This window comes from Bufo bufo, chromosome 4 (assembly GCF_905171765.1).
Source record: "Bufo bufo chromosome 4, aBufBuf1.1, whole genome shotgun sequence".
Lineage (NCBI taxonomy): Eukaryota > Metazoa > Chordata > Amphibia > Anura > Bufonidae > Bufo > Bufo bufo.
The window spans coordinates 67773062-67845150 of record NC_053392.1 but is presented as its reverse complement, the minus strand read 5'-3'; positions in this window follow the sequence as shown (position 1 = coordinate 67845150).

Genomic DNA, 72089 nt, shown 5'->3' with positions numbered 1-72089 from the left:
GAATGGGTGAGCGGCTTCGTGCCAACCAGCTTGCCCTGCCTGAGGCCAGAAGACTGCCCGGATATGCAGGTCCGCCGGCTCCATTTGTCATCGTGGCGGATGAAGGGTTTGCATTAACTCCCCATGTTATGCGGCCCTTTCCAAAGCGTGGTTTGGATGTCAGGAGGCGTATTTTCAACTACCGGTTGACTCGTGCCCGTCGGTATGTTGAGTGCGCTTTCGGGATACTCTCTGGCAAGTGGAGGGTGTTTTTGTCATCCATACAGATGAATCCGGAGAATGCTACCCTGGTGATTAAAGCATGTGTTGTTCTACACAACTTCACCAGGATTCACGAGGCTTCCTCTTCTGTTGACATGGATGATCTTCCTACGTCATCAGAATTGGGTTTGGAAAGGACCCTGCATAGACGACCTGGGACTGCAGGCATTGCAGTTCGGGAACTATATGCAGACTACTTTTACAGCCCAGAGGGGTCCTTGCCATGGCAGAGGGACGCTATTCGTGGCAGTTTTTGAAATCTTCTGACCTTTTTAGTTGTTTATTATTTTGTAGATAGTTTATTCAAATTTACTGTGGTAGTTGAGTGTAGGGACTCGCAAGAGACTGAGGACCCTTGACGTGGGCTTGCGGGCTGAGGTTTGTGGTTTGCAAATGTAAAAATCCATAATCGGAATAATATTTTTTTTTAGGCTGGTCAACTTTTAGCAACATTTTGCGGGATTTTTAAATATGCCTCCATTAACCTTCTAATACCTCTTTAAATATCAATTTGGCGGAAAATAAGGAGCCTAATAAAGTGTCTGTACTTTAATTATTGTGTGTTTATCTGTTGTGAATAAAACTGGTAGAAGTGATCCAATGTGTTGTGTAATAAAAAGGCCAGAATTTTTTGCACTTGGTAAAATATTTACTGTAAAACAATAAACCATCTTTTGTGAAAAAACTTGGTATGACACATTAATCCAAAAGCACAACCAACATTTGGATAACATTACAATAAAATTATTAAAAATTATAAATCAAACAAGTCTCTCGTGAAAGAGCCAGGGGCGTAAGAAGAACCATGACGAACTTGGGCGGGTTCTGGAGCACCAGCAGAAAACATGCCCACATTCATGGACTGGGCAAGGGGAGTGCTGTGTTCTTGGGACCCCTGGAAAGATGGTCCAGCAGAAGGTGGCCCATGGGTTCGATGTGTCGCCTGTTGAAAGGTGGTAGTCGGTTGGGTTGAAGCCAATGTAAGTTTTTGCAGCAACTGGTTTACTTCAGAAAGAATGTCTCCCTGGTATTGGAGTGTAAACATTTTCAAAACCAGTGCAACGGAGGCGATACAATGGTGATGGTTTTGGGGGGGAACATGCCTCATAAGTGGCGCAAGCCCTCTTAACATAGTTTCTTCTTGTCCATCAGTCCTCCTCTGAGCTAGGAACTGGATGAGTCGGGCATCGATCATTTCCCGACTAACTTGCTCAGAGGCAGACTGACGGACATTCCTCCTTCTCCTGGGCTCCTGAGATGTTTGGGGCCTTTCGTGTTCCCCGCCACCCGTTGCCATGGGTGGTTCTGTTGGCTCCACTGCTGTTGGTTCTTGGGGGCTTGACTCCGGGGAAAAAACAGCTGGCGTTTCTTGACCCCCCAAATCGGACTCATCAGTGTCCTCTAAATTGTCCTCACTCCTGTCGTTTTCCAAAAATAAAGAGAAATATATTAATGTTTGGCCAAATATCTTAAACAACATCCAACTTCCTATTAAATTGGATATAAAATGATATGCCTACTATATGTAAGGCCATGCAACATATATCCAAAAAGGTGCCCGAATCCCCAAAAAAAGTAACTAATAATACAAAAGGACACATGGCCTAATTTAACCATTGGCTAACCTTTTGTTTTGTACTGTGTGGCAATTGTTTTTTTTTAAAAAAAAGGGGGGTGCTGGTTGGTAGGCTGCTTCGAAACTTGCAGGTTTTGAGCTAACCAACTGCAGATATTCAGTCCTTCTAGATGTGACCTACTCAAACAATGTGGCTCCATATTTTTGAACAATGTAACTCCAAGCATGTGCTAATAGCAGGAACCACTCTAGACATGGTGGTAGTTGTAGTTTTAAGGCAGCCTGAGTGCGGCAGGATGGATATGCCTGACGTCATTTAATCTGCCTCCACAAGAGCCAGGAGGAACTTTGATTTTTTTTTAAAAATAGAACAATGCTGGGAGTGCAACCCTGGTTGAATTTACAAATGGCTATTGATTTTTCCTTTTTGGTGGGAGTACTTTTAAAATCTAATTTTGGAATAATGTGTACATTTTGAATGGTGTGCCAAATTGAAAACCCTTATTTGAAAGAGTTAATCAGTAATGGAAAGATTTCAAAACTCTGTTATATGTCAAATAAAAATCATCTCTGGTACATCTCCAATTGAACTTTCGAAATTGAAAAAGGTGTTTTAGAAAATACACACACAATATCGCCTTATTGCTCGGATATTGGCACATTATCTGATTAGTGTGTGTCCCAATGCTCCAACATCAAAATATTTATGGTGGTCAGAGCACGGAGTCCTGTTTTGGGCGGAAGACATATTTTACAGGGGCCATTCACCACCATGCACTATTCCCCGCCTCGACCATAGAAGTGAATGGGAGGGTGGCGCACATGCACGACCCATGCCCCCCTTCATTTATATGGGTCAGACTCTGTTAGTGGAACATGCAAACAACTATTTTAGGCCTCCCCTTTGCAAAAAATACTGGGATTTTGCACAAGAGCAATGTGGCCTCCTTCTCTTTGATGGCTACGGTTGAAATATAGGTGCAACTCCCAGCGGTTAGACGTGGACCTGAAAGACAATGGCTGCATATCCTATCAATCTGGTCCCATTTGATGAGATGAGTAAAACCCTTTGGCAAACGTCTTCAAATTAACTTCCTACAATGTGTCTGCATCATTTGAACATTTGCCTCAAAAAAGGATTTACAACAAAGGTGAGTTGAGTTTTCAGACATAATTTGCATATACATTGGTAGATCATGCCATCCAGGCTAAAAACCACACCAACAAGCCAAAATACTCCAGCAACATCATATATAGCAGAACACACTTTGAATAAAGGTCTAATATATATATTTACATTGTGTGCAATGACATATACCGCTAAATACATTTTTGGACAAAATAAAGACGACTTACGGTCTCATGTCCATCACAGGACGTAAAAAACTGAGCTGTTCAGTATAAAGGTATGGCCTTTTTTGGGATGCCCCATCTCCACTGCGGCCCTTGACAGTAAGCTCCCTCCGGAACTGGTCCCTGCAGCTATTCCACCGAACTTTGAGGGTTTTAACTGAGAAAACAAACCAAAAAAGTTAGATATGATTTCACTGTCCAAAAAACCCTAAGTGTTCCTAAAAATATCAGCAAAAAAAGTCAAAAGAATACTGGACAGGACAGAGTGCAGTCGGGCAGTTGTGGGTGTAAGATAATGGTTGACAAATACTGGAAGGCGGATTTTGTTTGAATTATAGCTTTAAAAAATAGTTTTTTTCGGATATTGGAAGTAGACAGATGTTTCATCATGTATTCCAACATGGCACATGTGTCCAAGCTTCCAAAAAAAAAACAGCCACAGTATACATTACAACGATGGCCATAAGGAAAGGTCCGAACAGACATTAAAACATGGTGTGTCGTTGAAAAAAGGACATGGAATTTGCCCAAAACATAGACACAGTGGCATACAGAGAAATGACTGCCCACAATGACAACTGTTAAAAGGAGGCCCCCATACCACAGAAATTAGTTTGAAACACCTTCATTTCAAGCCTCCTCCAGTCCTGAGGCTAGTAAGGAGCACTCTCATATTTCAGGCCGCAGTTTCAACATGTTTACACACTGTGTATACTGTTAGTGTATATATAATTGTGCTAAAACTGTTGAGGGGTCCCTGTCCAAGTCTTTAAATCCTCCTCCTCCTCCTCCCGGATAGGGCACTTCAGGGTTCGTGGCCAAAAGCAGCTGCTTCACCTGCTTCCCCTAAAGCTAGGCCCCTACATGTACATACCGCTAGAGCAGGGATGCTCAATGTGCGTCCCTTCACCTGTTGCAAAATGACAACTCCCAGCAGGCCTACAGCTACAGCAGGGCATGGTGGTAGTTGATGATAAACAACAGCTGGAGGGCCACATGTTGAGCATCCCTGCAATACACAATTAAGCCTAGCCTCAAATGGAACATGATTCTGCAGTTTCTGAAGTAATTCACTATATCATAAGGGACAACACAACAACCAAACCACAAAACGACATTGCTTGCACGTACCTAGTTCTGCACGACCTCGGTGATCCGCTCTATCCCATTCTCGTGTCTTTAAGCGACGGGCCACTTTCTCCCACGAAATTTCCTTCCGCACACGGTCCTGATACGCAGCGGACCGTGAGTCCCATAGCTCAGGCCTTTCATGGACCAGAGAAATTAGTTTGTCAACATTCCATTTGGGCATTTTGAGCTGTCACAGGCAACTTTCTAAAATATGTGCTGGGAAAATATGTCTGTGCCAAATCACCTCACAAACAAGGCTTGCCAATCGTCTAGTTTGAACTTCCTGTCTTTTTTTTTTTTTATTGCTCAAAGGACTTGGAGACAGGTTTCCAGGCAACCGATCCGCAAAAAAAACGGATGCGGATGACCAACGGAAGGCTTTAAAATGTGCATCCGCTATTTTCGCGGACCCATTGACTTGAATGGGTCCGTGAGCCGTTATCCGTGAAAAAAATAGGACAGGTCATATTTTTTTCACGGACTCAAACTACGGATCACGGTCAAGGATGACAAACGGTGCCTTTTCCGAGTATTCCACGGACCCATTGAAAGTCAATGGGTCCGCGAAAAAAAAACAAAAAACGGAACAACGGCCGCGGATGCACACAACGGTCGTGTGAAAGAGGCCTTAATCAGGGGACATTTTTATGCGTCTTAAAAGGAAATTCTCTGAAATGTGCCCTGTTGGAGCCTAGAAATTTTTTATTTTAGGCCACAGGAGTACAGGCCTTAAAAATTAGGCATTCACCTGACATAAAAGAAATTCTGATTATGTGGCTCAAGGTACAGTATGCGGTCAATGGATAAAAATGTTACTGTAGGCCACTGGACTACAGGCACCAAACATTAGGCATTTACCAGACAGAAAAGATCAGGTGATTATGTGGCCGGAGGTATATTACACGGTCAATGGATATCAATTTTACAGCAGGCCAGTAGAAATACAGGTCGAATACATACAGTATGTTTAAAAGAACTAAAAATATAAAATTGGACTGAAAACATGGCTAACCCCCTCTTGAAAAAACTGATAATAGTTTAAATTCGATAACACATGGTCGTCACTGGTGTTAAATTCCTCCGAGGCCCCAACAATTATTCATTCACCGTACAGAAAAGAACAAGTAAGTATGTGGCTGGAGTTAGATTACACGGTCATTGGATATCAATTTTACAGCAGGCCAGTGGACTACAGGCCCCAGAAATAATGCATTCAGCGTACAGAAAAGAACAAGTAAGTATGTGGCTGGCTGGAGGTAGATTACACGGTCATTGGATATCAATTTTACAGCAGGCCAGTGGACTACAGGCCCCAAAAATTATGCATTCAGTGTACAGAAAAGAACAAGTAAGTATGTGGCTGGCTAGAGGTAGATTACACGGTCATTGGATATCAATTTTACAGCAGGCCAGTGGACTACAGGCCCCAGAAATAATGCATTCAGCGTACAAAAAAGAACAAGTAAGTATGTGGCTGGCTGGAGGTAGATTACACGGTCATTGGATATCAATTTTACAGCAGGCCAGTGGACTACAGGCCCCAAAAATTATGCATTCAGTGTACAATATAAATAAAGTGACATGAACCTGTCACCAGCCAGTGTCTGAGCCAAAATGCATATTGCAACAGGCAGGGGTTGTAGACCCACTATGCCAACTAACCCTTTGACTTTGGGCTATTCCTGAAGGTGTTATCCTGGTGATCCACTGGTTTTTACCTTTTAACCTCTATACATGGATCTGGTCTTCACTCTATGGGAGCTACCAGACCACCACCTCTTGGAATAGTCTTGGTGTAGTTGGCAGCTGACCCATGGAGGTCAGAGACACTTGTGTGAAGCACCAATGGCTCAGGCAATACTCATGGTTAAGAAACAGTCTGTGGTCAGGGCAGAGTTCATGTGTATCCGTAAAACAAGTCAAAGGTATGGGCAGGCAGCTGAGGGTTAATACAATAAACAGGCAGAGGTCAGTCAGGCAGATATAAGCACATTTTCACTAGGACTAGAATGCCTAAAGCTTAGGCACAATACACCTGGAGGTTGTTACTGAGAAGCACAGGTTGCGGCCTGCAGGTGCCACATGGGGTGCCAGCGGCCAGACCTGCTGCTGGTGAGTAGTGAAAGAGTGGGTACTGACTGAGAAGAAAAGAAGGATGACATTGTGTCTGTGCCAGCCTGTAAGAGTGGGGCAATGGTGGGCACAGGCCGCCATTGCAACACATATAAAGTGCAGAGCGATATGATAAAACAAGAGCAGCTAGCGGAAGACATAGGCCCTGATTTATTAAACTGATTTTGTCTTTATTTTGGAGTAAACTGTGATTTTTCGGTCATTTTTAGACAAATTTGTCAATAGTCTGCAACAGTCCAAAGTTATTTTTTGCTCCTGCTCAACTTCAGAAATCCAGCTGTTTGTGACGGTTTCTGTGTTTTTTTACCTTATTTATAATAGGTGATTGTCTCAAAATATTGTCTGAACTGCTCTGTACTCCTGACTTGCCATAGCTGTGGCAGGTGAAGCTTAGTGATCGACCACAACTATAATTAATATTTTTTTTTTTTCTGTCAATGTAGTGGTGTAAGGGGTATTTTTTTGCAGTTACTGTTTTTACTGGCATCTAACTCTTTCTGGGGGATGAAAAAAAACTGCAATACCACCACTGAGTTGTACATTTTACGACATTAATTTTGTGGTATAATTAACATAATATCTTTATTCTCTGGGTCTGTACGCTTACAGCAACACCAAGTATATGCACTGAACAAAAATATAAACGCAATACTTTCAGTTTTGCTCCCATTTTGCATTACTCTCAAATATTGTTCACAAATCTGTCTAAATCAGTGTTAGTGAGCACTTCTCCTTTGCCGAGATAATCCATCCCACCTCACAGGTGTGGCATATCAAGGTGCTGATTAGACAGCATGAATATCGCACAGGTGTGCCTTAGACTGCCCACAATAAAAGGCCACTCTGAAATGTGAACAGTTTTGCCTTACTGGGGGGGGGGGGGGCAGAAAACCAGTCAGTATCTGGTGTGGCCACCATTTGTCTCACGCAGTGCAACACATCTCCGTCGCATAGAGTTGATCAGGTTGTTTATTGTGGCCTGTGGAATGTTGGTCCACTCCTCTTCAATAGCTGTGCGAAGTTTCAGAATATTGGCAGGAACTGGAACACGCTGTCGTATACGCCGATCCAGAGCATCCCAAACATGCTCAATGGGTGACATGTCCGGTGAGTATGCTGGCCATGCAAGAACTGGGATGTTTTCAGCTTCCAGGAATTGTGTACCGATCCTTGCAATATGGGGCCGTGCATTATCATGCAGCAACATGAGGTGATGGTCATGGATGAATGGCACAACAATGGGCCTCAGGATCTCATCACGCTATCTCTGCGCATTCAAAATGAAATCAATAAAATGCACCTGTGTTCGTTGTCCATAACATACGCCTGCCCATACCATAACCCCACCGCCACCATGAGCCACTCGATCTACAATGTTGACATCAGCAAACCGCTCACCCACACGACGCCACACACGCTGTCTGCCATCTGCCCTGAACAGTGAAAACCGGGACTCATCCGTGAACAGAACGCCTCTCCAACGTGCCAGACGCCATCGAATGTGAGCATTTTCCCACTCAAGTTGTTTACAACGCCGAACTGCAGTCAGGTCCAGACCCCGATGAAGACGACGAGCATGCAGATGAGCTTCCCTGAGACTGTTTCTGACAGTTTGTGCAGAAATTCTTTGGTTATGCAAACCGATTGTTGCTGAAGCTGTCCGGGTGGCTGGTCTCAGACGATCATGGAGGTGAACATGCTGGATGTGGAGGTCCTCGGCTGGTGTGGTTACAGGTGGTCTGCGGTTGTGAGGCCGGTTGGATGTACTGCCAAATTCTCTGAAACGCCTTTGGAGATGGCTTATGGTAGAGAAATGAACATTAATTGCACGGGCAACAGCTCTGGTAGACATCCCTGCAGTCAGCCTGCCAATTGCACGCTCTCCTCAAACGTTGCAACATCTGTGGCATTGTGCTGTGTGATCAAACTGCACATTTCAGTGTGTCCTTTTATTGTGGGCAGTCTAAGGCACACTTGTGCAATATTCATGATGTCTAATCAGCACCTTGATATGCCGCACCTGTGAGGTGGGATGGATTATCTCGGCAAAGGAGAAGTGCTCACTAACACAGATTTGTGAACAATATTTGAGAGTAATGGATCTTTTGTGTATGTAGAAAATGTTTCAGATCTTTGAGTTCAGCTCATGCAAAATGGGAGCAAAACCGAAAGGGTTGCGTTTATATTTTTGTTCAGTGTATATAGTCCTTTTTTAAAGTTTTACTCCCTACAATAAAACAAAAAGAAAATGTTTTTGCATCACCTCATCCCAAGACTCATATCTTTTTTATTCTTTATTCTACAGAGATATGTGAGGGCTTGATTTTTATGGGCCAACTTGTAGTTTCAATCTGTATTATTTTGGGGTGCATAACACACTTTCTATTGCATTTCAGTCCATTTTTTTTTTTTTTTTGTTGAATACACAAAAAACTGTAATTCTGGCTGTTCACTGTGCAAGGTAAATTACGTAATAATTTTATAGCCCGAATCGTTACAGGTGTGACAATACCAAATATGTGCAGGGAATTTTATTTATCTTTTTTTTTCCATGAAAAGCATTTTTTTCCAATGGAAAAGGTGCATTTTTTATCTTGGAGATTTTTTAAAATAACACTTTAACTTTTATTTTACCACTTATTCGTCCCATATGGGTACTTGGATATGTGATCCTTTGATCTCTTCTATAATACACTGTAGTAGTGCAGTGTATTATACTGTCCGTAGAATACGGACAGGCACCTCTGGCACAGCCTGATAAGCATACACTGCAGGCAGGCCTGGGGGCCTTTACTAAGACACCAGCATCCCACTATCTCATTCCCTGGGGTACCGATGCCTGAGAGAGGGAGCTCCCTCCCTGTAAACCACTTAGATCCAGCTGTTGATATTGATCACGACATCTAAGTAGTTAAATGGCCTAGATCAGTGCTTCTGCCGATCAGGGCCATTAAAGCAGGAACCCAGCTGTGATATGAGAGCCAAGCTCCTGCTCTCTACTTCATGGGAGACCTATGCAGTGCTTATTCTAGACCGTTTTACACGTCTGCGACCTAGAATAAAGCCAATTAATAACCATATATCATCGGTCATTAATGGGTTAATAGCCTATCCAAAGCATAGGCTATAAGTGTGTAAGTCCTGTAAAAAAACCCTTTAAGTGGTTACTGTTTATAAGGCACAAAAGCTCCGCTGATGCTTGTGCATGCACCTCAGGGCCTACAACCCAAGGCATGTGTTCAGCAGATTCCCCGAGCAGCACACCATGTGGTTTATCACCACAACCTGCCTTTAGATCCGACACTCCATATATCCCAGCAACGCCAGGGAGAAAATGAAAGGCAAACTTCTCTCTTAAAATGAATTTAGCAGGCATTGCAGAACATGAAGTGGCCTCAGTGACAGGCCCAGAAGTGCTCAGAGTAGACCCTCGGATAACAGTCCTGTAAAGGAAATTCTTAGCAAATATGACAACATTTAAAGGAACATGTCCACATGCATGGACGGACCTTAGCACACCCCAGAGGCATGTGAAACACCACAGAAACTATGTTATTATTATGTTTCTATTAATTCTATAGTATTACTTTAGTTCTTTTGTAGAAACTTTTGTTATTGTCTATGTAAAAGTGGATAACTGGAAAAGAAATTTCCATTTTACAGCGAGACATTTTTTGCCCACATCAATCTTTTGCAGCATCTACCACAAAATCCATTTGTTCTCAGACCTTAACCATCCCATGCGTGCAGCAAGGAGAGATTCACTAATGTGGTGATAAACCTGGAGATAATTCATTCTGCAGCCACCCTTCATTTATAATGTGTATTGACTGGAACAAGTAAAAGCTCTCGGTTCCTATAGGGGATTGTATCTCTAGAATTACATGTGATCTAGATATGTTTTGCTCTTTGATAGATGACTGCTTAGTCACGACTTTGTGAACTTCTTTCAGTGAATCATACATAATAAAAGTCATCTGCCTACATGTCCTCAATCCAATTAGTGAAGTAATAGATTTTTGACATATTAGAGGCATTGTCAAAGATTGATGGAGGAACCTATGTCAAGTGAAGCTTGAATGTTGTCATATGGCATAAGAAAATTTTAGAATATTACTCTACAGTTGTATAAATGTTTAGTGATAGAAGTACATCGGCCGGGACGATTCGCGAACGCGCAAATGCAATCAAATGTTTGCAAACCGCAAGTTCGCAGTGGGCCCCATTCACTTTAATGGCAAGCAAACCTGAAAAACCTTCAGGTCATATTTTCAGCCACCAAATACTTACTAGAAGTGCATAAATCGTCCCACAACATGGACAGTGACATACCAGAGGGGGATTAATGGGAAAAATTCCCACAAAAAAAATGTATTTTAATCAGGGGCCATTTTTATGCGTCTTAAAGGGAAAATGTGCCCTGCTGGAGCCTAGAAAATTTTTATTTTAGGCCACAGAAGTACAGGCCCCAAACATTAGGCATTCACCGGACAGAACACATCAAGTGATTATGTGGCTGGAGGTACAGTGAGGAACAAAAGTATTTGAACACCCTGAGATTTTGCAAGTTCTCCCACTTAGAAATCATGGAGGGGTATGAAATTCACATTGTAGGTGCATTCCCACTCCGAGAGACAGAATAAAATAAATAAATAAATCAGGAAATCACATTGTATGATTTCTAAAGAATGTATTTGTCCTGCACTGCTGAAGATAAGTATTTTAACACCTGAGAAAATCAGTGTTAATATTTGGTACAGAAGCCTTTGTTTGCAATTAAAGAGGTCAAATGTTTCCTGTAGTTCTTGACCAGGTTTGCACACACTGCAACAGGGATTTTGGCCCATTCCTCCACATAGATCTCTTCTAGATCTGACAGGTTTCGGGACTGTCGCTGAGCAACACGGAGTTTCAGCTCCCTCCAAAGATGTTCTATTGGATTTAGTTCTGGAGACTGGCTAGGCCACTCCAGAACCTTTATATGCATCTTACGGAGCCACTCCTTGGTTATCCTGGCTGTGTGCTTTGGGTCGTTGTCATATTGGAAGACCCAGCCACGACCCATCTTCAATGATCTGACTAAGGGAAGGAGGTTGTTGCTTAAAATCTCAAAATAAATGGCCCTATTAATCCTCTCCTTAAAACAGTGCAGTTGTCCAGTCCCCTTCGCAGAAAAGCACCCCCAAAGCATGATGTTACCACCCCCATGCTTCATAGTAGGGATGGTGTTCTTGGGATGCAATGCATCCTTCTTTTTCGTCCAAACACGAGTGAAGTTTAGACGAAAAAGTTCTACTTTGGTCTCATCTGACCACATGACTTTCTCCTATGCCTCCTCTGGATCCTCCAGATGGTCATTGGCAAACGTCAGACGGGCCTGGATATGTGATGACTTGAGCAGGGGAACCTTCCGTGCAATGCATGATTTGAAACCATGATGGTGTACTGTTCTCTCTTCATGTCATTGACCAGCTCCTCCCTTGTAGTTCTTGGCTGATTCCTCGCCTTTCTTATCATCAGTGATACCCCATGAGGTGAGATCTTGCATGGAGCCCCAGTCCGAGGGAGACTGACAGTCGTCTTTAGCCTCTTCCATTTTCTAACAATTGCTCCAACAGTTGAACTATTTTCACCAAGCTTCTTGGCAATTACCCCGTAGCCCTTTCCAGCCTTGTGGAGGTCCACAATTTTGTCTCTGGTGTCTTTTGACAGCTCTTTGGTCTTGCCCATGGTAGTAGTTGGCATCTGACTGACTGTGGGGTGAACAGGTGTCTTTTGAGAGCCAGAATTCTTGCTGTTTCTCAGGTGTTCAAATACTTATGTTCAGCAGTGCAAGACAAATAACTTCTTTAAAAATTATACAATGCAACTACAATGTGAATTTCAGACCCCTCCATGATTTCTAAGTGGGAGAACTTGCAAAATCGCAGGATGTTCAAATACTTCTGTTCCTCACTGTATATTAGACGGTCATTGGATATCAATTTTACTGTACATAAAAGATCAAGTGATTATGTGGCTGGAGGTATATTAGATGGTCAATGGATATCAATTTTACTGCAGGCCAGTGGACTACAGGCCCCCAAAAATTATTAATTCACCATTCAACATGTCTTTAAAAGAACTAAAAATTTTAAATTGGATTAAAAACATGACTAACAAAATCCCCCCTCTTGAATAAACCCCAAATGATAATAGGTGAAATTCGATAACACGTGGTCGTGACAGGTGTTGAATTCCTCCGAGGGCTCAACAATTAGGCATTCACAGTACAGAAAAGATCAAGTGATTATGTGGCTGGAGGTATATAAGATGGTCAATAGATATCAATTTTACTGCAGGCCAGTGGACTATAGGCCCCAAAAATGATTAATTCACCGTACAGAAAAGAACAATGATAATGTGGCTGGAGGTACATTAGGCGTTCACCGTATAACAATTTTACTGTTGGCCAGTTACATTACAGGACACAAAAATTATGCATTCACCGTACAGAAAAGATCAAGTGATTTATGTGGCTGGAGGTATATTAGATTGTCATTGGATATCAATTTTACTGCAGGCCAGTGGAGTACAGGCCCCAAACATTCGGCATTCACCGGACAAAAAACGTCAAGTGATTATGTAGCTGGAGGTATATTAGACGGTCATTGGGTATCAATTTTATTGCAGGCCAGTGGACTACAGGCCCCAAAAATTATTAATTCAGCGTACAGAAAAGAACAATGATAATGTGGCTGGAGGTACATTAGGTGTTCACCGTATAACAATTTTACTATTGGCCAGTTAGATTACAGGCCCCAAAAATTCTGCATTCACCGGACAGAAAAGATCAAGTTATTATTTGGCTGGAGGTATATTAGACAGTCATTGGATATCAATTTTACTGCAGGCCAGTACAAATAAATGCCAAATACATATATTTAAAAGAACTAAAAATATAAAATTGGATTAAAAACATGGCTAACGAAATACCCCCTCTTGAAAAAACACCCAATGGTAATAGGTGAAATTTAATTAAATGTGGTCATCGCACGTGTTGAATTCCTCCGAGATCCATGCCTTATTCATTTTTAGAAATGTGAGGTAGTCCACACTGAGTGAGCTAGGCGAGTGCGCTTATCGGTCACGATCCCCCCTGCTGCGCTGAACGTCCTTTCGGACAGGATACTCAACGAGGGGCAAGCCAAGAGTTCCATGGCAAATTGTGGCAGGTCTGTCCAAAGGTAAAGCCTACACACCCAGTAGTCAAGGGGTTCCTTGCTTCTCAGAGCGTCCACATCGGACGTTAACCCGATGTAGTCGGACACCTGTCTAGGCGTTCCCTGAGGCTGGATCCGGAGGGCGGCTGTCGATGGGTTGGCTGCAAGAATGATCTCATATCCGAAGTGACCAACACATCTTCAAACCGCCCTCTTCTTGCATTCAAGGTAGGATTGGTACCTGCAACTGTTTCCCTGTGGGTGGAAATTCCTTTGCCAGCGCCCTCAACAGCAGAATGCATCATCTCTCGAAGCAAAGCCTCTTTGATGCAGGTAACATGTATGCCATTTTGTGTTTGTATCGGGGGTCTAAGTACGTTGCACCCAGTAATGGTCCTTGCCGTTTATGCTTTTTATATGGGGGTCCCTCTTCAAACACTGGAGCATGAAGGCCCCTATTTGCACTAAATTGGAAGCGGTGGAGCGGCCTGGCTCCTGCTCATCGCCCAGGAGAATGTCGTCCTCGGTCTCCTCCACCCATCCACGAACAACACCAGGGATCCCAGAAAAGTTTAAAGCCTGCTCTTCTTGCTCCTCCTCCTCCCCCCAGGCACCATCCTCCTCTGATTCCTCTTTAGACTCCTGCTGACTTGTCTCAGATAGAGTAGCCCCCCTGGGAATTCATTCAGCATTGCGACTTCCTCATCTTCCTGCTCCTCGATGGCTTGATCAATGACACGATGCAATGCACGCTCCAAAGAGAAGGCGTAAGATACAATATGATCACTGATGGCGCCCTGGCTGCGACTGACCAGTTTGGTGATCTCATCAAATGGCCACAGAAGTCTGCATGCATCGCACATGAGCAGCCACTGGTGCGGTGAAAAAAAAACAAGCTCCCAGAACCTGTCCTGACGCAGAGTTCGTACAGGTAGTCATTAATGGCACGTTTCTGATGGAGCAGCCTATCAAGCATATACAAGGTGGAGTTCCAGCACGTCGGGCAGCTCGCCTTGCTGACATTCAGACGTCTGACGGGCAAGTATTCTCGCCGCTGAACGTCAGCAAGGCAAGCCCTGGCTGTGTAAGATCTTCTAAAATGGCGAGAGATTTTCCTGGACCCTGTATTTGGCAACGAATCGCTGCACAATTAAGTATAGGACGTGTGTCATTTTGCCCTGTTTCAGCGCGCTCAGCAAATTGCACCGTTGTCGCACACCACTTTACCAACTGTCAAATTGAGCGGGGTTAGCCACTGATCGGCATTTGACTGCAGAGCTGAAAGGAGTGCAGGACCGGTGTGGCTCTTGGCTTCCAGGCACAACATCCGCAGCACAGCATGGCAACGCCTCACCTGGCACGTCGCATAGGTTCTGGCGAGCTGGGGGGGTGCAGCGGAAGAGGCGGTAGCAGTGGAAAAGGAGGAGTCAGCCGAGGAGGAGACAGATGATGGAGTAGGCGGTAACACCAAATGCACACGGGTGCCATGGGTTGCATGCTTGACAACCGTCAGAAGCTTCACCCAGTGGGCAGTAAAAGTTATGCACCTTCCCTGCCCATGTTTGCTAGATCACGTGTCTGTGGGCAGATGTATCTTGGCACCGACACTGTGTGCCAGAGATACATTCACTTGCCACTGAACATGGCCATATAGCTCTGGGATGCCCTTCTGAGAGAAATATTTCCTTCTGGGGACCTTCCATTGCGGTGTGCCAATGGCCACAAATTTTCTAAAGGCCTCCGAGTCACCAGTTTATATGGCAGTAGTTCGCTAGCTAGCAGTTCCGACAAGCCGGCGGTCAGCCGTTGGTCAAGAGGGTTATCCGGCGTCATCAACTTTTTACATTCGAACATTTGGGCCGCGGAAGCCTACCTTTTGCCAGATGAACGCGACGACGGCACGGCAGAAGGTGGAGTGGAGGACAAATGGGAGGAGAGAGGAGAAGGAAAAGAGGCAGGACGTGGAGCGCCGGGAGTGTGGCTTTGTGGGTTCTGACGGTGTTGCTCCCACTGGGCTCGGTGATGGGAGGCCAGGTGCCTTCTTAAGGCGGTCGTCCCTATGTGAGTGTTATGCTTGCCGCGACTTATGCGTGTACAGCACAGGCTGCAGGTGGCAAAACTATTGTCAGCAGCTGACACGTTAAAAAAAGCCCACACTGCGGAGCCATGTGCCGGTGTCCTGGGAGCGCCAGATGTGACCGTGCATGGTGGATAGCTCGTTCCAGATACATTTTCAGTCTGCTTTTTGCCTCCTGTACACTGCAAGTTCTGCCTGCTTCTCCTCCTTCTCCTCTCTATCTGCTGCTCCGTCTTTCCCTCTGAACTCCCCTCCTCTTCCTCTCTTGTGGGCACCCACGTGACGTCCATCGACACGTCATCATCCTCACCTTCCCCACCACTTTTATTAGAGATCTCGGAGTAGGCAGCAACAGCGGGGACACCCTTATTTGGCTGATCTGGGTACTGTTGTCAGACCGCTGGGTGGCAGCCGTTGCTACCTCCTCTTCCTCACCCGATGCCAAGAATGCCTGCGCATTGGTAAGGTCTGGGAATGGATGGGAAAATAATTCCTCTGACTCGAGTGGAGGGGCTATGGTGGTGGTGGTGGTGGTGTCTTTGAGGGTGCACACAGCAGAGAGTGAGGAGGGTGCAGAAAGAGATGATGAGGAGGGTGAAGAAGCGAAAGGCTGAGTGAGCCGCTCAACCAAGTCTAGTGCGTCCTTTGACGTAATCGCACGCACGCTCTCCAACTTCCCACTTAGACTCTGGCCTGGTGCACCTGCCCGACCACTACCACCCCTGCAGAATGGCCTGCCTCTTCCTCTGCCTGTTATTTTCAAAATGACCCTGTGACAAAGTCCCTATAGAAGAGCAGTATTTGTGGAAGCAGGTATATAGAACCCCTTAATGATTATTTGCTGGAAGCAGGTATATCAAACCCCTTAATCAGTTTTTGGGGGGGGCAACAGGTATATCACACCAGTTGTAATTAGTTGTTCCAATAGCATTTGTCCCTCTGTATAGCTGCGGTATTGCAGCAGAACCGCACACAACTGCTGCACAATACAAATGCTCTATGTAAAAAGTATATTATAGGTTTATCACACCCCTGCCTCAATCAGTTTTTTTGGGGGGCAACTAGTATATCACACCAGTTAGAATTAGTTGTTCCAATAGCGTTTCTCCCTATGTATAGCTGCGGTATCTCAGCAGAACCGCACACAACTAGGAAACCCCCCAACCGTACAATGTTAAAGGGATAATGGTAGCAACTAGGCCAGGACGCCGGGATCAGGGAGCAGGTCACCTCCTAATGCGTCCCTAATCCTCTCTCTAACTCCTAACCGTATGAGCGGACCCTGATGGTGGGACGGCTCATACCCTGGATACCTAAAATCCTGAGTCGCCCTGTAAATCCCTCACTTAGGAGCAGGGGATAGACGAACTGTTCATCCACAACACCGAGGAACAGGAGTCTCTAAAGGCCTAGAAGCAGGGAAAGGGGGAGACCATACACAGCAAGAGGATCGGCAGGTAAGAACAACAAGACAACACACTTACCTGCCGAAGCCTCCACAACTGGAACCCATGCATCAGTACAGGAGCCCGAACACACAGCAGTTCACAGTGCAAACAACCCACACAGGAATCCAGCATACCAACTCTGCCAGAGCCCCCCCATGCTCACACAGTGCATGGCAGCCCCAAGCAGCGCTGTATACAGGATACAACATAGAGGGCAAACGTCAAACATACATGTAGGGACAAACACCAACAACAGCCCAGACATGTAACAACCATGAAGACGTACAACACACCCTGAACATAAACCCACACTAAACAAATAACAAGTGAGGTAGGGAACCAGGAGCATAAATAAGGAAAGACAATTTATGTCCAATAAGGTGACCCTCAAGGACTGGGCAGAATCACCCAGGCAAGGAGCAGAGCTCCATCACCAGACAAGGCTGTAGTACAACTGCCCCCAGCCTGCAAGCCACAGGTATATATCAAGCTTGCAGCCACAACCAGGACACACCGTAATCCCCACTAGCTAGAAGATTAACCCCTAGCACACCAAACAGCAGGGAGGCACACCTTAAAGGGGAATTGCACATGCAAACCAAAAACTACACGTTGCCACCAGCAACGAGTCTGCACGGCAACCGCATCACGGTCAAACAACAATATGACCGTGACATTTTCCCTCTGTATAGCTGCGGTATCGCAGGAGAACCGCACACAACTGCTACACAATACAAATGCACTATATAGAAATTATATTATAGGTATATCACACCGCTGCCTCAATGAGTTTTTTTGGGGGGCAACTGGTACATCACACCAGTTGCAATTAGTTGTTCCAATAGCGTTTGTCCCTCTGTATAGCTGCGGTATATCAGCAGAACCGCACACAACTGCTGCACAAAACAAATGCACTATATAGAAATTATATTATAGGAATATCACACCCCTGCCTCAATTAGTTTTTTGTTTTTTTTTGGGGGGGGGGGGGGGGCAACTGGTATATCACACCAGTTGCAATTAGTTGTTCCAATAGCGTTTTTCCATCTGTATCGCTGCAGAACTGCACACAACTGATGCACAATACAAATGCACTATATAGAAAGTATATTATAGGTATATCACACCCCTGGCCTTAATCAGTTTTTAGGTGGGGGCAACTGTTATATCACACCGGTTGCAATTAGTTATTCCAATAACGTTTGTCCCTTTGTATAGCTGCAGTATCGCAGCAGAACCGCACACAACTGCTGCACAATACAAATGCACTATAATATATTATCTATGTTAGAAAGTACAGAAAATATTATACGTATATCACACCCCTCAATATGTCACACCTATCGATAGCACACCTATTCCAGTCCTTAAAATGACTTTTGTGGCCCTATTAGCTAGCGTTTGGTGTCCCTATCAGTCTGTCCCTGCTCCACACAGCAACCTCTCCCTACACTGGCAAAAGACTGAATGTAAAATGGCGGCCAGATAGTTTTTTTTTTTATAGGGTAGGGGGTGTGTCCATGTGCTGAAACGCCTCAATTGGCTGTCCTGTACCACCTGATGGATGTGTCATGGGTCAAAGTTTTGCGCAATGCAAAAAAATATGGCGCCGACGGACATCGCCATATGTTCGCCTGTTTGGCGAACCGCGAACGAGATAAGTTCGCTGCGAAATCACCGCCGGGGCGAACCGCAAGGCCATCTCTATAAATGTTTACCTACAGCAAGTCGATGATTTGTAATATTTTACATTTAGCACAATTCCCTCTTATTTTACATGTATTACCTGTATTTGTATGATTGCATGTAGAGATGAGTGAAGAAAAATTGGATTCGGCAACTTATTTGACAATAAACACAGAATATTATTCAGCTCTAGCATACCCACTTCTCCAACCCCAGTGCTCTCCTGCCCCACATGTGGGAGCCCTACTTCTGCCATCTGCTTTTCCTCCTTTTCCACATGATCTAATATTGATGAGAATATGTCATCAGGAACATCCAGCTCCTCCTCTCTCGGCATCTTGCTGACTTTTCTAGGACATGTACAGCAAGAAGGATGATTTGGAAGAAGTAAAAACAGCAGAAGATGAGTATAGTCATCAGTAAGATCTGGCCCCCCTAAGGAGTTCAGACTGGATGGTATTGTTTGGTACCCTGGCAGTGGAATAATCAAGACTTTCATCTTATTGGTATTGAACCACATATCTTAGTTTACAGCTGATGTAGGAATAAATAAAACTGATGCAGAATAAGTCTCCCTGCACTCTCCCTTTAGTCTCCCTGCAGTCGCCCTGGTATGTTGTGGGCTGGCATCAGGATGACAAGATTACAGCACTGGGCAGGGGGCTTCCATTGCGCTCAATACAATACACATTGTGCCTTCTCCCTTTTGCCACCCCACTGCCTCTTCCTGCCTGTTGCGGTGCTGCGGATCCCTCCCCCTCTTTACTGCTGTCCTCGCTCGGCTTGCCACCTTCCCAGGTTGGGTCAATGATTTCATCGTCCAACACATCCTCTTCCACTTCCTCACTCTGGTCATCCTCCTGACTTGTTGACCTAACAACAACCTCACTTATTGACAACTGTGTCTCATCCTCATCATCACCCTCTTGAGACACTAATTGCCATTGACTTATTGACAACTGTGTCTCATCATCATCATCCACATCGTGAAACACTAATTGTCGTTCCCCACCGTCATCTTCTTGTGACTGTGGATGCTCAAGAATTTGGGCATCAGTGCACACGATCTCCTCATGTCCCTCTTCAAGCGGGCTTGTCGAGAGGCCCAAATAAAGGAATGGCGATGAAAAGAGCTCCTCGGAATATCCAAGTGTGGGATCACTTGGTTGGCAAGACTCTCCATGGTGGGAGGAAGGAGGATCAGGTTGAGGATTCTGTTGACCAGACACTTGGCTACTGAGACTGGACTTTGTGGAAGACAGGGTGGTGCTTAACTGACTGGAAGCATTATCTGCTGAAATCCAACCGACCACCTGGTCGCACTGGTCTGACTTCGAAAGTGGTGTCCTGCGCCGCCCTGCAAACTGGAACATGAAGCTAGGTTTTGTGAATGAGTGTGTTTCTTGTGTTTTTGCAGCAGGCACAGTTTCACCGCGCCCAGGGCCACGGCCTCTACGTGCACCATCAGCAGCACAGCCACTTCCCCGTCCCTTACTGCTCGCCTTCTGCATATTAAATGGTATATATGCTTGCAAGTATGTCATACATACAGTAGGGCAGGTTTTGTAAGTGTATGCGCAAATAATTTAAACTGAATGTCACTGATATTTAGGATGTGCAAACGTTATATAGGAGATGTAGCGCGAGTAATGTCACTGCCACCAGCAGCGAAAAAATTTGACTGAATGTCACTGATAATTAGGATGCGCAAACGTTATACAGGAAATGTAGCGCTGGTAATGTCGCTGTCACCATCGGCGAAAAAATTTAACTGAATGTCACTGATATTTATGAAGCGCAAACGTTATACAGGAGATGTAGCGCAGGTAATGTCGCTGCTGTCACCAGCGGCTAATAAAAAATTACAGGGAATGTCACAGCTATTTGGAATGCGCAAACGTTATACAGGAGATGTAGCGCAGGTAATGCAACTGTCCGCAGCGGACACTGGAAAAAGTACACTGGATGTCACAGATATTTTTATTATGTTCACACGTTAAACAGGAGATGTTGCGCAGATAATATCTCTGTCCGTAGCGTCTACGGAAAAAGTACACTGGATGTCACAGATATTTTTAGGCTGCGCACACATTACACAGGAGATGTAGCAAAGATAATGTTGCTGTCTGCAGCGGCCAAACAATTGCAAGCTATTTTGGTTCTCTAATCGCACGCAATTTAGCGCAGGCTGCGCTAAAAATATATATTGCTGCCAGGACATTCGGGTCTCTAAAACCAACCCTGCCTAACAAAAAAATTAAATTCAATTCCCTACACTATCTGTCTCTTCTACAGCACAGTTCTTCCTGACTAAGCAAAATAAGAGGGGCACACCTGCATGTGAAAGTCAGATGGAGCTACAGCCAATACGTTTATAACTATTTATTAGTGTTCACAGCAAAATAAAATAAAATAAACATAGGGTACCTCAGTAATACATTCATAAAATACGGTTAAAACATATATAACCACATATACGGATTCAGATGTTAACCAGTATACTGTCACTGTCAGCCAGTGGGGAATTGTGGATTAGATAGTATAGTCTTTGATATCAATTCCAGTGCGCAGGGTTGGATGCGCTATGTCTCTGCTGGTGTTAAGTATAACTAGCAATTATAGCTAGTATGTTGCAAATTGTGTACAAAGTCCCATAATATTTGTTTGCTGGTTGTTGCGGTGTATCTGGTAATATGCAATATTAGCTTGCCGTGTGTAACCACACTACTTACTGTTTGAAGCTGTGGAGTGACCGATCGTTCGTGCTTAACGTGGCGTCCCACGTGTTGCAGCACAAGAGGTCTCAGTTCCGGTCCGCTCTCAATATGTGAACAGAGTACCGTGTCCAGGAAAGAAACTGTCCGTTTAGACGCCGGGGTCTATTTGCTCTGACCCATTAGAATCGTCGGCTTTGGTTTGGTGTCTGTTAGTATAGACACAGAGGGACTTAGATTTCTTCCTGTCCGTTATAGAAAAAGCGCTTCAAATAGCTCCAAGGTTGCGCAGATGGTGTACTGCGATTTCTTGCTGCGGTTTCTCGAGACTTGTGCACCAGACGCGTTTCGGAGTTGGCAGTGACTCCTTCCTCAGCTATAATTGCTAGTTATACTTAACACCAGCAGAGACATAGCGCATCCAACCCTGCGCACTGGAATTGATATCAAAGACTATACTATCTAATCCACAATTCCCCACTGGCTGACAGTGACAGTATACTGGTTAACATCTGAATCCGTATATGTGGTTATATATGTTTTAACCGTATTTTATGAATGTATTACTGAGGTACCCTATGTTTATTTTATTTTATTTTGCTGTGAACACTAATAAATAGTTATAAACGTATTGGCTGTAGCTCCATCTGACTTTCACATGCAGGTGTGCCCCTCTTATTTTGCTTAGTTCATTCACATATTTCAGAAGATTGGGGATATCTTTTTTTAGGGGGAGCACCATTTCCGTATTATTTGGAGGGTGAGCCAATCCGTAAAAACCCAAGGGCAGAATATAGAATATTTGACACAGTCCTGACCTCAGTATCTGAGGAAAGGGATTTAGGAGTAATTATTTCAGAAGACTTAAAGGTGGGAAGACAATGTAATAGAGCAGCACGAAATGCCAGCAGAATGCTTGGATGTATAGGGAGAGGTATAAGCAGTAGAAAGAGTGAAGTGCTTATGCCGCTGTACAGAACACTGGTGAGACCTCACTTGGAGTATTGTGCGCAGTACTGGAGGCCATATCTCCAGAAGGATATAGATACTCTAGAGAGAGTTCAGAGAAGAGCTACTAAACTAGTACATGGATTGCAGGATAAAACTTACCAGGAAAGGTTAAAGGACCTTAATATGTATAGCTTGGAAGAAAGAAGAGACAGAGGGGATATGATAGAAACTTTTAAATACATAAAGGGAATCAACTCAGTAAAGGAAGAGAGCATATTTAAAAGAAGAAAAACTACCACAAGAGGACACAGTTTTAAATTAGAGGGGCAAAGGTTTAAAAGTAATATAAGGAAGTATTACTTTACTGAGAGAGTAGTGGATGCATGGAATAGCCTTCCTGCAGAAGTGGTAGCTGCAAATACAGTGAAGGGGTTTAAGCATGCATGGGATAGGCATAAGGCCATCCTTCATATAAGATAGGGCCAGGGGCTATCCATAGTATTCAGTATATTGGGCAGACTAGATGGGCCAAATGGTTCTTATCTGCCGACACATTCTATGTTTCTATGTTTCTAATCCATCTATATTTATATATTCTTCCTGACTAAGACTGGCCGAACCACGTGTCATCGGGTGCTTTATAGCACCTGATGACGCGTTCCGGCCAGCCAATCACTGTAATGCATGCTCGGTCAACACTAGTGGTCACCCAAGCAGGAAATCAGATGGTTGCCTGGAAATTATAACTAACACCCTGCAGGGAGTGGTTCTCTGTCATATATGCTTCACCCAGGTATAGATTTGATAACTGCTTTTTTTTGTTCCTGGTGCCTTAGTGGTTTACACTGGTACCTTGCAGCCGTGGGATCCTGGGTTCAAATCCACCCAAGGGCACCATCTTTGTGTGGGTTTCCTCTGGGTAGTCCGGTTTATTCTCACAGTCCACAAATATACTAAGAGATAAATTGGTTTCCTATGAAATTGACCCCAGTGGGTATTGAGGATGAGCACCTATATGGCAGCCCCTGACTCCCCTCCTCCACAAACATCTCTGTGCCTCGAGACCCTTATGTGAGAAAAGCTCACTACGAACATTTGTTGTTGCTGATTTAACTTGTAAAATAACAGCTCAGCAAATTTATCAGAACTGGGTTGTGCAGTTTCTCTGTTATGTCTTCTAGAAATATATGTCTGCCCATACATGCTAGAATATTCTACAATCAATTCTCCCACAGTATAGGGGCCCACCCTATTGACAGGGTGAATGGTAATCACTGGCATAACTACAGGGGTCACATCGGTCACGGTTGCAACCGGGCCCCTAAGCCAGGGGGGCCCAGTGGTACTGTACTTTTCCCTTTATAAGACACAGTGTATCTTATAAAGGGAATACTAGCGAGCGCTTCCATAATAGAAGTGCTCATAGTCTGCAGGAGGAGGGGGAGAGAAGCGCTGTGAGCGCTGTCCAGTACTTACCGCTCCTCCTGCTCGCTCTTCTCAGGCCCCGCTCTGCTGTGTCCTGGCTGTCTGCAGCGTCAGGACGTACAGAGCGCACTCTGACCTGACACTGCAGTGCGGGCCCTGAGAAGAGAAGACAGCCAGGACAAGGAGAGTGACGGCAGGAGAGGTAAGTTACTTTATTATTTTACAGTCTGATCTGAGGTCTGATATGGAGGTCTAATGGGGGGTCTGGAGAGGTCTAATGGGGGTCTGATTGGGGGTCTGGAGGTCTGATTGAGGGTCTGTAGGTCTAATGGGGGTCAGATATTGGGGTATGGGGGTCTAACTGGGGGGTCTGACTGGGGGGTCTGGAGAGGTCTGACTGGGGGGTTTGGAGAGGTCTGACTGGGGTCCTGGAGAGATCTGACTGGGGGTCTGGAGGTCTAATGGGGGTCTGATTGGGCGTCTAGAGGTCTAATGGTGGTCTGATTGGGGGTCTGGAGGTCTGATTGAGGGTCTGGAGGTCTAATGGGGGTCAGATATTGGGGTATGGGGGAGTAATGGGGGTCAGATATAGGGGTCTGGAGGTCTAGTGGGAGTCTGGAGGTCTAATGGGGGTCTAGAAGTCTGATATGGAGGTCTGGAGGTCTGATATGGGGGTCTGGAGGTCTAATGGTGGTGTGGAGAATATTAAGATGTACTTTTAGAAAGGAGGCTGCAGGCAACACCACCCTCTTGGCTACTTAATGTCACCCTGTGCGTGTGACTAAAAATATTCCCAAGGGAGAAATTATTAGAGTAAGATGTAACTGTTCAAATCTATCCATTTTCATGCAGGAAGCAGAAAATGTAATGACCAGATTACAGGCAAGACAATATACATTGGGGGGCATTGAGAATGCTAAACAGTGGGCATTGGCACAAGACAGGAAGGGCTTAGTGTTTCCACAAACTATCGGTGATACATCTAAGGCCTCATGCACACGACCGTTGTTGTGTTCCGTTCCGCAAAATGGGGTTCCGTTGTTCCGTGATCCGTTTCCGTTTTTGTTTCCGTGTGTCTTCCTTGATTTTTGGAGGATCACCAGACATGAAGGAAAGTAAAAAAAAGTCGAAGTCAAGTTTGTCATGCAAATGATAGTAAAAAAACGGACGCGGATGACAATTTTGTGTGCCTCCGTGTTTTTTCACGGTACCATTGACTTGAATGAGTCCGCGAACCGTTTTCCGTGAAAAAAATAGGACAGGTTATCACGGACGCGGATGACAAACGGTGCATTAGCCGAGTTTTCAACGGACCCATTGAAAGTCAATGGGTCCGCAGAAAATCACGAAAAACGGAACAACGGACACGGAATAAAACAGCGGTCGTGTGCATGAGGCCTAATACAAAGAAAAAGAGGAAATGTAAAAAAACAACTAATAATACAAATGGAGAAAGAGAAAAACCTATTACTTTTGTCACGGGATATAGTGAAGAATATACAGAGGTGTGTAGGATTATCTAGCGGCATTTGCCAGTACTGAATTTTGACAAGGAGTGGGGCGATATAGTTTCCACAGAAGTTAGATGTGTTGCACGAAAAGCACCCACTATAGGTCAGAAGATTAGTCCTAGTTTATTTTATGATCATGCCACAACAAAAAAACATACCTGCCTCTCATACAAAGGCAGTTATAAATGTGGAAGTAATAGGTGCATTTGCTGTAATTACATTCTGTTAGTCATTTCTACAGAAATTGGCGGCAGTCATGCGATTCAACAATATTTAATCTGCAATACAGACTTTGCGATATATGTTATCACTTGCAGAGACTGTCATTTGCAGTATGTGGGTTGTACGACAAAGCAGGTCATGGTCAGAATCCGAAAACATCTATGTGATATTCCCCATTATAGGACACGTAATGTTTCAGCGGCAAGTTTACATTTTGCCACTGTTCATAAAGGGGATACGGCAGCGTTTGCGGTACAGGGAGTAGAAAGAGTATCTTCTCCTATTAGAGGGGGTGACCATAAACAAAAACTGTTGAGCAGGGAAGCTTTTTGGATGTTTAAATTAGGCAGCTGTGCACCCAATTGTGTGAATAGGAAATATGATTTGGTCCTTCAATACCGACAGAATGTTTTTAACATATAGGATCCTGTTTTTTCAGGTGTATGTAGTTTCCTCTTATTTTGGTGAACATGTGATAGGAATTACTTAATTGTTATTGACCCACCCCATACCTATAAGAATGGGGATTCATTTTTATTTGTATGTCATGCTGAAGGACCAATATGTGGAGGTCCGAAATGCGTAGACTGTACTTGTAGTTGCTGTCTGGATTTTACCGCAAGTAAATAAAGATCACGTTTTATGGGAAGCTGGATCTCACCAGAATCATTGCATGGCCGTGTCCGGACCCTTTTTTCCGTGCCTCCCAAGAAAACAACACAGGTGAGCGCTGCAGTTTCGTTTTTGCCTTGATGTAATATGAATACATATGATATATTATGAAATTGATCATGCATTTTAGACCTAAAAATTAAAGTGATGTATAGTGTAAAGTTTAAGGCCTGCAAACTATTATCAGTATATGCAGTATGGTTTGTTTTAATTATTACCGTCTGTAAACTTCTATAGTTTAATTTACAACTCAGCTTCAACTAGTGTGAAACTTCAATGACAACGCTCATAAAGGACCTGTAGGAATTTGAAAAAAAAATTACAAAAATAATTGTTCAAAATTAGCCACTAGGGGCATAAGGACTGGAAAATCCACAAAAAAAGAGAAAGTTTATAGTTTATAGTGGGAAAACTCCTTCCTCACCCCCAACCCAATTTGGTCAATTGCAAGTTTTGGCATTGTCATGTCACACGTCTGTGTACCTAAAAATAGATTTAAAAAAATGCATTTAGTCTTCTCATGCATAACTGGTTGACCAATACAGAAGACCTTTAATTATTTGTGGTCCATTTTTCATGTGTGGTATTGGTTACTGGCTCCTTAGAAGTTTTGATTAAATAAAGGAGGGTAAAAGTACCAACTTTTTGTGAGATAAATGGCAGGAGCCATTGTCCAGCGACATTCCTTGCATTCTTGGTAATCAACGACGCTGGTCCTACCTTGTCATATGCAGAGAGGTCTTTTAACAAAAGATAAAATAGTTTTGTTTTCTATTGATGTTTTTGTTGTTTTTCTAAGGTCCCACATGGAGAGCAAACATGGCCTGGAAGAATGTTATGTCAAGTACCTCCCATAATGCATTGTTGGTGCTCAGTGAACTGGAGTCTCCCAAAAAAAGTAATTCCTCATTTTCCTCTTGCCTAGGATTCCCCCCTTTTCTTTGCTATGAAGCTGCACTAATCCTGCATTCAGTACAACCCACACCCTTTGCTTCCACTCATGGTCTCCCCTCTCTCCGGGCTATTGTCTTCTTTATCTGTGCCTTTTTCTTCCATGGATCTCCTTGAAAGCTCTTTCACAGAAAGAAAGGAACATTCCTATTATGGCTAACTTAGCTCTATTCTTTTTTTTTTCCGTCTCCTTTATTATTATTTTTTTTGTAGGTTTTGTTTTGCTTTTTTTTATTTCAAGCTTCCGACTGAGCTTTGCTATTTAATCTTCTTGAGGCGTTCAAGATGTCACTTGCTTGTGATGACCAAAGACAATGGAGAAATCCACCCAGCTTGAATGCCATGTATTTTGAATAAATCATGTTGCTTTGAAGAAGAGTGGTTTCCTAATGTCCGTGTACTTTACTGACCGTCTCGGTGGCTTTCTTGAGTGGACTTTTAAGATTATAATAAATAAGTGATGTTTACTGAAGGATGCCTTGAATAAAATGGTTTTTTTTTACTAAAAGCTCTGTTTGACAAATGCAAATACAAGTCATTATGTCATAATTATCACTGTTAATAATGCGAAACTGGAGAATGTGGGGCTGTGAAATAAATACTGATATAAAATTGTATAGCTATTTATTCTATTATTATTATTAAAATAATAATGGAAAAATCTAAGATGGATATGAGATAGATAGATAGATAGATATGAGATAGATAGATAGATATGAGATTAAGACATAGATATGAGGTAAATAAGTAGATTTATATGAATTAGATATAGATAGACAGACATTATACAGATAGAAAAATAGATAGCCAGCTAGATAGAAAGATAGTGTAACGGGGAGCCGGTGACGCGCTTCCATCTTGCATCGCCACCGGCATCCCGTCTGTGTGCAGGAGCGAGGACGCAGCCGGCGTCCTCGTCTCCATTGGGACTAGGGGGCGGGGAGGACAGGGCCACGCACGCGGCTATTATGTTTTTCACTGCGTGACCTTCTGGTTTTTGACTTTTGCTTTCCTAACTCTGTTCACGGTTTTCTTTTTCTTTTAGGTCCCTGCACGTATTTAAGCTAGGGACCGCCGCCAAGTTGTACGCCGTCAGATAGGACGGGTCGTGCAAGTAGGTAGGGCCTGTGATACTGTCACGGAGGGAAGAGAAGAGTGCAGCCCTGGACTCCACCCCCACCTCTGTCCCTACCTACTTGCACGACCCGTCCTATCTGAACGAAGCGGTTCGCCGGCTCCCCGTTACAGATAGATAAAGAAATATGAGATACATAGAAAGTGAAATAGATAGATAGATATATAAAATAGATTGATATTAAGACATAGATATGAGATAAATAGATGTATATGAAATTAGAAAAATATGCACAGACCTCTCAATAAATTCAGCTCAGAAATTCAAATCTATGGCAACTATGAGCTAGTGTAGATTTGTAGTATAAATTCCTTCAGGGTATGTTGTAAATTATAGCAAATCTAGTGGGCTGCATCAGGCCCCGCCAAGACACGCCCCTTTGAAAAAAAGGCACAAATTATGGAGCGTTCCCTGAGGCTGGATCCGGAGGGCGGCTGTCGATGGGGTGGCTGCAAGAATGATCTCATATCCGAAGTTACCAACACGTCTTCAAACCGCCCTCTTCTTGCAGGCACAGTAGGATCGGTGCCCGCACCTGTTTCGCTGTGGGTGGAAATTCCTCTGCCAGCACCCTCAACAGCAGAATGCAGCATCTCTTGCAGCAAGGCCTGGAAATGCTGCATTCTGCCAGCCCTCTGTGATGCTGGTAACATGTCCGCCATTTTGTGTTTGTACCGGGGGTCTAAGTACGTTGCCCCCCAGTACTGGTCCTTGCCCTTTATGCTATTTATACGGGAGTCCCTCTGCAGACACTGGAGTATGAAGGCCCCCATTTGCACTAAATTGGAAGTGGTGGAATGCCCTGGCTCCTGCTCATCGCCCAGGAGAATGTCTTCCTCGGTTTCCTCCCCCCAGCCACGGACACCATGGATCCCAGAAAAGCTTAAAGTCCCCCTCAAAGCCTGCTCTTCTTGCTACTCCTCCTCCCCCCAGCCACCATCCTCCTCTGACTCCTCTTTAGACTCCTGCTAACTTGTCTCAGATGGAGTAGCCTCCCCTGGGAATTCATTCAGCATTGCGACTTCCTCATCTTCCTGCTCCTGCTCCTCGACGGCTTGATCAATGACACAACATAATGCACGCTCCAGAAAGAAGGCGTAAGGTATGTTGTCACTGATGGCGCCCTGGCTGCGACTGACCAGTTTAGTGATCTTATCAAACAGCCGCAGAAGTCTGCATGCATCACGCATGAGCAGCCACTGGGAGGGAAGGAACACCCGGACACTGGTCTCTCTCCTAGTTAAGCCAGTACTCTCGGCTCTGCACTGATGAGGGGCAATCACCATGAAACAGCTGTCTGCAGATGAGGTGCTGGCTTATTTAAAATCCAAGTCATGTCTCAAGGCTTATTTTAAGAGGTGAACATTGACTTATAGCATAGCTGCCTTACATCTGGTGGCATTAGAGGCAGAGCATGTTAAGAGCTCATTTGCATCCCTTCCCTCCCAGAATTCCAGAGGAGCATGTATGGCCTATAAGTCTCCTCACACTGATTAAGGTGTCCTCTCCCTAAGGAGAGTTAGTTCCCCCCAGAGCAGCCACGGGGAAAATAAATCAAGCTCCCCAGAACCTGTCCTGCTGCACAGTTCGTACAGGTAGTCGTTAATGGCACGTTGCTGCTGGAGCAGCCTATCAAGCATATACAAGATGGAGTTCCTGTGCGTCGGGCTGTCACAAACCAGACGTCTTTCAGGCAAGTGGTGTCGCCGCTGAACATCAGCAAGGCGAGCCATGGCTGTGTAAGATCTTCTAAAATGGCCAGAGATTTTCCTGGCCTGCCGCAAGATGTCCTGGACCCCGGGGTATTTGGCAACGAATCGCTGCATGACTAAGTTCAGGACGTGTGCCATGCATGGCACGTGTGTCATTTTGCCGTTTCAGCGCACTCAGCAGATTGGTGACCGCAGAGCTGAAAGCAGTGCAGGACCGGTGTGGCTCTTGGCTTCCAGGCACAACATTTGCAGCACAGCATGGCAACGTCTCACCTGGGACATCGAATAGGTTCTGGGGAGCTTGAGCGCGCAGCGGAAGAGGCATTAGCAGTGGAAAAGGAGGAGTCAGCCGAGGAGGAGACGGAGGATGGAGTAGGAGGAGGAGAAGAAGAGGCAGGTCTGTATGCAATCAGTGGCGGTAACACCAAATCTACACGGGAGCCACAGGTTACATGCTTGACGGCTGTCAGAAGGTTCACACAGTGGGCAGTAAAATTTATGTACCTTCCCTGCCTGTGTTTGCTAGACCAAGTGTCTGTGGTAAGATGTATCTTGGCACCGACACTGTGTGCCAAAGATATATTCACTTGCCGCTGAACGTGGCCATATAGCTCTGGGATGCCCTTCTGGGAGAAATATTTCCTTCCGGGGACCTTCCATTGCGGTGTGCCAATGGCCACAAATTTTCTAAAGGTCTCCGAGTTCACCAGTTTATATGGCAGTAGTTGGAGGACTAGCAGTTCAGACAAGCCAGTGGTCAGCCGTTGGGCAAGAGGGTTATCCGGCGTCATCATCTTTTTACGCTCAAATATTTGGGCCACAGAAGCCTGCCTTATGCCAGATGAACGCGACGATGGCACGGTGGAAGGTGGAGTGGAGGACAAATGGGAGGAGAGAGGAGAAGGAGAAGAGGCAGGACGTGGAGCTCCGGGAGTGTGGCTTTGTGGGTTCTGAGAGCATTGCCCCCACTGGGCTCGGTGATGGGAGGCCAGGTGCATTCTTAATATTCCAGGAAACAGGTCAGCACTTCACCTTGGGGTGCACGCTGAACAGGGAAGGAGCAATCTCCAGTGAATGCAAAAGATGAATCCCAGCAGCTGTGTCTGTAGAGTAAGCTTCTTTTTATTGTTTCTTCATAAAGCAGAAAGTCCTACAACCAGGATGCGTTTCGGCATGCAAGCCTTTTTCAACAGGTACATCCAAAAAATAAATCAGAACTTATATATAGGGTCTAGTTCCGCCCATTAGTGATGTCTCCACCCTTTTTAGTGGGTGGTATTTTAAATAATTAATCAATCAATTATTGGTAACAGGTGAAACAAAGCAACATATGACATGGGTTACATTCTACCTTGTTGGAGAATCTATAAATCCTTTTCGTATGAATTACATGTGGCTACTCTAGCCGAATATCACAAGGTTGGTAGGATACCGCGAGGTCTCAGAGTACACCTACGTAGAGACCAAGGAGAGGGGGGGATGTCAAAAGGCTTCTCCTTAGAAGAGAGGCTTTTTGGATCCATACCCTGGATACACTGCACCCAAGGGGATTTTATGAGATTTTGTTGTAGCAAAATATGTGAAATACATATAAACATTCAATATATTTTCATGTATTCTTTTTAGACCGCTGCCTTGTGATGAAAAGGATTTATAGATTCTCCAACAAGGTAGAATGTAACCCATGTCATATGTTGCTTTATTTAAAATACCACCCACTAAAAAGGGTGGAGACGTCACTAATGGGCGGAACTAGACCCTATATATGAGGGTATGTACCTGTTGAAAAAGGCTTGCATGCCGAAACGCGTCCTGGTTGTAGGAATTTCTGCTTTATGAAGAAACAATAAAAAGAAGCTTACTCTACAGACACAGCTGCTGGGATTCATCTTTTGCATTCTCAGGTGCATTCTTAAGGCGGTCGTCCCTAGGTGAGTGTTGGGCTTACCGCGACTTATGCGTTGACAGCACAGGCTGCAGATGGCAACACTATTGTCAGCAGCTGACACGTTAAAAAAAAGCCCACACTACGGAGCCATGTGCCAGCATCCTGGAAGCGCCAGAAGTGACCGTGCATGGTGGATGGCTAGCTCCAGATACCTTTGCAGTCTGCTTTTTGCCTCCTGTGCCCTGCAAGCTGTGCCTGCTCCTTCTCCTCCCTCTCTGCTGCTCCATCTCTCCCTCTAAACTCCCCTCCTCTTCCTCTCTTGTGGGCACCCACGTGACGTCCATTGACACGTCATCATCCTCACCTTTACCACCACTGACATTTGAGATCTCGGAGTAAACCGCAACAGCGGAGACCTCCCTCCTTAGGCTGATCTGGGTACTGTCGTCACATCGTCAGACCTCCGTTGCCACCTCCTCTTCCTCATCTAATGTCAAGAATGGCTGCGCATTGGTAAGATCTGGGAATGGATGGGAAAATAATTCCTCTGACTGGTGTGGCGGGGCTATGGCACCTTCTCCAACTTAGGCTCCAGCCTAGTGCACCTGCGCGATCCCTACCACCCCTGTGGAACGGCCTGCCTCTTCCTCTGCCTGTCATTTTCAAAATGACCCTGTGACTAAGTCCCTAGAGAAAAGCAGTATTTGTGGAAGCAGGTATATTGCAGGCCTCAGTCAATATTTGGTGGAAGCAGGTATAGCTAACCCCTTAAGCAGTCTTTTTTGGAAGCAGGTATAACACACCCCTCAATCCGTTTTTTTGGGGGGCAACTGGTATATCAAACCCATTGCAATTAGTTGTTCCAATAGCGTTTGTCCCTTTATATAGCTGCGTTATCGCAGCAGAACGGCACACAACTGCTGCACAGTACAAATGCACTATAATATACTTTCTATGTTAGAAAGTATATTATAAGTATATCACACACCTCGGTATATCACACCTATTGATAGCACACCTATACTAGTCCTTAAAAGGACTTTTGTGGCCCTATTAGCTAGCGTTTGGTGTCCCTAACAGCCTATCCCTGCTCCACACAGCAACCTCTCCCTACACTGACAAAATAAAGAATGCAATATGGCAGCCAGATCGGGTTCTGTTATAAGGTGGGGGTGTGTCCATGTGCTTAAATGTCTCAATTGGCTGTCCTGTCCCACCTGATGGATGTGTCATAGGTCAAAGTTCGGCACAATGCAAAAGAATATGGCACGCGCAAAATCGCCATATGTTCGCATGTTTGGGGGATCGCGAACGCTCAAAGTTCGCCACGAACCGACCGCCGGGCGAACCGCAAGGCCATCACTAGCAGCAGTATGAGGAGGCCACCGAGTGGCACAATGACACAGTGTGAAGTTGGCCGCATCAGAAGGAGGCCACCGAGTGGCACAATGACAGAGTCTGGAGGTGGCGGCAGTATGAGGAGGCCACCGAGTGGCACAATGACACAGTGTGAAGTTGGCCGCATCAGAAGGAGGCCACCGAGTGGCACAATTACAGAGTCTGGAGTTGGCAGCAGTATGAGAAGGCCACCGAGTGGCACAATGACACAGTGTGGAGTTGGCCGCATCAGAAGGAGGCCACCGAGTGGCACAATGACAGAGTCTGGAGGTGGCGGCAGCATGAGAAGACCACAGACTGGCCCAATGACAGAGTGTGGATGCGGCAATAGCATCAGGAGGAGGCTACAGAGTAGCACAATGACCGAGTCTGGAGGTGGCAACAGCAGCAGCATCAGGAGGATACCACAGAGTAGCAAGGTGACATAGTGTGGAAATTACAGCAGTAGCAGCATCAGGATACCACAGAGTGTGAAGGTGACATAGTGTGGATATGGAAGCAGCAGGATACCACAGAGTGGCAAGGTGACATAGTGTGGATATGGCAGCAGCATCAGGATACCATAGAGTAGCAAGGTGACATAGTGTGGATATGGCAGCAGCATCAGGATACCATAGAGTGGCAAGGTGACATAGTGTGGATATGGCAGCAGCATCAGGATACCACAGAGTGTAAAGGTAACATAGTGTGGAGATGGCAGCAGCAGCATCAGAAGACCACAAAGTGACCCAGTGACAGAGTGGGGCAGTGCGTAGCAATACCAAAACCCGCTGACGAAGGTTGGTGAAATAAGGACCACTTGGCATCAGATGTGTGGCATCAGGTGGGTGGCAGCATCAGATTAGTAGCTGAGGCAGGTAGCCAGAAGAAACGGGTCTCTTTGTTCAAGGTTTTGGGTGAGGCGTCATGGATGATCTAATCAGATGCATCAGGCATTGGTGGGTGGAAATCCTGGCTGATCCACGCCTGATTCATCTTGACAAAGGTCAGTCTCTCCACATTTTGGGTGGACAGGCGAGTTCTCCTTGGGGTAACTATGGCCCCCGCCCAGGTGCGGACACAGACAGCAGAGGGCCCCTGTGCAAAGAATGTGCCTGGGCCCCCCCTCTCCACAAACCACACATACAGACATAAACATATACAATATGTGCATAATCCTGGAAGACCAAAGAGCATTTAAGGCTGCACAGTGCTTTTGGCCAACAATGTGTCATGCAACCAAGGATCACAGCAGCACAATGCTGCAATGCATTGAGTCAAAATGAACTGGGTCGCAAGAAATTCAGCAGGTTGGATTTTTGTGGCTGTCGGGTCACGGCCCCATTTACTTTACTAGTTGCGGTGTAGAGTAGTGTTGCTTCAGGCTTTGGCTGCACAATGTGTGTTGCACCCACAGCCACCTTGTGGTGCTAGCCTAAGGGACCATTTAGACGGCCATATGTGTTTTGCAGTTCACAAATTGAAAATTGCGTGCGTCCTATGATAGAAAATGAAGATTCTTGTCAGCAATTGCGGACAAGAATAGGACATGTTCTATCTTTTTTGCAGGGCCGAGGAACAGAAGTACGGATGCGGACAACAAGCAGTATGCTGTCTGCATCATTTGTAGTCCCATTGAAATGAATGGGTCTTTTTCACACATCCTCACAGGCACTCTCACATACACACACTGTCATACATGCAGGCACTCTCACATACATACTGTCATACATGCAGGCACTCTCACATACATACTGTCATACATGCAGGCACTCTCACATACACAGACTGTCATACATTCAGGCACTCTCACATACACACTGTCATACATGCAGGCACTCTCACATACACACACTGTCATACATGCAGGCACTCTCACATACACACACTGTCATACATGCAGGCACTCCCACATACACAAACTATCATACATGCAGGCACTCTCACATACACACACTGTCATACATGCAGGCACTCCCACATACACAAACTATCATACATGCAGGCACTCTCACATACACAGACTGTCATACATGCAGTGCCTTTCACATACACAGACTGTCATACATGCATTCACTCTCACATACACAGACTGTCATACATGCATGCACTCTGACATACACACACTGTCATACATGTATGTACTCTCACATACACACACTGTCATACATGCAGGCACTCTCACACAGACTGTCGTACATGCATGCACTCTCACATACACACACTGTCATACATGCAGGCACTCCCACATACACAGACTATCATACATGCAGGGCCTCTCACATAGACAGACTGTCATAAATGCATGCACTCTCACATACACACACTGTCATACATGTACACTCACCTAAAGAATTATTAGGAACACCATACTAATACGGTGTGGACCCCCTTTTGCCTTCAGAACTGCCTTAATTCTACGTGGCATTGATTCAACAAGGTGCTGATAGCATTCTTTAGAAATGTTGGCCCATATTGATAGGATAGCATCTTGCAGTTGATGGAGATTTGAGGGATGCACATCCAGGGCACGAAGCTCCCGTTCCACCACATCCCAAAGATGCTCTATTGGGTTGAGATCTGGTGACTGTCTGGGCCATTTTAGTACAGTGAACTCATTGTCATGTTCAAGAAACCAATTTGAAATGATTCGAGCTTTGTGACATGGTGCATTATCCTGCTGGAAGTAGCCATCAGAGGATGGATACATGTTCTCATTCTGTTTACGCCAAATTCGGACTCTACCATTTGAATGTCTCAACAGAAATCGAGACTCATCAGACCAGGCAACATTTTTCCAGTCTTCAACAGTCCAATTTTGTTGAGCTCGTGCAAATTGTAGCCTCTTTTTCCTATTTGTAGTGGAGATGAGTGGTACCCGGTGGGGTCTTCTGCTGCTGTAGCCCATCCGCCTCAAGGTTGTGCGTGTTGTGGCTTCACAAATGCTTTGCTGCATACCTCGGTTGTAATGAGTGGTTATTTCAGTCAACGTTGCTCTTCTATCAGCTTGAATCAGTCGGCCCATTCTCCTCTGAACTGTAGCATCCACAAGGCATTTTCGCCCACAGGACTGCCGCATACTGGATGTTTTTCCCTTTTCACACCATTCTTTGTAAACCCTAGAAATGGTTGTGCGTGAAAATCCCAGTAACTAAGCAGATTGTGAAATACTCAGACCGGCCCGTCTGGCACCAACAACCATGCCATGCTCAAAATTGCTTAAATCACCTTTCTTTCCCATTCTGACATTCAGTTTGGAGTTCAGGAGATTGTCTTGACCAGGACCACGCCCCTTAATGCATTGAAGCAACTGCCATGTGATTGGTTGACTAGATAATTGCATTAATGAGAAATAGAACAGGTGTTCCTAATAATTCTTTAGGTGAGTGTAGGCACTCACATACACACACTGTCATACATGCAGGCACCCTCACACAGACTATTGTACATGCATGCACTCTCCAATACACACACTGTCATACATGCAGGCACTCCCACATACACAGGATATCATGCATGAAGGGCCTCTCACATAGACAGACTGTCATAAATGCAGGCACTTCCACATACACAGACTGTTATATATGCATGCACTCTCACATACACACACACTGTCATACATGCAGGCACTCTCAAGTACACACACTGTCATATATGCAGGCACTCTCACATGCACAGACTGTCATACATGCAGGCACTCTCACATACACACACTGTCATACATGCAGGCACTCTCACATACACACACTGTCATACATGCAAGCACTCTCACATACACAGACTGTCATACATGCAGGCACTCTCACATACACACACTGTCATACATGCAGGCACTCTCACATACACACACTGTCATACATGCAGGCACTCTCACATACACAGACTGTCATACATGCAGGGCAGGTACTCTTTTACACTACATTACATATAGATCCCTTTCTCACCTCCTGGCTCTGTATTGCTGGTTCTTGTGTCCTCAGCCAGGCTCCTCCCCCTCTCAGTAGCAGGCTCAGGCTCCTCCCCCTCTCAGTAGCAGGCTCAGGCTCCTCCCCCTCTCAGTAGCAGGCTCAGGCTCCTCCCCCTCTCAGTAGCAGGGCTCGGTCTACACACAGCAGCAGCCCTTCCTTCCTTCGAGTAGAGCTGGCTCATTGGAGGAGAGGCTGTCAGTGCTTTTGAGTGACAGTTTGTAGACATGTAAGGGTCAGCCCCTAGAATACTGTTCTTTGCACAGATATCTACAATATGGTGCACATAGACTGTAATGACTTATTTCAGCCACTAGAGGGCACTGTGGCTCTGAGAAAGAGGAAGCTGAACTGTTTCTGAGATACACAAGAGGTAGGAGGAGCCAGAAGTTCCCGGGGTTTGAGTCCTGGCTAGAGGTGGGAGTGCCCTGAGAGCTGTGAGAGGATGGCTGCCATGTTAGGAGCCAAGTAAAGGCTAGTGATGGGACATGGAGCCTGACTGATGGAGTCCTGAGAAGCTGGCTGTGCTGGAGACAGGCCAAGATAGACTCTGAACTGAAGTGCTGCAGCTGTGACCCAGAGAAAGAGACTGCACAGTGTGTTACAGAGGAGTGGGACCGTGTGTCAGAGACCAGTACAAGCCGGATCCTTCCTGCCAGAGCTGAAGAAGATCTGCATCTGCTGTAACCAGAGAGAGAAAGACAGACAAGCAAGCGACCGGACCTGGAGCCAGACTGCATCTTATGGGATCAAGGAGAATCTGCAGAACTGTTAATAGCACCGGTGCTTATCAGTAACATAGTAACATAGTACATAAGGTCGAAAAAAAAAAAAGACATCTGTCCATCCAGTTCGGCCTGTTATCCTGCAAGTTGATCCAGAGGAAGGAAAAAAAAAACCTGTGAGGTAGAAGCCAATTTTCCCCACTTTAGGGGAATAAAAAATTCCTTCCCGACTCCAATCAGGCATCTGTGATAGGTTATAGAGTCAGGGACTTAGTCAGTGCGCTGTAGAAGCGTCCCCTGGGTAGCAGGGCTAGATAGGAGTATATTAGCTGAGTGTAGCCTGAACTCTGATGTGTATACTGTGGAACGCATTTATTCTAACTCGTGTTCATGTAATCTGTGTAAACCTGTTTATACTGTTAATCCGATTTTCCAGCAGTTACATCTGGTTCTTTAATAAAGCCGGTTTTTGCTTCAGTCGCCTTGTCCGCTGTACTGTACTTGAATCCTGCTTTGCGGTCTCTCCCTCCTCTGACCGCTACAGACCAATCAGCTCTCCATCTCCTGGTCAGTAAGGTTGGGTCCACAAGGTCCTATTTTTGATAAAATCGCGGCAAAATGCAGTATTTTTTTGCCACAATTTGTTAAAAATCAGACCCTGTGGATCCAGCCTTACTGACCAGGAGTGCTGATTACACTAAAACCTACCAGCCCTCCTGATAGGGGCATGGCCTGAATGGGCTTTGCCTCTCATGGTGCCATTGAAACATGGATTTTTGGTTCTGTAATGTTTTCTACCCCCCCCCCCCCTTTTTACTCTTGTTTTATTTCTCCTCAGATGTCAAGTGAGACAGTATTATGCTGGGCAGCTTCAGGATTGGACAATTAGATGGCTGGTCAGCGTTGCCTTTGGTTAAATCGGTTGCTGTCCAGTTGCTGGGCCTGTTTCTATTTTTATCTAGTATCCTGATTGGTTTTCAGTTGACTGTGGCGAGAATGTCACCTATTTATTGAGGCTCCTGTTGAATTCAGTCGCCGTGTCAAGATCAAGAAGAAGCTCGTCCATCATGGCTTGAAGATAGAAATTGCGGAGGTGCCGGCGGCAGCGGAGTCCAGCGGAGCGACGGCGGTGAAGAAGAAGCGACGACTTGTAGCCGGCAGAGGGGAGAAGAAACGGCAACTGGAGGGAGAAGCGGCGCCTGGAGCTATACAGTGGCAGCAGGGCAGAAGGGTGGCGTGGAGAGCTGAGAGCGGCGGTGATCGCAAAGAAGCGGCTCCTGGAAGAAAGAAGAGCGTCAGCGTCTAAGCAAGGCCAACGATAGAAGATGGACTCCGGTGGTGTAGAGGCGCTCCTCGGCCAGATCCGCAAAAGAGCTTTTACCTGTGGCGGCGAGGAGTGGTTGTGCAGGTTACTGGCCGGGGAGGTGCCGACACTGCAGAGTTCCGGCACGCTGTTTGAAGATGAGAGCAGGACTGCGCATGCGCCGGAAGAGGCAGAGCTTCAGAGACGTCACAGCGCGGCGATCGGAAGTTCGTCATTCCCCAGTCCAGTCCAGGAGGTGGATGTCCCGGCGGGATCCCAACACCTAGGAGCCCCAACCAGGACATCTACAAGAAGAAAGAGGCCCAGAAGGATTTATTCGCCACAGAGGAGCGCCAGAGAGGGAAGGCACCAGCGGTCTTCTCCCAGGCCGGCGGTTTCGCAGCCTGGTTTTGAGGAGATAGTTGTGTCGCCGTCTGAAGACCCGGATCAGCAGCTCAGGGGTGGGAGCTCTGGCAGGCGAAGAGGTGCACCTAGATCCTTTAACAATTGGTTACAGGCGTTTTGTATTTACGCTTCTATTTTGGTTGCAAAATACCCCCAGTTGTGTGTAGGCCTTTTTCAGCATGTTGATACTATTTTAGAAGCCTACCGTAATTTTAGAGGGCTTTCATGGTTTCAATATGATGAAACTTTTAGACAAAAGTTAGCGGTTCATCCGGGTTTGAAATGGGGAAATAAGGACGTAGGGTTATGGCTTAATTTGATGCTCCCTCAGAAGGCGGTAACACCAAATAAACAGCATACGGTGGGAACCCAAAATTTGATCAGGAAAGGCCTGTGTTTTGCCTTCAATAAGTCATCGTGTAAATGGTTAAATTCTTGCAGGTATAGGCATGAATGTTCTGTCTGTTCGGGTCAGCATCCAATGTTCAGGTGTTTCAAAAGGCTCTCTGGATCCCAGCAGGCAGGCATTAACCATGATTATACAAAAAGCGCGGACTCCAGTGAACTTGCAAAACATGCGGCCGTGGTTAGAAATTTACCCAAACAGGGAGAAAGTCGAACTTCTTCTTAAAGATTTCAGTTTTGGTTTCTTTGTTCCAAAATTTAAAGGGCCAGGTAGTAGGTGGAGTGAGAATTTAAATTCGGTATTACTTAATATAGAGGTAGTAAAGGATAAAATTAATAAAGAAGTTTTAGCAAGTTGAGTGGCAGGTCCGTTCACTTCTCCGCCTTTTGAAGATTTTCGTATTTCTCCATTGGGTTTAGTACCGATAAAAGCTAGCAATGAATTTAGGATTAGCCACCATTTATCTTTTCCAGAAAAATGTTCATTGAATGATGAAATTGATAGTCAGTTATGTTCGGTTTCATACAGTTCATTTGATGAGGCAGTGAAATTGTTGAATTTGTTTGGTAAGAATTGTTTATTGGCGAAAGCGGATATAAAAATCTGCTTTTCGCTTATTACCAGTATACCCAGAGGGTTTTAATTCATTAGAATTTCAGTTGGAGGAGAGATTTTATTATGATATGTGTTTGCCTATGGGTTTTTCGTTATCATGTTCATATTTTGAGTCGTTTTCCTCGTTTATTCACTGGGTTTGTATGTACGATGTTAGGGCGGGTGGTTTGTTAAATTACCTTGATGATTTTTTGTTTATTGGTCCTGCTGGTTCGGAAGTTTGTTCTAGTTTGTTAGGTCGTTTTTATGAGGTTTGCAATTGTTTTGGGGTTCTGTTAGCTGAAGAGAAAACGGTTTTACCTTGTTGCTCTATTGAATTTTTAGGTATAACTATTGATACAGTAGCTGTGGAATTTAGGCTTCCAGCGGAAAAAGTTGATAAGTTGATAAGTTGCTGGCATTGATAAGAAAGATGTTGGTAGTGAAGAAAACTACTTTACGTGAATTGCAAAGTTTGTTGGGGCTGTTTGCCTTTGCGTCTAGAGTAATACCTGTTTCTAGGAGACTTTATATGGCTACTAGTGGTCTTAAATCTCCGGGAGCGCATGTGCGATTGAGTAAGGAATTGAAGGACGATCTTAGGGTTTGGGAGGAGTTTTTGATTCACTTTAATGGAGCTAGCATTTGGCAGAGAGATTTCGTTGAGGTGGAGGCATTGAGTTTGTTTACAGACGCGTCAGGGTCATGGGGTTATGGGGCTTTTTTGCAGGGGCAGTGGTCGGCGGAGCCTTAGCTGAGTCTTGGAGAACTGTGGGGCTTACAAAAAATTTAGTTTTATTAGAATTATTCCCAGTGGTAGTATCATTGGTTATTTGGGGTAATGAGTTAGCCAATAGTGATGTCGCGAACATAAAATTTTCCGCAAATGTTCTGCAAATGTTCGCGAACGGGCGAACCGGGCGAACCGGGCGAACCGCCATAGACTTCAATAGGCAGGCGAATTTTAAAACCCACAGGGACTCTTTCTAGCCACAGTAGTGATGGAAAAATTGTATCAAGGGGACTAACACCTGGACTGTGGCATGCCGGAGGGGGATCCATGGCAAAACTCCCATGGAAAATTATGTAGTTGACGCCGAGTTGGATTTTAATCCATAAAGGGCATTGTCGAATTAACGAACCATTACGACATCCTGGAATAATTTAGTTCTGAGCTTTGTACTTGCTTTGTATTGGAATTGATGGGGATTTTTTAAATTGTCTGCATTATTTCTAATAAACTATTATGATTTTTTTATTTTATGTATTATAAACCCACCCATACAACTTAAAAAAAAATATATAAAAAAATGTATGTTTTTTCTATGAAAAATTATCCAGCCAATCGCTTTTGGTCTGATCATAATGAAGCAACGGGCTTATCATCTGGGGTGTGGCAACATTGCCAACACACTCATAGAGGTGATGATCGCTTCATTGTGATATGCAAGCCCCTTCACCACAACAAGGTAACGATCACGAAGGGGAATTGACACTTGTATGTGTAGTGTACGGGGACTGTAATGCCCGTCACTACAAAAGGGTCACTTGTGTGCTGTCGTCCCCCCCTTATTTATGGGGAAGTTGGTATAAGTCATCTTTATAAACTGTAATGCTATGTATTTCCCTGTTACTGTGAAACTTGCATGTACAGGCCTGCTAGGGGTGTCATTCCAGCTCTTAGTCACTAGAGGGAGCTAGGGAGCCCTAGTTTATATAAGGCCCAGTCAGGGAAAAGAGGAGGAGTTGAAAGAGACTTCAGACTGAGTGAGAGATCAGACTATGTCTGAGTCAAGTCCAGGCCTGAAGCCTGCAGACCAGGAGAGGGTATTGCAGTCCCTGTAACCGGGTTCCAGATTCAAAGAGAAGGATCCCCTCCTGAGTTCACCTATGCAGAAGCAGGAACCCCTCAATTAAAGAGTCTGAGGAAGCTGAGAGAGAGACAGAGGCAAAGCTCAGAAAAGCAAGAGGTACTCAAGACAACAGAGGAGGTACTTGATAAAGATAAAACCAAGGATATACGCCAGAGCTAGGGCATTGGGCCTTGGAGAAGAGTTTCTATGTTCCAGGATCAGTCAGGAATAGAGTGCAAGCCGTCTGTACTACAAATCCTGTGTCTAACACTCTGAATGTCACCTTGCTATATATATTGCCTGCATCTAATGTACTGAAATCAACTGTCTGCAAAGGAACTGCGTTTCCGTTAATGTCCCTATATGATGACTACTAAAGTTTGAGTTCTGCTTTAACATCACGTGGTTCCTCAGTTATTCCTGCTATCAGCAAACGGCGTGCCATCGTTTAATTGGCACTGGCGTCACGAACATTTTCTCATCATCACCTGCCCTTGCAGAGAGTCAGCCGTCTCAGGTTAGTGTCTATTGCACTACAACACCCAGGAACGTTTCTACACCTAACTTGAGTACGCTGCATATGTGCCTTTTTTTTTTGTTTTTGCAGCCACAGTGCAGCACCAGAGGCCAGAAAAATTAGGCATGTACACATGCCTGAAAAACAATGTTATTGTTGCAGCCGCTGTTGTAGCAGCGGCCGGAAAAATTGATGTTTTCAAGGATGAAAGGTGACTAAAACATTGCGGCTTGAACCCTAGTTGGTGGCGGAGAATTCACGAAAGTCATCCGGTATGCAGACATTAAATACAGCAGCGTGGGGACCATTTTGAGGCCAAGGCATGTCATCAGGCCCTTTGTTAGTCAAACGTATCCCCCACTGTCAGTCCCTTCGGGATCCATGCCTCATTCATCTTAATGAAGGTGAGGTAATCAACACTTTTTTGACCGAGGCGACTTCTTTTGTCAGTGACAATGCCTCCTGCTGCACTAAAGGTCCTTTCTGACAGGACACTTGAAGCGGGGCAGGCCAGAAGTTCTATCGCAAACTGGGATAGCTCAGGCCACAGGTCAAGCCTGCACACCCAGTAGTCAAGGGGTTCATCGCTCCTCAGAGTGTCGATATCTGCAGTTAAGGCGAGGTAGTCTGCTACCTGTCGGTCGAGTCGTTCTCTAAGGCTGGATCCCGAAGGGCTGTGGCGATGTGTAGGACTGAAAAAGCTCCGCATGTCCTCCATCAACAACACATCTGTAAAGCGTCCTGTCCTTGCCGCGGTGGTCATGGTAGGAGGAGGATTACTTTCACCTCTTCCCCTGTTAGATTCCCGTTGTGCTGTGACATCCCCCTTATAAGCTGTGTAAAGCATATTTTTTAGTTTTGTTTTGAACTGCTGCATCCTTTCTGACTTTCGGTAAGTTGGCAACATTTCCGCCACTTTCTGCTTATACCGGGGGTCTAGTAGCATGGCCACCCAGTACAGGTCGTTCTCCTTCATCCTTTTTATACGAGGGTCCCTCAACAGACATGACAGCATGAAAGACCCCATTTGCACAAGGTTGGATGCCGAGCTACTCATTTCCCGTTCCTCGTCCTCAGTGATGTCATTGACGGTCTGTTCTTCACCCCAGCCACGTACAACACCACGGGTCCCAGATAGGTGACAACAACGAGCACCCTGGGATGCCTGCTGTGGTTGGTCTTCCTCCTCCTCAAAGCCACATTCCTCCTCTGACTCCTCTTCCTCACACTCCTCTTCCAGTGTTGCCGCAGGTCCAGCAAGCGATGATGACAAGGCTGTTTCTGGTGGTGATGGTGACCACAACTCTTCCTCTTCACGCTCATCTATGGCCTGATCCAGCACTCTTCGCAGGGCACGCTCCAGGAAGTAAACAAATGGGATGAGGTCGCTGATGGTGCCTTTGGTGCGACTGACTAGGTTTGTCACCTCCTCAAAAGGACGCATGAGCCTACAGGCATTGCGCATGAGTGTCCAGTAACGTGGCAAAAAAATTCCCAGCTCCGCAGAGGCTGTCCTAGCACCCCGGTCATACAAATACTCGTTGACGGCTTTTTCTTGTTGGAGCAGGCGGTCGAACATTAGGAGTGTTGAATTCCAACGTGTCGGGCTGTCGCAAATCAAGCGCCTCACTGGCATGTTGTTTTGGCGCTGAATGTCTGAAAAGTGCGCCATGGCCGTGTAGGAACGCCTGAAATGGCCACACACCTTCCTGGCCTGCTTGAGGATGTCCTGTAAGCCTGGGTACTTAGACACAAAGCGTTGTACGATGAGATTCAACACGTGTGCCATGCACGGCACATGTGACAACTTGCCCAAATTCAATGCCGCCAACAAATTGCTTCCATTGTCACACACCACTTTGCCGATCTCCAGTTGGTGCGGGGTCAGCCACTGATCCACCTGTACGTTCAGGGCGGACAGGAGTGCTGGTCCGGTGTGGCTCTCTGCTTTCAGGCAAGTCAACCCCAAGACAGTGTGACACTGTCGTATCCGGGATGTGGAATAGCCCCTGGGGAGCTGGGGGGATTCAGTTGATGTGCAGCCAGACGCCGCAGCAGAAGACTCAGCCGAGGAGGTTATGGAAGAGGATGGAGTAGGAGGAGTAGAGGAGGTGGCAGCAGGCCTGCCTGCAAGTCGTGGCGGTGTCACCAACTCCGCTGCAGAGCCACACATTCCATGCTTGTCAGCCGTCAGCAGGTTGACCCAATGCGCAGTGTAGGTGATATACCTGCCCTGACCGTGCTTTGAAGTCCAGGTATCAGTGGTCAGATGGACCCTTGCCCCAACACTGTATGCCAGAGATGCCATGACTTCCTTTTCAATCACTGAGTAGAGGTTTGGGATTGCCTTTTTTGAAAAAAAAATTTGTCCGGGTACCTTCCACTGTGGTGTCCTAATAGTGAAATTTTTTTTGAAGGCCTCAGACTCCACCAGCTGGTATGGTAAAAGCTGGCGGGCTAAGAGTTCCGTCAAGCCAGCTGTCAGACGCCGGGCAAGGGGGTGACTCTGGGACATTGGCTTCCGACGCTCAAACATTTCCTTTACAGACACCTGACTGTGGGCAGATGAGATGGAACTGCTGAAGGTGAGAGGCGGAGTGGCGGGTGGTTGAGAGGGGGCAAGGAGGACAGCAGTGGTTGACGTGGCTGAAGATGCTGGACCAGGAGGAGGATGGTGGCTTTGAGGTTGTGTGCTGCTTCTACTCGTCATCATGTGTTGATCCCATAGGCGCTTGTGATGTGCGATCATGTGCCTTCGCAAAGCAGTTGTACCTAGGTGGGTGTTGGATTTCCCACGACTCAGTTTCTTTTGGCACAGGTTGCAAATGGCATCGCTGTTGTCAGAGGCAGACACACAAAAAAAATGCCACACTGCTGAGCTTTGCAATGACGACATTCTGGTGGTGGCAACAGCATGTGTTGATTGGCGTGCTGTCTGGCTGACCCCGGGTGCCGATACATGCTGTCTGACTGTGCCACTAGCTCCTTGCGACGACCTCCCCCTGCTTCCAACTCGTCTCCTCCTTCTCTCTGTCTCCCCTTCTGAACTGTCCCCCTCTTCTTTTCTCTTCGAGCAGGCACCCACGTGGCATCCACGTACACATCGTCATCATCAACCACTTCACTTGTATCTGACACCTCAGCAAAGGAAGCAGCAGCGGGTACAACATCATCATCATCATCACACTGTACGTCCATGTGTGTAATGCTGCCTGACTGAGACATATCCCTGTTATCTCCATTCTCTGGCAATAATGGTTGCGCATCACTAATTTCATCCAAATGATGTGTAAATAACTCCTCTGAGGGATCAAGTGAAGCGGCTGTGGTGGCTGTGGTGGTAGTGGTGGTGGTGGCGGTGGGCGGAAGAGTGGTAACTTGAGAGCAGGTGACCAAAGCTGAACTGGAGGAGGATGGTGCATCAAGGTTCTTAGCGGAAGCTGTTGAAGATTGGGTGTCCTGTGTAAGCCAGTCAACTATTTCCTCCGAATTTTTTGGGTTCAGGGTACGTGGCCTCTGAACACTGGGCATTATTCCAGGGCCAGTGGAAATTACAGCACCACGAACACGACGGCCCCTGCGGCGTGGCCTGCCTCTGCCTGTCATTTTTTAGTAGATAAGTGTTAATATGCGTGCAAGGTACTGTGCCACCCTATATAAGTGGTGGGCAGTGGGCACAGTACAGTCTGTGTGGGCCTGACACTCACTGGCTTGCAACTGTGATTATATCACAGAAAAAAATTTAATATAATTTTTTTTTATCTGCGAGGTATTTGTGAGTAAATGACACCCTGTAACGGTATAAGTGGAGGTCTAGTCACTAGCCAGTGGCCACAATACAGTCTGTGTGGGCCTGACACACACGGGCTTGCAAATGGGAATAGATCACAGAAAAAAATAAAATATAATTTTTTTTTATCTGCAAGGTATTTGTGAGTAAATGACACCCTGTAACGGTATAAGTGGAGGTCTAGTCACTAGCCAGTGGCCACAATATAGTCTGTGTGGGCCTGACACACACGGGCTTGCAAATGGGATTAGATCACAGAAAAATATTAAATAGAATTTATTTTTATCTGCGAGGTATTTGTGAGTAAATGACACCCTGTAACGGTATAAGTGGAGGTCTAGCCACTAGCCAGTGGCCACAATACAGTCTGTGTGGGCCTGACACACACGGGCTTGCAAATGGGATTAGATCACAGAAAAATATTAAATAGAATTTCTTTTATCTGCGAGGTATTTTCTGTCACACCCTGTATGAATGGTGTGCACACAGTACTGTCTGTGACTGAGCCTGCAGCCTCTCACACACGGGCAGGCAACTGCAATATATGTATATATAAAAAAAAGCAGACTGATGTACCAGCCCTGAAAAGGGCTTTTTGGGGTGCTGTCAGGACGCTGTCCTTACAGCAGATGAGTCTGTGGACACAGAACACTGCCCTAGCTAACGCTTTCCCTATTGAATCAGCAGCAGCAGCACTGTCCCTCCTCTCACTGAGAATGCAGATTCCGAATGAATCTAAAATGGATGCTGTCCGGGAGGTGGGAGGGTCTGGGAGGGAGGGTCTGCTGCTGATTGGCTGGAATGTGTCTGCTGACTGTGAGGTACAGGCTCAAAGTTTACTCAATGATGATGTATAGGGGGCAGACCGAACATGGCATATGTTCGCCCGCTGCGGCGAACGCAAACAAGCTATGTTTGCCGGGAACTATTCACCGGCGAACTATTCGGGCCATCTCTATTAGCCAATTAGAGGGTTTTGTTGCACACAGATAACAAAGGGGTGGTGTTTGCGGTGAATTGCTTATCTTCTAATAATAAGTTAGTAGTGAAGTTATTGCATGTTGCGGTTAGATGTTGTCTTTCTAGAAATATATGGCTGAAGGCTAAGTATATAACAAGTAAAGAAAATACTATAGCTGACTCTCTTTCTCGGGCGCAGTGGGAGGAATTTCAAGTTCTGGTTCCAGACGCGCAGAAGAAAGGCATCCCTTGTCCAGCCTACTTATGGGAGATAATCTGGCACTGATGAGTGAACATTCATTGGCACCTAATACATGGAATGGGTATGCTTTAGCTTAGAATAAATGGGTTGTATTTTGTAACAAGCATGGTTTAATGGTTTTTGATGGAAATGTAGGGTCAGTTTTGGACTTTAGTTGTGGTTTGGTTAGGATGGGTTTAGGATTTTCAGCTATTCAAAAGACGCCAGGCGTGTCTTTCTTTTTTAAATTAGCAGGTCTCCCTCCTATTAATAATTCCTTTGTTGTAAAGCAGTTTTTAAAATGTTTTAAGAGAGGTAGTTTTGTTCGTAGGCCAGTTACGTTTGAGTTGCTTGGTAGGTTGGTTTTGTCTTTGATTCAGGTGGCTTCCTCTGTTTTTAAGTTTCGGTTGTTTAGGTTAGCGTTTGTGTTGGCATTTTTCGGAGCGTTTAGATTAAGTGAATTGGTGTCTGCTAATACTCGGTCTGATTCTCAGTTGTTGCTTTCTGATGTCAAGTTGGGTGAAGGTTCAGTTTTGATTTCAATTAGGAAATCAAAAACGGATCAGATTGGTAGGGGTTCAGTTATTTCTTTGAATAAGATTGGGAAATCGGAGGTTTGTCCGGTTCAGGCGGTTAAAGAGTTTTTAGTGGTTCGTCCAGTGAGCGGTAATTCTTTTTTGATTCATGGGGATGGTTCTTCATTGTCCAAATTTCAATTCAATGCAGTGTTTAAGAAATGTTTATCCTTATTGGGCTTAGGGTCGTAGCGTTATTCATCTCATTCGTTTCGTATTGGGGCTGCTACTGAGGCTTCCCGGTTGGATAAAGCTTTGATAAAAAAGAATTGGTAGATGGGAGTCAGATTGTTATAGAATGTATGTTAGACCTAATTTGGTGTTATGATTGTGATTCTTTTTCAGGTTCTGATGAAATTATAGTCTGGATTATTGGACATTCATTTGTTTTCTGGGCTGAGAAGAGATCCTCTGTTCGTAATTATGCTCAGCAAATGTTTTTTTTAATATTCCTTAAGTTTGTTTGTATTGGTTAGTTTTTGGAGGTCTGAAGTGGCATCAAGTGGTCCCTATTTTAAAGGGTGAGCTACAATCGCACCTTCCTCCTCAGGTTATTATCTTTCATGTCGGTGGAAATGACCTGGGTAAGAACAAAACTTTGGATTTGTTGTCATAAATGAAAAGGGATTTAGCGTATATTAGCGAGCTTGTTCCTGGGGTGGTGTTGTTTTTTTCAGAAGTTATCCCTCGTTTCCTGTGGAATAATCCTCAGTTAAAATTTTTTGACAGAATTCGGAAGAGGGTAAATCTAGGTTTAGAAAAATTCATGCCAACAGTAAATGGCTGGTCGTACCGGCATCTTGATTTAGACAGATTTAGACGGGTCTGTTTTGGGATTGTACTGGGAGGATTTGGTTCACCTTTCCGATATTGGGTTAGACATTTTTATTAATGGTTTGCAGTCCATCATTGAAAGGGCCGTGGTTTTGTTGGTGGGGGGGGGGGGGGGGGCAAGTTCGGTTAATACCTCACTTGCCTGTTGGGGTTAGTCGCTCAGAATTCTGGGTGGACTTAAATTAATTCAGTAATGGACTTTATTATTTATTCAGAATGGTATTTATAACGGTATTTTAAAGTTGGTTGGTTTATGTAACCCCCAAGATTTTAATAAAGACCGCGGCCTTTTCATCCACAAGAGGTTTGTGTCATTTATTTATTAATTAGTTAATTATTGTTGAATATGGCACCATGATAGGGGCATGGCCTGAATGGGCTTTGCCCCTCACGGTGCCATTGAAACATGGATTTTTGGTTCTGTGGTGTTTTCTACCCCCCCCCCCCCCCCCCCCCCTCGTCTTTTTTTCTCTTGTTTTATTTCTCCTCAGATGTCAAGTGAGCCGGTATTATGCTGGGCAGCTTCAGGATTGGACAATTAGATGGTCAGCGTTGCCATTGGTTAAATTGGTTACTGTCCAGTTGCTAGGCCTGTTTTTATCTAGTACCCTGATTGGTTTTCAGTGGACTGTGGCAGGAATGTCACCTATTTATTGAGGCTCCTTACCTGTTGAATTCAGTTGCCGTGTCAAGATCAAGAAGAAGCTCGTCCTGCCCGCCCTCCCTGCAGTATTTGTCGCGGTCTTTGTTGATTTTGGGGGGATTAGTCGCTCCGAATTCTGGGTGGACTTAAATTAATTCAGTAATGGACTTTATTATTTATTCAGAATTGTATAACAGTATTTTAAAGTTGGTTGGTTTATGTAACCCCCAAGATTTTAATAAAGACCGCGGCCTTTTCATCCACAAGAGGTTTGTGTCATTTATTTATTAATTAGTTAATTATTGTTGAATATGGCACCATATGAATCAGCGCTGCTATTCAGCCCCTGACCAGCAGATCATCTCTCAGTCCCTCTGAAGTTCAGGAAGGGGGCCCCACTGCAGCCAGCTACTTTTCCTACTGTGTGCAATCGCACGGTGGGAGGAGCTTACCGGCAACTCAGAAAGCTCATTTGTTAGTCTCCCCAGTGGGCCAGTCCAGGCTGGGCCCCCTCACACTATGGGCCTCTGTGCAGCTGAACCAGCTGCACAGGCGGTATGTCCGCCCCTGCCCCCGCCGCACTAAACACCCGCTCTGATGCCACACTACTGGCCAGGCAGGACAGCTTTTCCAGGGCAAACTCTGCTATTTGCGGCCACAAATCCAGTTTGGCTGCCCAGTTGTCCAGCAGTTCCTCAAATGTGGGTTGGCAGGGTGCTGTCCAAGTATGCCACCACCTGCTGGTTCAGGTCCTGCTCCAGGTCTACCTGCTGCTGCTGCTGGTGAGTAGTGTCTTCACTATGTGGGCGAAGAAAGCTACTCATCAGCGACTGTAGACTCAGGCTGCTGCTGATGGAGCTGGTACTGCTCCTGCCACCCCTCCCCAGCAGCCATGGCAGTGGAACGTGTGTGCAGAGGGCCCCCCCCAGGTCAGACCTAAAAGAGGATGGATGATGGCGCAGATAGGCAGCGGCCAACTGACTACATAGGATGTCTCCGTAGTAGCTTAGTTTGTCCTCCCTCTCAGTGGGTGTAAAAAAGGCCCCTATTCTGGACCGTTAGCGAGGGTCCAACAAGGTGGAGAGCCAGAAGTCATCCCTCTGCCGAATGGTAACAATTTGGCTGTCACTACGCAAGCAAGTGAGCATCGTGCCATTTGTACAAGTGACTCGGAGGGACTCCCTGCTTCCATCTCCACTGCATACTGCCACGGTGTGTCTGGGTCCTCTGTCTCGTCCTCCTCATCGCCCTGTAGATCCTCTGGCTGCTCCTGCTCCTCCTCTCCTGTCACCTGAGTAGAAAAACCACTAATTTCACTATACATTGCCTTAGCTCCAATATCCTCCTCTCCCTCCTCCTTTTACAGTTCAGCTCCCACAGGGCTCATGTGGGCATGAGATCTAGGCGCCACGTCTCCAGTCCCCTGACCAGTCATTGTTACCATTATCTGTTCCAGGACATGAAGCAGTGGAATGATGTCGTTCATCCCGTAGTCCTGGCGACTGACAAATAACATGGTGTCCTAAAAATGGCCTGAGCAAACGGCAGGTGTCCGGCATGAGCTGCCACTGGCTAGAGTACTCCTATCTGCTTGGATCATCAAGAAATCGTTTATGGCCTTTCTCTGTTCGCATAGTCGGTCCAACATATGGAGGGTGGAATTCCAACTGGTGGAAACGTCGCATATCAGCCTATGTTGGGGGATGCCGTTCTGCCGCTGCAGCTCAAGGAGGGTGTGCTTTGCAGTGTACGAGTGGCTGAAGTGCATGAAAAGTTTCCTGGCCATTTTTAGGATGTCTTGCAGATGGGTGGAAGACTTCAGGAACCGCTTGACAACCAGATTAAACAAGTGTGCCATGCAGGGTGCATGGCTAAGCCCTCATTGACGCAGTGCCGACACAATGTTCTTCTCCTTGTCGGTCACCATGGTTCCGATTTTGAGTTGTCAGGGAGAAAGACAGGTTTTGATTTCTTGACGAAAGACAAGGAGCAGTTCCTCCCCTGTGTGACTCCGTTCACCAAGGGAATCGAGGTGCAGAACAGCATGACACTGCCATGCCCTGCACATGTGGTATGCTGGAGGGGCACTGTGACATGTCTCTGCAGTGGAGGCTGAGGACATGGTGGAGGATGAGGAGCCAGAGGCGGACATTGTCGCAGGACCAGCGGCACGACAAAGTGGAGGCGGAAGCCGCTTGACCTGGCCAAGTTGCTGATGTGGCTGTGCAGGAACCACATTCCCCCAGTGGGCCGTAAAGGACATGTACTGTCCCTGACCGTAGTTACAGCTCCACACGCCGGCGCTGCTGTAAACTTTGGCAGACACCGACAGGCTCAAGGACTGGCCCACCTTCTGTTCTACATATTTGTGCAGGGCTGGTACTGCCTTTTTTACAAAGAAATGACGGCCTGGGACTCTCCACCTCGGCTAGGCACAAGCAATCAGTTCTCTGAAAGGTGCAGAGTCCACCACTTGGAAAGGGAGGAACTGCAGCACCAGCAGTGATGCAGCGGTTGCAGCGGCAGGCTGGGCCACCACATCGGAGCCACGGTTCTCCCAGGTCACTTTATGGTGATGCTGCATATGTTGACGCAGGGCCGTGGTGCCAACATTGGCACACTGGCCACGCTTCACCTTCTGCCCACATATTCTACATATGGCCATGTTAACCTCCTCCGGCGGCTTAACAAAAAACTGCCACACCGCTGAGTAGGTGATTTTCCCCCCAACAGTCCGCACTGACTGACTGCTACTGCCGCTACCTCTGGGAACCCCTGTATCACTACTTCCCGGGCAGGTAGGCTACTGCAAAGCAGGTGGTCTATACCGGGAATGTTTGGCTCCTGACCTACCACTACTGCCACCCTGCTGACTCCCAGCCATTCTGCCACCTTGCTGGCTCAGCCGATGCCTCACAGGCAAGCTGCCACTCTCTTCTCCTGATGATAATGAAGCCCCTCCTGCACCCGGCTCCCAAGTGCGATCTGCTTCATCATCATCAAGTAGTGTCTGCAAGTAACTCATGTCCTCCTCAACGTTCTCTGGGTCAGGAGCCTGACCGCTCGCAACAGCAGCTCCCACGCCACTCTCCTCATCCCTACTTGCCCGCCTAGCGGAGGAAACAGCGGATGTCTCCTCCAGTTCTTGGCTGGGCAGTAGCTGCTGACCGCCCTCTAGTAGTTCTTCCTCACTGAAAAGTGGAGCTGAGCCTATAGCATACAATACTTCTCGCAGTGAGGGAACAGAAAAGGACAGGTGAGGGCACAGAGTGCATATATATTTTTCTTTCTGTACTGAAATAGGCCACTAAACGATTTCAACACATATAATTGCAGAAGTGAACTGAGAATATATTTTTCTTTTTGTACTGAAATAGGCCACTAAACACTTTCACCACAAATAACTGCAGAAGTGAACTAAGAATATATTTTTCTTTCTGTACTGAAATAGACCATTAAACACTTTCACCACATATAACTGCAGAAGTGAAATGCATATATATTTTTCTTTCTGTACTGAAATAGTCCACTAAGCGCTTTGTACACATATAACTGCAGAAGTGAACTAAGAATATATTTTTCTTTCTGTACTGAAATAGGCCACTAAACGCTCTCACCACAAATAACTGCAACAGTGAAGTGCGGATATATATATTTTTTGTGCTAAAATAGGCCACTAAAGGCTTTTCAACATAGCACTTTCACCCCAATAACAAGAACAAATTGCTGGAATGACAGAGCTGCGTAATGGGATCCCCAAATAATCTGCAGTTGTAAATTGCTTTTCTAGTACTGTGCCTAGCGCCTTCTGATGTCTCTCCCTGCACTAAGATGCTGTGAAATGATTCCTCCTTATCCTTTCCCTGCACTTGTAAATTACTTTTCTAGCACTGTCCCTAGGGCTTTCTGATGTCTCTCCCTGCACTAAGATGCTGTGAAATGATTCCTCCCTATCCTTTCCCTGCACTTATAAATGGTTTTTTCAGGGTTTTTTTTCACAATGAGGTTTTCCTATTGCTGTCCCTAGCGCCTTCTCACGTCTGTCCCTGCACTCAGAATGCTGGAAAATGTCTGAATCTAAGATGGCCACCGTATTTATAGGGCTGTAACATCACAGGGCTGACTGGCTACTAAATGGCTGCATGCATGTCAGTCTGGGTGATCCCAGACTTCCTTTCTCCATGTCCACGTGTAGCAGCCATTTTAGGAAAAATGCAATTCATTACCACAAAGCGTGAGGAAATTTGCATTCATTGCGAATCAAATTTTTCCTGAAATTCGGATCGAATTCCACTTTGTCAGCTTCGATTCGCTCATCTCTAAAAATAATAGTAGTCTCACGTTCAAAGCTGTAGTGGATGGTGAAATATGGAAAGTCAAAAGTTCAAAACATTGTTACCCTTTTGCTTGTCAGTATATGTCACTGTACGCCTGTACAGTGGCACTCATCAGCGCCTTCCATCAGAGATATAATGAAATTTGGAAATCCTCCTGATATATACCTCCGATCTAAAGCTCAAATGTAATGTGAGCAAAGCTTTATTACTGGGATTAATGCGTAGAAACATTTTTTCAGGAACCACCAAATATCAATGACTGGAACAGGAGAGTATTTTTGTTGGCATATTCACATTTTGATGATTCAGATGGAGACCCACAAAGGTCTAAATATTGGATTATCTACAGATGAGGGAAACGATTCTAGCCAAATAGAATTTGGTACAAATTTCCAAACAAAAAAGATTCTAGTTTCAGCTAATCCAAAAGTTTTGTGATTCATCCTGCATGAAACGCTGAAAATGGGGGTTCCCCAGATCAGAAGGCAAAAAAGAAGGTATCTACCACCACAATGAGATCATTTTTCAACCATTTTTTTAATTATAAACAGAGACAGAGCATTGTGTTATTAAACAGGCTGTTTGTTACCTCCGGTTACCATCCGTTTATGCATAGTGATATCTGTCACTGTCACTTTGACATTATTCATGTTGTCTTGGTGTTAAAGAGCTTGGAAGGGGTTGGATCCAGTCCTAGGAGACCTCACAGTGTCATAAACAACTTTCAGAGCAATCAGGGCACTTCTATTCGGACCAAATTTGTTCAGATAGAATCAAATCTGACGGCTGTGTCACATTAGGAAACTTTGCCCACACCACTGTCCATACCTTGCTTGCACGATCTGCCCTAAATGATGGCCTGCAACTGTACAGCAGTCCCTTCCTAACTAAGTGCAGGGACCTACAGGAAACAAAGCAGGTACAAAATAACAAATGTAGTGGCATGTACACAGAGTAGATACTGACGGAAGGGGTCAGAACCAGAACAGAAAAAAAAAACTGACAAGAACAGAGTCATACAAGCTGAAGTCAATACCAGGAGAATCAAATCTAAAGCCAAATCAGAAACCAGAATGCAGAAATGTACCATGCCAAGAAGTCAAACCAGGAAGTCACATCAGGTCCAAATTGTCAGGCACAGGGATAGTATACAAAACACACCAAGGTCGAAGGGATCTAGAGGTAAAAAAACACAATAAGCAGGGTACAGCAGTAACACCTTAATCACAGGCAACTTCCTAGTTCACATGGGATGTCCACCCATTTGACCTGTGACCCTGACTCCCCTGATTGGCCAATGCTAAAGTTCACAGAGCCTGGCCCATTGCTGGTCAAAAGGACACCGGTGGCGCAGCCCGCAATGGAGCGCATCTACCAACACTACACAGTGGGGCCGAAAGTCCAGTGATTCCGAAGCAAGTGAAGCGCACCCACTGGCCAGAAAGCTAGTCAGGGCACTTCCACAGGCCAGTGACAGGCTGATTTAACAGACTCGGACCTGAAACTAATTTTTGGAAATTCACTCATCTCCAGTATTCTCTTTTTCTGGACTCCTACGAGGAGATGCAGTGGCAGAAACAGATCTGCTATTGCATTGAGGGATTTACATTCCATCCTGTACTGTTAGTGTTTTTTTTCCATACAGTAGTTAATTTGTCTTGCCAAAAGTGCCAGACAACCAAGACAGCCTTATGTTGTCTGAAGTTCTGCTTCCACTACGTTAGTTGAGTCGAATAAAAAAAAATCTAATAAAAATCTCAAATGGATGGTGCAAAAGTGAGAATGGATTTTCGCTGTAACATGTAAAGTTATGTTCCCAGGACAATTTAAGTCTTATGAATTGTTGCAACAGTCTACTCTGGCCTATAATCCACTGCCCTTAAAGGGAATGTCTCATGTATTTGCAAATAGTTTCTTGAATTAGATGTAGGCCTGTAGAACAGAACAATTGTGTTTGTTATTTATTTAAAAATAAAAATATTTTAAGTGCCTATTTTTTATTTTTTAAAAGGTTTTTGTGTTCAGCCATATTGGAGACAGACACCTCCTTCTCTTATTGTCTGTATAGACAGTGGGGGAAATTTATCAAACTGGTGTAAAGGAAAACTCTTGACAGATGTTACCCCAAGTCCTGAAGACCAAAGCAAATGTCTTAATTTTAACAAGAGATGTGTATTCAAGGATACAGTCAGTGGTTTACCTCCAATACAGGCAGACCAGGCAGCTGCTATGGGACCGAATCCGAATTTCCTCACGCTTTGTGGTAACGTATCACATTTTTTCCTAAAATGGCTGCTGCACATGTGAGGACATGAAGCAAGGAACTCTGGGAAAGTGGGATCACCCATAATGCCATCCATGCAGCCAATCAGCAGCCAGCCAGCCCTGTGATGTCACAGCCCTATAAAAAGCCTCAGCCATCTTGGATTCTGCCATTTTCTAGTGTACTTAGTGTAGGGAGAGACGTCAGCAGGCGCTAGGGACAGTGCTAGGAAAGACTTCATTGTGCTAAAAAAAACTATTTGCAAGTTCAGGGAAAGATTATTCAAGGTGTAGGGAAAAGATAGGGAGGAATTATTCCACAGCATTAATGTAGAACAGGGTTCAGTAGGGGAGGTTACAGCCTGGGTAATAGGAACAATCCTATTACACCTTGCTGCACTGACTGGGGACCCAAATTGCCATTATACAGATCTGTAATTCCATAAAAATTACAGCCCTTTTTGGCGTGTATTAGCGGCACAAAAAAATGCTTATTCAGCAGTGCAGTTATATGTTCTAAAATCCTTTTTGTCATGTATTAGTGGCAAAATAAATATATATTTGCCGTTCAGCGGTGCAGTTATATGTTCTAAAGCCTTTTGTGGAGTGTATAAGTTGAAAAAAGAAAAATATATTTGCTGTTCAGCGGTGCAGTTATATATTCTAAAGGCTTTTGTGTCGTGTATAAGTGCAAAAGAAAAATATATTTGGCGTTCAGAGATGCAGTTATATGTTCTAAAGCCTTTTGTGGAGTGTATAAATGAAAAAAATAAGGGCCTATTTGCCGTTCAGTGGTGCAGTTATATGTTCTAAAGCTTTTTCTGTTGTGTATTAGTGGAAAAAAATAAGGGCCTATTTGCCGTTCAGCGGTGCAGTTATATGTTCTAGAGCCCTTTTGTGTAGTGTATAAGTGGAAAAAAGAAAAATATATTTGCCGTTCAATGGTGCAGTTATATGTTCTAAAGCCCTTTTGTGGAGTGTATAAGTGGAAAAAAGAAAAATATATTTGCCGCTCAGCAGTGCAGTTATATGTTCTAAAATCCTTTTTGTTGTGTATTAGTGGCAAAATAAATATATATTTGCCGTTCAGCGGTGCAGTTATATGTTCTAAAGCCTTTTGTGGAGTATATAAGTTGAAAAAAGAAAAATATATTTGCTGTTCAGCGGTGCAGTTATATATTCTAAAGCCTTTTGTGTCGTGTATAAGTGCAAAAGAAAAATAAATTTGGCGTTCAGAGATGCAGTTATATGTTCTAAAGCCTTTTGTGGAGTGTATAAGTGAAAAAATAAGGGCCTATTTGCCGTTCAGTGGTGCAGTTATATGTTCTAAAGCTTTTTCTGTTGTGTATTAGTGGAAAAAAATAAGGGCCTATTTGCCGTTCAGCGGTGCAGTTATATGTTCTAAAGCCCTTTTGTGTAGTGTATAAGTGGAAAAAAGAAAAATATATTTGCCGTTTAGCGGTGCAGTTATATGTTCTAAAGCCCTTTTGTGGAGTGTATAAGTGGAAAAAAGAAAAATATATTTGCCATTCAGCGGTGCAGTTATATGTTCTAAAGCCCTTTTGTGGAGTGTATAAGTGGAAAAAAGAAAAATATATTTCCCTTTCAGTGGTGCAGTTATATGTTCTAAAGCCTTTTGTGGAGTGTATAAGTGGAAAAAAATAAGGGCCTATTTGCCGTTCAGTGGTGCAGTTATATGTTTTAAAGCCTTTTGTGGAGTGTATAAGTGGAAAAAAGAAATATATATTTGCCGTTCATTGTGGCATTGGAAAAATGAGAAACACAATGGATCCTGTCTGTGTAGCAGCTGTAAGCCTGTATGGTCCCATCAGAATTGGCTTATGATTTGCTATCCAAAAGCAGGAGTGGGTACAAAACACAAAAGACATGCAAATATTCAGTTCACGTGTCATCTCTGTTTTGGTTCCACTCCTGTTTTTTTTTGGCATTAGCAATACTGATGGATTACTGACCAAATGCTGACCGAGTGAAGGCAGATGCTCAACAGACAGGAAATGTGCAGTGATTCTAAGAGCGATGCCTGTCATTTGCATGTCATACTGACTCACTACCACAGCAGACTCCATGAGTGTTACTGCAAGGCGCAGTGTTGTACACCACTATACAGGATCTCTTTAGCCAGGAAATAGCAGTTTTTTTTAACGTGATTCGCTGCAAATAAATTTTGATCAAATTGAATCTTTTCGGAAAATTCGGCGAACTGACCGAATCAAATTTTTTGGAAATTCGCTCATTTCTAATTTCCATGTATGCCCCTGGAAACAGTAAATGAAGAAGAGTTAAAGCAACTCTCCAAGTTTAGCAAAATTCTCACATACAAATATATATGTGCATCAGAGCATCTTTCAAAATATAGCTGGGACATCCTGACATTAGTAATCAATATAGGCCACAGATCCCAGACCCCTAACAAAATAACAGAGCCATTTTAAGATAAATAGAAAGACAGAAAGATAGATAGATAGATAGATAGATAGATAGATAGATAGATAGATAGATAGATAGATAGATACTGTAGATAGATAGATAATAGACAGGTAGAGATAAACAGATATTTTCCCATATCAATCATGAGAACAAGTTGAAGTTCAGATAAAAGACAGTTTCATTTACTCTCATTGTTTGAGACGTAGCTTGACTGTGTATACTACAGGACATGGCCACTGGGATCTCTGTGGGGGTTTGCGGTCTTCTCCATCCCATAACAAACCCACGTTCATGCGTCGATTCAGATCCATCAGCTTGAGATAAACTGTGAATATTGCCCTTTGTCCTGGGACGCATTCCTTCATGCATTGTATGGTGACTATTTACGGATTTAAAGGCTCATTTGCACAACTTCTTTGTCTAAAGTCTCAGTGCAAAAAAAAAAAAAATGAGATGGCTCCTGTGTCTGGGTTATGCCCTGAAGCTCCTGAGACTGAAGATTTACATCCTTTTTTTCCAGCAAAGGGAGAATGACAACACTTGAGAAAGAAATTACCTGTCTGTCAACACTGTTTAACAGGGCGGTGGGTTAATCTGTAGAGCGCCGCTTACTTCTCCTGCCACCACTATTATTACCGGTACTATAACTTGTTAGATTTTACTCTTTCACGAATATCGCATTTTAATGCTCTCTCTCTTTAGGGGCATTAAATATTAGTCATAAAAAAAGTATTAAATAATGTTAAGAGAAGCACATTTACCACTCACAACTTTTATACATGCCACACAAGAACCACCGTATATGCTGGGTAAACGGCGCACTCGTTCCATCCACACACTGGACACATGGCACGTATGCTACACTCATAAAACCATTGTCTGATGACAAATGGACACACTGTACAACTGAATCCAGTGCTTGAATCTTGGAACTCCGGGATCTGGCCGGTTGAGTGGATACTTCTCCTGTAGGTGATGTGTTCCTGTAGAGTAGACACTCTGCCTCAGAGCCACAGGGCCACCTCAATTCCACAAATGGCTCCAATACTGTCCTCAGCCTGTTCTGGTTTACTCAACATCTAACCCGTTCACTACACTTCCCTACACTTCCATTCTGTAAACCACCACTCCAGCGGCAAGGTTCTGTAGGCCACACACCCCAAAGCCCTCTCTATAAATATTGGAAACCTTCAAAAAATTAGGCCCATCCAACTACTATGAGGCTGAGGGGTAGAGGGGGCCAAGCACTGGTTTTCCCATTCTGTTAGTTTTAGGCAGAGAACATTTGTGCAGGATTTTTCTTTTCAGAGGATTTGTAATGTTGGAAAACAAGGGAAGATAATGGCTCAAAGGTCATGGAAACCAGTACCAGGCCCTTCTGTCCTGAGTAGCAAAACCCAGCACCATGATTAGGCCTCCTGCTTAATCTTTACTATGAGAACATTTTCTTCTACATACACTACTTACAAATTGCTTACCTAATTGACATCAGGGTTGTCTTATTCAAAACGATTGCTGCCATTAAAAAATATTTTTAATATTTGGAAAAAACTTTTTGTTGGTCCTACTTGCCAGAAACACAATTTTTGGGTATGAGCATAAACTGACTGTATCCTTGGGTCATAAATAAGCGGTTACACACACGTAAAATCCCTTTGTCATCCATCGACATCAGTAAAAACACTGAGCCGTCAACTTAAATGAGACACAAGTTTGCGGCTCACCATACCTTATTAAAAAAGAGTAATCAGGTGTTATAATTAAAAAGCTTGAAATGCATGGAGTAGATGAAAATTCCAGGAGATGAGTGTGTTGATTTTGTGGGGAAAAGTGACCTTTCCACTCATGTGTGTACCAATCTCCCAAAGGACAGTGTTTTGGGAGATTGGTACATAAACTAAAGCTGACCATACACATTAGATCTATGTCGGCCAAGCCAACTGATTTTGGCGGGTTTGGTTGACCATCTTATGTACTGTACAATGTATATGTCAGGGGAAATAAAGATCAGGCAATTTGGATTTCAACTGCTCATGCATTGTCTGGGAGACTCCAAAAAAAGGAGAGATCTCCCAGATTCCCAGGTAAATTTCCTCGGTGCCACACATACTCACCTCTCCCCGTTCCTGCACCTCACTCCACTCCTAGGTGCCTCCACTGATGCCATTGGGTCTAAATTCTCTATTAGTTTAGGGGGACTAAAAGAATTTGTATTTTTTTATGAGGCCGTGTTTGTTTAAGGGTCTGACTTGAGGTTTTTATAGGGGTGGTCTGGCCTCAGGTCTGCATTTTTATGTAGAGTCTGGTGTGTGGTCTGGAGGTCTGGTACACTATTGGTATTGGGGTGTCCTGAAGCTGGTCATATGTACTATTTGTAATTCAAATGCCGTTGGGACGTGTCCCTTATCAATGGGTGGAGCATCTGGAAAAATTGTACATTCTGCTTTTCGTTCCCTTCTTTGGAATTTCCATGATGTTTATTCTCAAAAACTGTCAACTGGTTTCTCATCTTCTGAAGGATCTCCCAGTCAAAACTCAGCAGTATTTGGCATAGACACTATAGGAAGATGGTCGATATATGGCTGTATAGTTTGAGGCCAAAACAGATATAAACGACTAGCTATTTACTAATGTGTAGCTGACTGTGGAAGAAATGGTTAATAGTTTACACTGAGCCTAATCCCCTTAACAATGTATTAGGAGCTTTGAGCCTCAATAAATTCTCACTAAGACATGTTAAAGAAGAAAAGAGCATTGACATAATATCCTCACTGAGTGTAAACACAACCTGATGACATCATTAGTGCAGTAGATGCTCGTGTCATCCATTTCAGTGGTCGAGAATATCAACTGTCCTATTAGCGGGACACCAAGAGAGGATGGGGAAAGGCTGAGAAGCCTAATATAGTCCATATGCGTGGTGCAAAATTTGGTCTCTGCTATTACCATGGTGGAAATATAGGTCTTGGAGACCTGCTGGGTCTCCTCAAGGTTCCCTGGTACCACGGGCAGATGTGGTATATCTGCGATCTGTATAGGGTTGCCACCTTTCCCAACAAAAAATACTGGGAAGTTAAGCCACACCCCAAAGGGTGTGTGCTTGTGGGGGCGTGGCTTAACATGGGGTGTGAAGTCGCTGTCATACTGTGGCTCCCCAGGAATATTAAAGCCCCCATTAGCACCCCCAGTAATAGTAATGCACACAGTAATAGTAATGCCCAATTAGTGCCCCCTCAGTAATAGTAATGCCCCCATTAGTGTGCCCCAGTAAGAGTAATGGCCCTATTAGTGCGCCCCAGAATGAATAATGCCCCCAGTAAGAGTAATGCCCCCATTAGTGCCACCCATTAAGAATAATGCCCCCATTAGTGACCCCCAGTTAGAGTAATGTGGCCCTCATCCCCCGGGAACCATCACTTGGGGCCGGCACACTGACTGTAGAGTGTTGTGTGAGAGTCCAGCAGCTTTCCTGGGCCCGGTAACGGAGACCGGGGGAGAGAGGAGGTAATAGGAAAGGAGCGCAGCAGAAGAGTCAGGGACGGGAAGAGCGCAGGCCCGCGGCTCGTCTCATTGTTATCCGGCCTGATCTGGGAGTGAGAGCGGCTCAGTCCCGGCGACGCCACCATGCTGTGGGGCGAGGGTTTGCTGCTCTCCTTCAGCAGCGTCTTCGTGCTCCTACTCCTGACCACCCGCAGCCCCCATCTCTCCGGCTTCCAATCCATCCTGACCGGCGGCCTCGTCCTCTTCAGGTTCAAGCCGGTCCTGGAGTGCCGGCCTCTTACAGCTCGCCGCCGCTCACTCACCGCAAGCCGTCAGGACTGTGAGCGAGCAAGTCAGACAGTCTGCACTGCAGTTTGAAATGAATCCTGTGCCCTGGTCTGAGAAAGGCTCATTCCCGGACACAGCATTACAAACCCGGACTGTCCGGGTCATTCCCGTACGGGTGGCAACCTTAGATCTGTACAGCTGCAGGTTTTCCTACTTTCTATTAAATTGTATGTAATGAACTGAGCTGATGAGTTTGATAGCTTACAATTACTGGTGGATTGCAGGAGAGACCTAAGGGGGAGCTAAATAAGCTACTGAAGAGCAAGGGGCATATACACTGCTCAAAAAAATAAAGGGAACACTTAAACAACACAATGTAACTCCAAGTCAATCACACTTCTGTGAAATCAAACTGTCCACTTAGGAAGCAACACTGAGTGACAATCAATTTCACATGCTGTTGTGCAAATGGGATAGACAACAGGTGGAAATTATAGGCAATTAGCAAGACACCCCCAATAAAGGAGTGGTTCTGCAGGTGGTAACCACAGACCACTTCTCAGTTCCTATGCTTCCTGGCTGATGTTTTGGTCACTTTTCAATGCTGGCGGTGATTTCACTCTAGTGGTAACATGAGATGGACTCTACAACCCACACAAGTGGCTCAGGTAGTGCAGCTTATCCAGGATGGCACATCAATGCGAGCTGTGGCAAGAAGGTTTGCTGTGTCTGTCAGCGTAGTGTCCAGAGCATGGAGACCCTACCAGGAGACAGGCCAGTACATCAGGAGACGTGGAGGAGGCCGTAGGAGGGCAACAACCCAGCAGCAGGACTGCTACCTCCGCTTTTGTGTAAGGAGGAACAGGAGGAGCACTGCCAGAGCACTGCAAAATGACCTCCAGCAGGCCACAAATGTGCATGTGTCTGCTCAAACAGTCAGAAACAGACTCCATGAGGGTGATATGAGGGCCCGACGTCCACATGTGGGGGTTGTGCTTAAAGCCCAACACCGTGCAGGACGTTTGGCATTTGCCAGAGAACACCAAGATTGGCAAATTCGCCACTGGCGCCCTGTGCTCCTCACAGATGAAAGCAGGTTCACACTGAGCACATGTGACAGATGTGACAGAGTCTGGAGATGCCGTGGAGAACGTTCTGCTGCCTGCAACATCCTCCAGCATGACTGGTTTGGCATTGGGTCAGTAATGGTGTGGGGTGGCATTTCTTTGGAGGGACGCACAGCCCTCCATGTGCTCGCCAGAGGTAGCCTGACTGCCATTAGGTACCGAGATGAGATCCTAAGACCCCTTGTGAGTCCATATGCTGTTGCGGTTGGCCCTGGGTTCCTCCTAATGCAAGACAATGCTAGACCTCATGTGGCTGGAGTGTGTCAGCAGTTCCTGCAAGACGAAGGCATTAATGCTATGGACTGGCCCGCCCGTTCCCCAAACCTGAATCCAATTGAGCACATCTGGGACATTATGTCTCGCTCTATCCACCAACGTCACGTTGCACCACAGACTGTCCAGGAATTGGCAGATGCTTTAGTCCAGGGAGGAGGGGGAGGAGATCCCTCAGGAGACCGTCCGCCACCTCATCAGGAGCATGCACAGGCGTTGTAGGGAGGTCATACAGGCACGTGGAGGCCACACACACTACTGAGCCTCATTTTGACTTGTTTTAAGGACATTACATCAAAGTTGGATCAGCCTGTAGTGTGTTTTTCCACTTTAATTTTGAGTGTGACTCCAAATCCAGACCTCCATGGGTTAAAAAATTTGATTTCCATTTTTTTATTTTTGTGTGATTTTGTTGTCAGCACATTCAACTATGTAAAGAACAAAGTATTTCAGAAGAATATTTAATTAATTCAGATCTAGGATGTGTTATTTTTGTGTTCCCTTTATTTTTTTGAGCAGTGTATATTGGTTTGGCATCATTCCATGGGTGAAACCACCAGGGTAGGAGGCATAGCAGCTCCTATGGCGGCAAACAATTAAAGGGGACATGCCATGATTGATGTAAAAATTTAAATCTTACATCATATAGTACATGACAACCTCTTTCTTACAAAGCTAGAACCAGCCCTGTACCTCACATGGATCCAAAGATCTCCCCACTCATTGCTCTGCTAAATTATCTTCAGTCTGGTAGCTCACGGAGCATGTCCTTTCTACTGCAGCTCTCTCCCTGTAACTGCCACAGCTTCCAACAGAACATATGGCTGTTGTCAGTTGAAGATTTAAACTGGGCACGCTCGACCAACTCAGTGAGCTGGAAAAAAAAAAATAAGGTAAAGAACAAACAGCAGGTGGCGCTATACAGATACCTTTTATTAAATAACTAAGTGGCTATGCTAAATTTTTAATTCCATGCAATCACAAAAGTGTTCAGTTCCAGGTACTGGTTTAAAAAATGTACAATATGGTTCATGAGACAACCCCTTTAAGGGGGATGCAGTTAGTGATGATCAATGGGGTTGTGGGAAATTGAGGCCCCCATTCTAAGATTTATTATGTTTTTTTTGCTTTATTTGGATTTCCATCATTGCATTATTATTGTACTTGGACATCAGGTGGGCATTATACATACATGTGATATCACTATATGTTTTTATCCTAAGCTGTGATTAGTGTTGAGCGAAGCGAAGCATTCAAAGCGGAATTCGGTCCGAAGTTTAGGAAAACTTTGATTCACAACTAATCCGAATTTCCTTGCACTTCATGGTAACAAAAGGCGGCTGCAAGTGTTACAAATGAAAGCAAGAGCCCAGGAACGTGAGATCACCCATAATGCGTGCAGCCAGCCAATCCGCAGATAGAACATCCCCTAAAACCCTCATCCGGCGTGGTCTTCGCCGTTGTCCTGTGCGCTGAGCATAGGGAGAGACATGGCAAATGCTCATGCACTCGGGACAGTATTGCTGCAATTATCTAGTGGTTATGTTTGATCCATCCACCATGTTCTGCCATCTGGTCTTAACCCTAATAATTTTAAAAGCAAAATACCACTAGGTTCATATTAGAGAGGGATCCTGGACCTTATAGAGGGATCCACATTGCATTATGGTCATCCCTGTTGTGGATCCCTCAATGCTATTGCTTTGAGGAAGGTTTTCCCCTCAATGCTGTATACTATCCCTGGTACCATCACACAGCATGACAGAGGCTACTGCTTACACACTCCGACTCCCCCTATCCCCGCCAGGGGAAGCCGGAGCACAACTCGATGACCATGGCATCTGAAGTCCTCGACCTGCATTACCGCTGGTTGCGGATATTAGTGCTGGGTACCTGCTCTTTGAAACAGCAGACACCTGGCGGCCATAAATTTACTGTTGGCGCTCGGGAAAGCGTTTGCTTCCAAGCCTTCACACAGAGATTGGACGACCAAGTGGGAAGAATATGATTAGGCAGAGTGTCCTGGGTATACCTGATTTATCGCAATTCGTGACAAATTAATTGAATGAATCAAATTGCTGGTGAACTTCGGCGAATCGGCCGAATCAAATTTTTTAAAACTTCGCTCTCTAGCTGTGATGTCACAGTATACATGGTGACTAGAGATGAGCGAATTTATGAAAAGTTTGATTCGGCTGATTCGCTGAATTTTACAAAAAAATTAGACAACAGATTGATGTATAGTTTTGTGGGAGAAAATTTAGTATAACCAGGGCTGTCTTTAACGCGGGGCAAAAGGGGCAGCTGCCCCGGGCCCAGTTGCTCCTGGGGGGCCCAAGGCAGCTGCTTCTTTTTCACCCCATAAGACGTATTTTTTCCCCCAAAAGTGGGGGGGAAATGCCGCTGCGTCTTATGGGGCGAATCGCAACGTGTTCTATATTGTACGTTTTCCCGCTGCTCTGGCTCCAAAGAAGTTAATAGGGCTTGCGTGAAAAGCTGAAGGCATCTGGATGCAATGCATTTTTCACCAATGGATGTTAGGAGATGTTGAGAGATATTCTTTAGGTTTTTCTTCACGCAATTGCAAAGAAAACTGATTGAACTTGTGTTCAAAACCATCGGATTTTCCTTGAACAGATCCTGACACAATCCGATTCGGAGGCCTTAGATAAAGTGATAGGTTTGAAATATGGTGCTCATGACTTTGAGGTCACACATTCAATATATTGATGCTTTGGCATGAGAAGATATAATAGCCCTGCGCAAAATGTGGATAAAACTTTGGATGATCACCATGTTATACAACCTCTCTCAAAAAGGCTGAAGCCTTCCTACTGCAGCGTCACCGAGCAGGTTGTCTGAGAACGAAGTAGAGGTTGAAATACAGTTTATTTAGTATAGGAAGGGGAGGAACAGAAAGCAGAGCCAATAAGACCGACATGTGGAGTCCAAAATAAGAGCTCCTCAATAAGTACGTTGAAGGAGATTTATCAAACTGGTGTAAAGTAGAACTGGCTTAGTTGCCCATAACAGCCAATCAGATTCCACCTTTCAATTCCCAGTGGAGCTGTGAAAAATGAAAGATGGAATCTGATTGGTTGCTATGGGCAACTAAGCCAGTTCTACTTTACACCAGTTTGATAAATCTCCCTCATTGAATTTGTGGAGACCAGTCAGTGTTATACTGCTACACAAGCCAATAGTTGTAGAATAAAGCTGCAGTTAAACAAGGGGACTAGATAGGGAGGGGTTGTATCGCAATCTGCTATGCGTCTCCTCCAAGTTTGGACCAGCACCAGGTAGCTGTAGAAGCATAAAGTATTAATATGAAGTTGCCCATAAATTCACCCTTAATCAAGATGGCAATTACTGTTGATGAACATAGGAGTAGAATAGAGGCAGAGCATGCGCATTGAGGGGAAGACAACGCCAAGGTTGCGGCACGCTTTTCATGCGAGCTACATGTCTGGAGATGGTGATTATTTGACAGTATTTATGAGCATGATTTCCCCCCTCTTCCTTTTCTTTTTGGTTATAGATGTTTATATATTATCTATCATATTCTGATGGCCAAGCAGTTTTTATCTTATACTCATAGGCACTATTGCACTTTATTGGATATATATGAATTATATTTGAATAGTATTGTATTCACATTAGATACAAATTATGTATTGCTTATATTGATTACTAATTGATTAATTATCGGATATATAAACACATGCACTTTGTAATTCACTTGGCTTGTGAAAGGTTCAGTGAGGGGACTGAAACGTTGCTGTGAGATATGTGTGAATAAATGCACCATCTACAGAGGAGTGCCGTGGACTTTTTTTGCATATATACGTACCCAGGATCAAGGGTTGAACACTGGCACCCGGATTGCTATATACAAGGAGTGATGCCCTGTTTTGTGAATTTCTATATTGATTGAAGGCTCTGCACCCTACTTTACCAAAATGCAAGGTACTGCTTCTTCTTTTATGGACAATACCGCACGTGTCTTTTCTTATAAATAAAATAATGGGTAATTTGGAGGGAGATTCAGCTTTTCTCAGCATACCCTCTGTTACCAATACAAAACGGGACTATGAGAATATCACTAAGAAAATTTTGTCCTTGGAATTACATCTATTAACGTTGGCTCACTATCATAAATCCAATCGCATACCAAGGGGCATGAAATCACGTTTAAAGCCTAATATGTTCAGACATGATGATGAATTTAGAGCATGGTTTGAAGCTATATCCAATAAGTATGCCTTGGATATTATTTTGTTAAATATTGAGTTTTTGCTAAATGATTTAGTTAATTTTAAAAAACAAAAAAATGGAAATAGAGACATTATTGAAATCAGTTACAAAGGTTAATGATTTTGGAAAGACAGTGTATATTTCTGGACAAGATGCGTAAGGATTTGGAAGAAACAAAGAGAGTGAAATGGCATTGAGACCAATATGATTATCCGATTGGTCATGTGTACACCTGGGACACTTCCCGTACAACTGAAAGCCCACAAGCAAGAAAAGCTTCCAGAAGGATGAAAGACATCAATAAAAGCACAAAAGAAAAAGGGAATAGAGATATGGAATCTGCCTCTGGACCTTTTTTAGAGAATCAGAACGCGCTTGTACAAGACGACTGACAAGACGAAGGGGTCGTCGCTACAGAAGATATAGGAAAAGCCAAAAAAACAGAGGACCGCAAGACACAATACCCCCAAAACTCAAAACATTAGCAAGAAAAAGTAGACTGTAATGTTGTGGTAAAAATCTCTTTACATGTATTAGATAAGTATGAGTTAAAAGTGTTGAAGAAGGGCCTGTCTTTTTGTCCACAGGTGGGAATGGATTGGTTTCAGTTGGAGTTGGACTTAAACCGCTTCTTCAGGAATCTTAAACTGAGGGTGTGCTTTGACTCCAACTCCTCTGAGCCTAATGTTGCAGCAGCTCCCTCAACACAGGGGGTGCTTTGACATTTAAACAGTTTGATTTATATATGAAGAGTGATTTCTTTCCCATAGTGAATTCTTATGCGTTGGAAGCATTTATGGAGTCGGTGAAACGGGATATTTCGATATTAAGAAGAGTCAGATAAAGGCAGTAAATTACAAAGACCTAATATTACTACAAGAGAGATGATGGCTTTGGAGGGTTTGTCCAATAACCCCAATCTCACCATTAAACCCGCTGATAAGTGTGGTGGGGTCGTGGTTATGGACACCTCCAAATACATCAAGGAGATCTATAGACAGCTTAATGATGAGGGGACTTATAAACAACTGGACAATGATCCTAGATTTGCTATAGGTACGAAGATTGATAGGCTTTTGAATTGGGCAGAAGACATTAACATCATAGATAAACAGTTGAAGGAATATTTGTATGTTACATCCCCAGTGACCCCATTGATATATGTGTTGCCTAAAATACACAAAAGGTTGGAGGACCCTCCAGGGTGTCCTATAATATCTTGCAGGAATTCTATCCTGTTGAACAATGCAATTGGGATAAAGTATTACAACAGTATTCTACAGAAGCTAGGTCATATATCAGGGATACGGCAGATTTTTTGGTTAAACTAAATACTATTGAGTTACCACAGGGGGCGATACTGGCCTTTTTTGATATTGTATCTTCATTGTATACTTCTATTAACTATACCAGGGGACTACAAGCTATAGAGAGGTTTTTAGATCAATCCACTCACACTGATGACGACAGACTGTTTATTTTGGAACTTTTTCTATTGACATTGACTTGTACTTACTTTTCTTTTCAAGGAAAATTCTATTTGCAGCGGGTGGGCGAGGAAATGGGTTCTAATGTAGCGCCCACCTACGCAAATATTTATGTATGTTCCTTTGAAGAGCGTTACAGCTATGTGTCTCCCCACTACAGACATGTATTGTCCTGGTGGAGATACATAGATGACATTTTTCTTATCTGGACTTGGACTTTTGAGTTGTTGACTGAATTTCACCAGTATTTGAATTCCATTGATGAACAGATAAAATTCACTTTGACAGTCTCTGATGAACGGGTAAAATTTTTGGATATGCAGGTTTTTGTTGACAATGGCAGGCTACATACAGATTTAAATGTAAAAAAAAAAACTAATAAAAATACACTATTACACTATACAAGTTGCCATCCAAGGAGAATGTTCAACTCGCTGGCCTACAGTCAAATGCGGAGGGTAAGGAGAATTGTAGATAGGGAGGATAATGCTGTTGAAGCTTTATGTGCGATGGGGGATTAATTTGTAACAAGGGGGACCCACAAAAATTTGTACACAAACATTTAACTAGAGCAAAACAGATCCCGAGAAATGAATTATTACGGTTAGTTGCCAAACCAAGAAGTGAGAGGCTACCATTTGTGTCTACAGTATATATAATGAGTTAAGTCCATTAATTGAACAGATTGTGCGAAAACTTGGGGTATGCGGAAGAACAGCTATCCTTAAATAGCTGCGTTCAGGGAACCGCCTATGATGTCTTATAAGAGATCGAATAGTAAAATCCGATGTATCTAGAGGAGAACACATGACACAAACATTTCTTAAACCTAAACGCATGGGGTGTTTCCCATGTCTAGGATATATGAATTGTAAATTAATGATTAAGACCTCTTCTTTTGTACATCCTGATACAGACTAGAGATTTGAAATTAATTATTATCTTACATGTGACTCTTCATGGGTCATTTATGTACTGTGGTGCCCCTGCAAATTGTTGTGACATTAAAACTAGACTTAATAATCACAGACAAACCATTAGAAACAAGAGAAAAGATCTACCGGTATCTAAGCACATTTCTGATAAAGGACATAAGAAACAGGAGTTGAGACTTATGATTATAGATCAAGTAAGAATGCCTAAACGGAGGGGGTGATAGATTATCCCTTTTCAAAAAGAAAAGAGAACTAATGTGGAAATTTCATTTGAATTCCCTTAAACCAAAGGGTCTAAATCTTGTCTTTAGGGTTACAGCTGGTATGATGAATTGAGGTGGTTTTGCCCTTCATGCCTATAGGACCTCTTCCATCGGAGTATTGTAGCTAGTGTATTGTGGTCTTATAGAAATTCATTTATTATTTAGCATTTTTTATTTTGGATGATCTTATTTATTTTTATTTTTTACAGTGTGGAAGATGTATATTGTGGAGCAGGAAATCATGTGTCATACTGTCATGGATATGTTTAGATATTTCTTTCATTATGGAAAACCTCTGATTTTATCTCCCCATAGTTATTTACCTATAAATGGATATATTTTGTAAGCAAATTATGTAAAGCCTGTGAGGGGTTAGCTATGTACAGCGATACCTATAGTGAGGGGTCTGGCTTCGCTATTCCCGATCTCTGTGTTTTTGATGAAGCGAAGTGGATCAGAACATAAGCGGGACTGGGAGGGATGTACCGCAATCTGCTGTGCGTCCCCTCCAAGATAGATAGATAGATATGAGAGATAGATAATAAATAGATAATAAATAGATAGATAGATAATAGATACAGTACAGACCAAAAGTTTGGACACACCTTCTCATTCAAAAAGTTTTCTTTATTTTCATGACTATGAAAATTGTAGATTCACACTGAAGGCATCAAAACTATGAATTAACACATGTGGAAT